Below are 63,385 nucleotides of genomic sequence, written 5' to 3'. Positions count from 1 at the left end.
TGTATGCATTCACTACTGTAAGTCGCTCTGGATAAGAGCGTCTGCTAAATGACTAAAATGTAGATGGGACAATATGCCTGCTGCGATGCGTTTCCAATGAATTGTCGGACGTAATGACCTCACACACAAACAAAACTTTTTAGCTAAAACCCAGTATAAAATGAAGTGGTTGATGCGTTTTCATGATCCATTTAGGCATATTGCGCATTAATACATTTGCGACAGCCTGTATGTATACCAGGGTTCCCCAACTGGCGGCCCCTGGGCCGAACTTGGCCCACACATGGTTTTATTTGGCCCCCAAGTTTTCTGAGCAAAAAACATTTATTCTTTGAATTTTCATTGTTTGACATAAAATACTGTATAATTTGGTTTTAAATCAAAAAGTCCTATATCATGCTGTTTGTTACAGGGCGAATAATAAATTCCACAGCTGGCAATTTCAAAATGCATGTAAGTGATAGAACAATATCTGATTTTGAGGATAGATTCTGAATACATTTTTGGAAAGCTTATTGATTATATTAGAAAACAATTAACTAGAAGCTTGGGTAACTATACCGATCTAAGAGCGTTGGGCCAGTAACCAAAATGTCGCTGGTTCGAATCCCCAAGTCGGCAAGGTGGAAAAATCTGCCGTTCTGCCCTTGACCAAGGAAGTTAATAATTTGCAGGTTATTTCATTACTGTTAGACAGTTGCCATATTATTATTATATTATTATATTATTATTATTATTATTATTATTATATATTATTGTTGTTACTAAGTATTGTTGGTTGTTTTTATTTCATTTAGACTCTTGAAAACAAGATGGTGCAGCTCAAGAGATTTCATCCTTGATCTGAAATAGCCTAATTGGATGGTGAAACTGCTGTTGATCTGAAATAATTGGATGGTGAAACTTGCATCCAGCCAACCAGAAAAGCAAGGCAAAGCAATTCATGTATTCTTGAAAGTCAAGAAAGGCTGTATCACAACCGGCTGTGATTGGGAGTGCCATAGGGCAGCGCACAATTGGCCTAGCGTCATCTGGGTTAGGCCGGTGTAGGCCGTCACTGTAAATATGAATTTGTTCTTAACTGACTTGCCTAGTTAAATAAAGGTTAAATCAAAAATTGAAAAAAAGACAATCGTTTGTCCTCCATTTTTATAGTTGAAAACTAGATTTATCCAGCAGTAGGCATTAATAATAAAATGTGGAGTGGACCTTTCTAGATAAATGTTTTTTTTTTTAAACGGACAAAAGAAAAATCCACCCGTCTAACGGATAAAACTGTTGGCAATCTTTGAAACATTTCTCCTATTGCTGCCGTGTCCTCCCATTACACATGCTGCCGTGTCCCATTACACATGCTGCCGTGTCCTCCCATTACACATGCTGCCGTGTCCCATTACACATGCTGCCGTGTCCCATTACACATGCTGCCGTGTCCCATTACACATGCTGCCGTGTCCCATTACACATGCTGCCGTGTCCCATTACACATGCTGCCGTGTCCCATTACACATGCTGCCGTGTCCTCCCATTACACATGCTGCCGTGTCCTCCCATTACACATGCTGCCGTGTCCCATTACACATGCCGCCGTGTCCCATTACACATGCTGCCGTGTCCCATTACACATGCTGCCGTGTCCTCCCATTACACATGCTGCCGTGTCCCATTACACATGCTGCCGTGTCCCATTACACATGCTGCCGTGTCCTCCCATTACACATGCTGCCGTGTCCTCCCATTACACATGCTGCCGTGTCCCATTACACATGCTGCCGTGTCCTCCCATTACACATGCTGCCGTGTCCCATTACACATGCTGCCGTGTCCCATTACACATGCTGCCGTGTCCCATTACACATGCTGCCGTGTCCTCCCATTACACATGCTGCCGTGTCCTCCCATTACACATGCTGCCGTGTCCTCCCATTACACATGCTGCCGTGTCCCCCATTACACATGCTGCCGTGTCCCATTACACATGCTGCCGTGTCCCATTACACATGCTGCCGTGTCCCATTACACATGCTGCCGTGTCCCATTACACATGCTGCCGTGTCCCATTACACATGCTGCCGTGTCCTCCCATTACACATGCTGCCGTGTCCTCCCATTACACATGCTGCCGTGTCCTCCCATTACACATGCTGCCGTGTCCTCCCATTACACATGCTGCCGTGTCCTCCCATTACACATGCTGCCGTGTCCTCCCATTACACATGCTGCCGTGTCCTCCCATTACACATGCTGCCGTGTCCTCCCATTACACATGCTGCCGTGTCCTCCCATTACACATGCTGCCGTGTCCCATTACACATGCTGCCGTGTCCCATTACACATGCTGCCGTGTCCTCCCATTACACATGCTGCCGTGTCCTCCCATTACACATGCTGCCGTGTCCTCCCATTACACATGCTGCCGTGTCCTCCCATTACACATGCTGCCGTGTCCTCCCATTACACATGCTGCCGTGTCCTCCCATTACACATGCTGCCGTGTCCTCCCATTACACATGCTGCCGTGTCCTCCCATTACACATGCTGCCGTGTCCTCCCATTACACATGCTGCCGTGTCCTCCCATTACACATGCTGCCGTGTCCTCCCATTACACATGCTGCCGTGTCCTCCCATTACACATGCTGCCGTGTCCTCCCATTACACATGCTGCCGTGTCCCATTACACATGCTGCCGTGTCCCATTACACATGCTGCCGTGTCCCATTACACATGCTGCCGTGTCCCATTACACATGCTGCCGTGTCCTCCCATTACACATGCTGCCGTGTCCTCCCATTACACATGCTGCCGTGTCCTCCCATTACACATGCTGCCGTGTCCCATTACACATGCTGCCGTGTCCCATTACACATGCTGCCGTGTCCTCCCATTACACATGCTGCCGTGTCCCATTACACATGCTGCCGTGTCCTCCCATTACACATGCTGCCGTGTCCCATTACACATGCTGCCGTGTCCCATTACACATGCTGCCGTGTCCTCCCATTACACATGCTGCCGTGTCCCATTACACATGCTGCCGTGTCCTCCCATTACACATGCTGCCGTGTCCTCCCATTACACATGCTGCCGTGTCCCATTACACATGCTGCCGTGTCCCATTACACATGCTGCCGTGTCCCATTACACATGCTGCCGTGTCCCATTACACATGCTGCCGTGTCCCATTACACATGCTGCCATGTCCTCCCATTACACATGCTGCCGTGTCCCATTACACATGCTGCCGTGTCCCATTACACATGCTGCCGTGTCCCATTACACATGCTGCCGTGTCCCATTACACATGCTGCCGTGTCCCATTACACATGTCACAGTGATTGTTTGGGCAACATTGCTTTTGTCTAATTAACTGGGTGAATGGAAACCTGCCTACTGATGTAAATGACATAGATCAGTGTTTCTCTCCACTCTGCTAAGACAGCTACAAAAACAAAGACTCAGAAAACACAACAACCAATTTCTGTTTACAAAAAAAAGGCATTTACTTCCACATGACGGCATCATTTATTATAGATGTCATAACATCACATAATGACCCTGACCTACTGCTACACGAAGTACGCTGCCAAGGCAGCCATCTTATCTTTGGGTTTCTTTTCCCTGCGCCCTCTGCCCCTGCCCCGCCCCCCTCGCCGTGCACCCCCACCGCGGGTCATGGAGGGGTGTCTCATGGTGGCGTGTTTGAGTTCAACCAGGTCCTGGAAGACTGGGTCGCAGAACACACAGCCGCTGTGCTGCATCTCTCCGTCAGGGAGCGGGGAGCGCGTCTTGTTGAAGTCCACCGCTACCAGGGACGCTTCACATGCCTCACAGCTCTCCTGGGCTACCTAGGAGACGAGAGGTGGGGATGGGAAGAGGGACAGAGGGGGAGGAAGGGAGTGAACACAGCAAGAGGGAAGAAAGAGTGAGAGAGAGAAAAGAGAGATGACTGTTATAATGGGCGGCAGGTAGCCTAGTGGTTAGAGTGTATAGGTGGCAGGTAGCCTAGTGGTTAGAGTGTATAGGAGGCAGGTAGCCTAGTGGTTAGAGTGTAGAGGTGGCAGGTAGCCTAGTTGTTAGAGTGTAGAGGTGGCAGTTAGCCTAGTGGTTAGAGTGTAGAGGTGGCAGGTAGCCTAGTGGTTAGAGTGTATAGGTGGCAGGTAGCCTAGTGGTTAGAGTGTAGAGGTGGCAGGTAGCCTAGTGGTTAGAGTGTAGAGGTGGCAGGTAGCCTAGTGGTTAGAGTGTAGAGGAGGCAGGTAACCTAGTTGTTAGAGTGTAGAGGTGGCAGGTAGCCTAGTGGTTAGAGTGTAGAGGGGGCAGGTAGCCTAGTGGTTAGAGTGTAGAGGTGGCAGGTAGCCTAGTGGTTAGAGTGTATAGGAGGCAGGTAGCCTAGTGGTTAGAGTGTAGAGGTGGCAGGTAGCCTAGTTGTTAGAGTGTAGAGGTGGCAGGTAGCCTAGTGGTTAGAGTGTAGAGGTGGCAGGTAGCCTAGTGGTTAGAGTGTAGAGGTGGCAGGTAGCCTAGTGGTTAGAGTGTAGAGGTGGCAGGTAGCCTAGTGGTTAGAGTGTAGAGGTGACAGGTAGCCTAGTGGTTAGAGTGTAGAGGTGGCAGGTAGCCTAGTTGTTAGAGTGAAGAGGTGGCAGGTAGCCTAGTGGTTAGAGTGTATAGGTGGCAGGTAGCCTAGTGGTTAGAGTGTATAGGTGGCAGGTAGCCTAGTTGTTAGAGTGTAGAGGTGGCAGGTAGCCTAGTGGTTAGAGTGTAGAGGTGGCAGGTAGCCTAGTGGTTAGAGTGTAGGGGCGGCAGGTAGCCTAGTGGTTAGAGTGTAGAGGTGGCAGGTAGCCTAGTGGTTAGAGTGTATAGGTGACAGGTAACCTAGTGGTTAGAGTGTAGAGGTGGCAGGTAGCCTAGTGGTTAGAGTGTAGAGGTGACAGGTAGCCTAGTGGTTAGAGTGTATAGGTGGCAGGTAGCCTAGTGGTTAGAGTGTATAGGTGGCAGGTAGCCTAGTGGTTAGAGTGTATAGGTGACAGGTAACCTAGTGGTTAGAGTGTAGAGGTGGCAGGTAGCCTAGTGGTTAGAGTGTAGAGGTGACAGGTAACCTAGTGGTTAGAGTGTAGAGGTGGCAGGTAGCCTAGTGGTTAGAGTGTAGAGGTGGCAGGTAGCCTAGTGGTTAGAGTGTAGAGGTGACAGGTAACCTAGTGGTTAGAGTGTATAGGAGGCAGGTAGCCTAGTGGTTAGAGTGTATAGGTGGCAGGTAGCCTAGTGGTTAGAGTGTAGAGGTGGCAGGTAGCCTAGTGGTTAGAGTGTAGAGGTGGCAGGTAGCCTAGTGGTTAGAGTGTAGAGGTGACAGGTAGCCTAGTGGTTAGAGTGTAGAGGGGGCAGGTAGCCTAGTGGTTAGAGTGTAGAGGTGGCAGGTAGCCTAGTGGTTAGAGTGTAGAGGTGGCAGGTAGCCTAGTGGTTAGAGTGTAGAGGTGGCAGGTAGCCTAGTGGTTAGAGTGTAGAGGTGGCAGGTAGCCTAGTGGTTAGAGTGTAGAGGTGACAGGTAGCCTAGTGGTTAGAGTGTAGAGGGGGCAGGTAGCCTAGTGGTTAGAGCATTGGGACAGTAACCAAGCTGAATCCCTGAGCTGACAAGGTAAAAAAAATCGGTCATTCTGCCCCTGAACAAAGCAATTAACCCACTGTTCCTTGGCCGTCATAGTAAATAAGAATTTGTTCTTAACTCACTTGCCTAGTTAAATAATAGAATATAAATAAAATAAAGTGTGAAAAATGCAAATGAAGTTTATAACTCTAAAGTCCTCGTCCTGCCTACCTGCACCCTGTGTGCGTGCTCAAAGAAGTGCACCATCACATTGCACCTGTTGCAGGCCATCTTCCACTTGGGGCCGGAGGTAGGGTCCAAAACCAGCACCCCGCCCTCACACTCCACACACTGACCAATACCCAGGGAGTTGAGACTGTGTTGGCAGGACGGGTGGGTGCACTCATTACATCCCATACCTGGGAGGGAGGGAGAGAGGGAGAGAGGGAGAGAGGGAGAGAGGGAGAGAGAGAGAGAGAGAGGGAGGGAGGGAGGGAGGGAGGGAGGGAGGGAGGGAGGGAGGGAGGGAGAAAAACAATGAGGAAAAGTTGGAATATCAGTTTACTTCCAGAATTGAAATTGACCTCAAACCCTATAACAACTATCAAAACAATCACTCACTCACTCACACTCACCAGCCACCCACTCACCTTTCTTCATGTCCCTGAAGGGGGGGTTGCTGAAGCAGTAGGGACAAAGGGGGTAGCTCTTTCCCCTGGATCCAGAGGTCCACAGCACCAGCTCAAACTCATCCAGTGGGCAGCGCAGCTCCTTGTACAGCTTGATGGCGCCATTCTGAGGCAGGCTGTACGTCTCATCACACCCAGCACAGTGCAGTCGGCTGGGCTTGGCCTGGGAGAACCAATCAATCATTAGCGTGCAGGATGGGCCGAGTTTGCACTTCTGGGACAATTGGTTCCACTGTACCGGGCAAGTTATATCAAACGCTCCTAAAGTAGACATACCATGAAACTGACAAGAACACACACACACGAACACTCCAACACTGATGCTCCATTCAGAGGGTGAATGGGCAAGACAAAATATTTAAGTGTCTTAGAACAGGGTATGGTAGTAAGTGCCAGGAACACTGGTTTGTGTCAAGAATTGCAACACTGCTGGGTTTTTCACACTCAACAGTTCCCCATGCGTATCAAGAACTGTCCCCCACCCAAAGGACATCCAGCCAACTTGACACATTTGTGGGAAGCACTGGAGTCAACATGGGCCTGTGGAACGCTTGACAACTTTTAGAGTCCATGCCCAGACGAGCCTGTTCTAAGGGGAAAGGGGAGGCGGTCAATACTCAATATTAGGAAGGCGTACTTAAATGTTTTATACACTCAGTGTGTAAATAATGTCTTCTCTCCTGGATGACATCATTTGTAAGACTTGTGGAACTCAATGAAATGCAAAAAAAAGCATCTAACAAAACACAAGGACACACACACAGCGACCGCACACGCACACAGCGACCGCACACAGCGACCGCGAGCGCACGCACACAGCGACCGCGAGCGCACGCACACAGCGACCGCATGCGCACACAGCGGAATTCTGATTATGCATGCATACATTGTGGATGATGACCTCGTAATAAAAGGCAGAATCTAACAAACACAAACGTGTTCACACTCCTGCGTCAATAAACGTTAGAATCACCTTTGTCAGCAATTACAGCTGTGAGTCTTTCTGGGTAAATCTCTAAGAGCTTTCCACTCCTGGATTGTACAGCATTTACCCATTATGATTTTAAAAATCTTCAAGCTCTGTCAAGTTGGTTGTTGATCATTGCTAGACACCCATTTTTAAGTCTTGCCATAGATTTTCAAGACGATTTAAGACAAAACCATAACTAGGCCACTCAGGAACATTCTAATAGATTATATGTTTTTATCAGAGATTGTCAGTTTCTGACTCAAATAAGATTCCCTCAAGGTTGCTCTGATGTCCAAAATATTCAAATTGACATTTTGTGATATGTAACTTTTAAGTTGCATGTATTTGAAACGATCTACGTTGGTCAGGCCAAAAAAGTATTTCCTGTTACCGTTTTCTATGGCTTTAGTTTTCCATGTTGGCCAATTTATATTGATGAATTCTGGAAAGCAATCCAAGGATTGTTCCATAAGGTTGTGCTTTTACGGAGTGATATTGGTTGTTGAACAATCCATTTCATTTTGTTCCATATTGTTATAGTGTTCCATATTGTTATAGTGTTCCATATCGTTATAGTGTTCCATATCGTTATAGTGTTCCATATCGTTATAGTGTTCCATATCGTTATAGTGTTCCATATCGTTATAGTGTTCCATATTGTTATAGTGTTCCATATCGTTATAGTGTTCCATATCGTTATAGTGTTCCATATCGTTATAGTGTTCCATATCGTTATAGTGTTCCATATCGTTATAGTGTTCCATATCGTTATAGTGTTCCATATCGTTATAGTGTTCCATATCGTTATAGTGTTCCATATCGTTATAGTGTTCCATATCGTTATAGTGTTCCATATCGTTATAGTGTTCCATATCGTTATAGTGTTCCATATCGTTATAGTGTTTCATATTGTTATAGTGTTCCATATTGTTATAGTGTTCCATATTGTTAACTATGAAGATGTTCATGTTCTCAGCTTTATCCTTTGAAAACCGACACGTGAAAAGATTCTGGGGACGAACATTCCTCTTTAGTGTACAGAGGGTAGTGGGAACGGCCCAGAACATCACAAGTTTCCTGCCATCCAGGACCATTACAATAGGCAGTGTCAGAGGAAGGCCCAAAAAATGATCAGAGACTCCAGTCACCCAAGTTATAGACTGTTCTCTCTGCTACCTCACGGCAAGTGGCACCAGAGCGCCAAGTGTAGGACCAAAAGGCTCCTCAACAGCTTCTGCCCCCAAGCCATAAGACTGCTGAACAATTAATCAAATCGCCACCGGACAATTTACATTGACCCCTCCCTCCCTTTTGTACACTGCTGCTACTCTCTGTTTATTATCTATGCATAGTCACTTCACCCCGACCTACATGTACAAATTACCTCAACTAGCCTGTACCCCCGCACACTGACTCGTTAGCGGTGCCCCCTGTATATAGCCTCGTTATTGTTATTCTTATTGTGTTACTTTTTATTATTACTTTTTATTTTAGTCTACTTGGTAATATTTACTTAACTCTTCTTGAACTGCACTGTTGGTTAAGGGCTTGTAAGTAAGCATTTCACAGTAAAGTCTACACTTGTATTCGGCACATGTGACAAAGTTTGATTTGTTTTGACTAAAGTGTGCAAAGCTGTCATCAAGGGTGGCTACTTTGAAGAATCTTAAATATAAAATGTGTTTTGATTTGTTTAACACTTGTTTTTGGTTACTACATTATTCCATATGTGTTTTAATGTCTTTATTATTCTACAATGTAGAACATTTTAAAAAATAAAATAAAAACCCTGGAATGAGTAGGTGTGTCCAAACTGGTACTGTATACGTCGCAAGTAAAAGTATTGGGTAGAGAGTTGATAGAAGGTTAAAATCAAGACTTGGAAAGTTCTACATCTTCCTTTTCTCTAACTTTTATTTTCTAGAAGTCTGTTATGAGCGACTATTTAAAAGAACATCTTGGGTGGGGTAATTGGTATTAGCAGAATGTTGTTGTTGTTGTTTTGGCCACCATGGTTTATTCTCCCTGTAAGATTTATGGGAAAATTATTCAATTGAATTAGATCTGCTTTCATATTGGTGAGTAATGGGATGAATATTATCTTTATATATTTGTCGTCACTTACTTTTTCAAAGTATTATAAATATAAACTGATGTTGGTACAAAATGGAGGGAAAGTTGAAGCATAACTAACAAAACTAACAGTTAACAAAAACGTATGCTTAATCCAGTATAAACTAATGTACAGAGACAAAATTCACAAATTCTAGAGCACAACGGCAGAGTCATGTCTTAAGTGTAAAACTAACAATGACTGAATAATCAATGCTTTCTGGAAGTGCTATAAAGTATGGAATTTGTGGGCGGAACTAGAAAGTTGGCTGCCAAAAGTATTACAATGTAAACTTACTTTTAAATCAGTCTGTCTGCATATTTCAAGACATGGCATTTGGGGGTTCAGTGAGATACCCAATGGGCTGGATGATTCTCTTCTCATCGCTCATCTTTAAAAAAACAGACTAAAGTCGTGGAAATCAATCAATCTGAAAAATTGAATGATTTATTATTGAAATATTGATATAGCATGGGCGACAAAGGAAAAACTAATTGATACAATTTAAGGCCATGTGGCAAACAACAATACAGGTACTAGGGATGGAGGAGTGAATGCAGGTCTGGGCAAATTAGATGTCATTGTTTACTTTTTTTATTTAACCTTTATTTAACTAGGCAAGTCACTTAAGAACAAATTAATATTTTACAATGACGGCCTAACCCGAACAAACCCTCCACTAACCCGACGACCCTAACCGATCACGGCCGGTTGTGATACAACCCAGTACCGAACCGGGGTCTGTAGTGACACCTCTAGCACTGAGATGCAGTGTCTTTAGACCGCTGCGCCACTCGGGAGCTGAACCGACAAGGTGAAAAATCTGTCGATGTGCCCTTGAGCAAGGCACTTTACTTTAATTTGCTCCAGGGCTGCCGTACTACTTTGGCTGATCCTATAAAACAACACATTTCACTGCACCTATCCAGTGTATGGACGATTAAACACCATATACACACATACAGTGCCTTCAGAAAGTATTCACACCACTTGACTTTTTCCACATTTTGTTGTGTTACATTTAGATTTTGGTCTCCAGTGCTGCGTGAGTGGGATTTTAAATGGAAGTTCTGGAACTAGGCTACCGGAGCTGACATACGGATATAATATATTGCATATAACTTCAGGGGCAGCAGGTAGCCTAGTGGTTAGAGCGTTGGGACAGTAACCGAAAGGTTGCTGGATCGAATCCCCGAGCTGACAAGGTAAAAGTCTGTCGTTCTGCCCCCGAACAAGGCAGTTATAACCCACTGTTCCCCGGTAGGCCGTCATTGTAAATAAGAATTTGTTCTTAAGTGACTTGCCTAGTTAAATAAAAGGTTACATTTTTTTAAAATAATTATCCAACCAGCGACCTTTTGATTGGATAATGGATGTATTCCCATCCTCCTTATGAGGTCATATCATGGTTTCCTCGGGCCCATCAGTCAAATCAGCCACGTGTCTTTCTGTCTCTCCCTCTGTCCTTCTCTGCCTCTACCCCTCTGTCTGTCTCCCCCGCTCTCCCCAACGTCACTAGACCGGTACAGGCCACTCTGGAGTCACGTCGTCCCATAGCAACATGCAGACGCAATCAGACTAGAACATGAGAGGGACTACCTGGTCCAATGAGAAACGCTCCTTCTTAGTTTCCCATTGCAATACGTTTTGTAACAATGTCCCCTAATGAACAGGAAGGACCCTGATGAATAATACATGCCTCCATGACTTCCTCAGTTGAAGTGGCTTCATTCATTTAAAAGCTCCCTTTTTTGGTCCCTTTCCGCCGACTGAAGGCCGCAGCTCGGCCACCGGTAGAACGGGTTACGGGGGGGGGGGTTAATGCTTGCTGGCCGCGTGTCAAGGTCTAGTGCCTTCCCGTAGAGTGGGATAAGTTGAGCCATATACAAAATGTATAATTTGACCAAATATTTACGAAGAGGTAATCTTTTCATGGAGTCTGTGAAGGAAGAAACCATATGGAAAAAGTGGTAAGCAAGTTAGGACCAAAAGAAACTGATTTTCACCAAGTCAAATGAATAGATTGTGTTTGAGAAATAAAGATAGAAAAGATTTTAAAAGGTAGTGGTAATATTTCATTCAGGCAAGAAATGTGTAGGCTGCTTAACTTACCCCATATACGGGGTAAGTTGTGACAAGAGGCCACTTTTTGGGGGGAAAGTCGTTTTCAAAACTGTAACGTTTATATGAATTCTGATTATTTCCAGGGATACACAACATCCTGTAATATCTAGAAATAAAACTATATGTTCTCTTGACGGAGTGATACTGAATGTAAATCACAACATCCTGTAATATCTAGAAATAAAACTATATGTTCCCTTGACGGAGTGATGCTGAATGCAAATAACGGCTCAACTAACGCCACTCTCCCCTACCACCAAAGTGTGTGTGTGTGTGTGTGTGTGTGTGTGTGTGTGTGTGTGTGTGTGTGTGTGTGTGTGTGTGTGTGTGTGTGTGTGTGTGTGTGTGTGTGTGGGGGGGGGGGCAGTCATCTAATTGTGGCACTTGCCTTTTCGTTGTTGAAGGCAGTCAAGAGATTTGGAACTTGACTCCTAAATGAGGTAAGTTTCCACAAAAAAAATATTTAATATTCCCTGTTTTGATTAACCCTCCTGTCCCCCTTACTGGGTAAACCTGAGTAAACCTGGGTAAACCTGTATCTATTAAGAAATAAGAGTGACACTGTATCAATGGCTAGTTGGCTACTTTCTCAAACTTTCAAATCCCAACGTAGCAGAAGAGTAACTATTAAGTCATCACTATATAATCCACATTTTGCCAAAGTAAAATAATAGTAAGCATAGCACATTATTATGTAACCAAATTAGTAGTGGCCTAGCATGGATAATAATAATAATAATTTACAGCAACATTCCAGTATGCTACTTAGCTGAAGCTTTTAGCCAAAAGCTAGCAATGCTAACATCACGCTCGTCCAACAAGTTTTACCACAGACAGACACGTCACAGGGGCTATAAAGCTGAAGCATCCTGTCGTGGAAATTCTACCCATGGGACAGTCGAAGTCAATCTTAAATGAATCATTGTATATTAACAGCAAGCTGGAGACGTCACAGTCAAACAGATGCATAAAGTACCGGTCTGAAGGGAGCTCCAACGGGGCAGTCCCGTTAGTTCCCTTATATACTGGTTACAGACACGTTATATAGGCATAGTTCATAGGGTTGGTTCAGGCATGCGTCTGGCACCATCTCCCATCTTAACTTATAGAACATATTCTGGCGTTCTGCCAGATGGTCCCAAGGAGGGGGTCATGTCGCCCCCCATATCTTTACCAAGGACAGGTGTAACCGATGTGAAATGGCTAGTTAGTTAGCGGTGGTGCGCGCTAATAGCGTTTCAATCAGTGACGTCACTCGCTCTGAGACTTGAAGTAGGGTTTCCCCTTGCGTTGCAAGGGCCGTGGCTTTTGTGGCGCGATGGGTAACGATGCTTCGTGGGGTGTCAGTTGTTGATGTGTGCAAGGGTCCCTGGTTCGAGCCCAGGTTGGGGCGAAGAGAGGGACGGAACCTACACTGTTACACCGGCAAGAACCAAGGATTATTTATGACACGAAAGACAAGATTAACATTTTCAAGGCGGTCTCTTCACACGATATAGAATGTTTTCTCACCACCAAATATGGTAGTGAGAGGAAGTCCAGTCGCGTGAAATGGGATAGGATGGAACTAGGTAAAACTGGGCCAAGATTCACATTCTCATTGATTAAACATCTGATCTCAATAAATGTTTCTGTTCCCAAAACTAAAATCTGTAAGGAACACAGTGTGCTAAGTTTAATAGAAAAGAAAATGTGTTGTTTAGAAGGAATGCAAGGTCAAATTGAGTTCACTTTACAGAGGAGGCATTCCCTAACGGATATATGTAAATACATGCTACAACGCGCCAATAGCATCTCGCTAGCTTGTACTTGGCATTGCCTACCTCCTTTCCGCGTTCTGCCCACTATGCTTCATTTGCTCCCACTGTAAAACGACAGAGATGAACTATCTTGGGTTAGTTAAAAATATCTTTGCTTTTACCATCCCTGACCTAGCCTATGGCCTAGGGTTAATGAGACACTGGTAACCACTAGACTGGCTTACTACTGCTCTTTAATTACTTGTTACATTTATTTCTTATTCTTATCCGTATTTTTTTAAACTGCATTGTTGGTCAGGGGCTCGTAAGTAAGCATTTCACTGTAAGGTCTACTACACCTGTTGTATTCAGCATTTCACTGTAAGGTCTACTACACCTGTTGTATTCAGCATTTCACTGTAAGGTCTACTACACCTGTTGTATTCAGCATTTCACTGTAAGGTCTACTACACCTGTTGTATTCAGCATTTCACTGTAAGGTCTACTACACCTGTTGTATTCAGCATTTCACTGTGAGGTCTACTACACCTGTTGTATTCAGCATTTCACTGTAAGGTCTACACCTGCTGACTGGCAGGCTCTCTGACTGACTGGATGGCTGGCAGGCTCTCTGACTGACTGGATGGCTGGCAGGCTCTCTGACTGACTGGATGGCTGGCAGGCTCTCTGACTGACTGGCAGGCTCTCTGACTGACTGGATGGCTGGCAGGCTCTCTGACTGACTGGATGGCTGGCAGGCTCTCTGACTGACTGGCTGGCTGGCAGGATCTCTGACTGACTGGCTGGCTGGCAGGATCTCTGACTGGCTGGCTGGCAGGATCTCTGACTGGCTGGCTGGCAGGATCTCTGACTGGCTGGCTGGCAGGATCTCTGACTGGCAGGATCTCTGACTGGCTGGCAGGATCTCTGACTGACTGGATGGCTGGCAGGCTCTCTGACTGACTGGCAGGCTCTCTGACTGACTGGATGGCTGGCAGGCTCTCTGACTGACTGGCAGGCTCTCTGACTGACTGGATGGCTGGCAGGCTCTCTGACTGACTGGATGGCTGGCAGGCTCTCTGACTGACTGGATGGCTGGCAGGATCTCTGACTGACTGGATGGCTGGCAGGATCTCTGACTGGCTGGCTGGCAGGATCTCTGACTGGCAGGATCTCTGACTGGCTGGCAGGATCTCTGACTGACTGGATGGCTGGCAGGCTCTCTGACTGACTGGCAGGCTCTCTGACTGACTGGATGGCTGGCAGGCTCTCTGACTGACTGGATGGCTGGCAGGCTCTCTGACTGACTGGATGGCTGGCAGGATCTCTGACTGGCTGGCTGGCAGGATCTCTGACTGACTGGATGGCTGGCAGGATCTCTGACTGGCTGGCTGGCAGGATCTCTGACTGGCAGGATCTCTGACTGGCTGGCTGGCAGGATCTCTGACTGGCTGGCTGGCAGGATCTCTGACTGGCTGGCTGGCAGGATCTCTGACTGGCAGGATCTCTGACTGGCAGGATCTCTGACTGGCAGGATCTCTGACTGGCTGGCTGGCAGGATCTCTGACTGGCAGGATCTCTGACTGGCAGGATCTCTGACTGGCAGGATCTCTGACTGGCAGGATCTCTGACTGGCAGGATCTCTGACTGGCAGGATCTCTGACTGGCTGGATCTCTGACTGGCAAGTTTGTGATGTTTTTCAATGAGGGGACAAACTCAATAGGGGGGACAACTTGGAGGGGGGGGGGGGGTGATAGAGAGCGGGAGAGATGAGAGGTAGAGAGAGGGAAAAGAGGGAGAGAGAGAAGAGAGGTAGAGAGACCTACTTTGGTGGCAGGATGTTTATGTTAAAGTCAAGGGAAGTGTCTCCATGGTTGCACCGTTACAATGCAGAAAACCCCTAGTCTGCAGCAGCCCAAACCGTTCAAAACCAAATACCGATTTTACCAGAGCTACATTTTTTTTTTTTATAGCACGGATTTGCGGGACGCTCTTAAAGGGGTACACACAAAGTAATCATCATGAGTAAGGAACTATGGAAATAGTTCAAATAAACCATTTAAATCGATAAAAAAAGGTTTGTCATGGAAATCTTCTTTACAGTGTCCTTTAAATCCTACGTATTATTATGATGTATAATTATTAAAATAGATGATTAGCAGTATTGATCAGATGGTGATTAGCAGTATTGATCAGATGGTGATTAGCAGTACAGATCAGATGGTGATTAGCAGTATAGATCAGATGGTGATTAGCAGTATAGATCAGATGGTGATTAGCAGTATTGATCAGATGGTGATTAGCAGTATTGATCAGATGGTGATTAGCAGTATTGATCAGATGGTGATTAGCAGTATAGATCAGATGGTGATTAGCAGTATAGATCAGATGGTGATTAGCAGTATAGATCAGATGGTGATTAGCAGTATAGATGGTGATTATCAGTATTGATCAGATGGTGATTATCAGTATTGATCAGATGGTGATTAGCAGTATAGATCAGATGGTGATTAGCAGTATTGATCAGATGGTGATTAGCAGTATTGATCAGATGGTGATTAGCAGTATAGATCAGATGGTGATTAGCAGTATTGATCAGATGGTGATTAGCAGTATAGATCAGATGGTGATTAGCAGTATAGATCAGATGGTGATTAGCAGTATAGATCAGATGGTGATTAGCAGTATAGATGGTGATTATCAGTATTGATCAGATGGTGATTATCAGTATTGATCAGATGGTGATTAGCAGTACAGATCAGATGGTGATTAGCAGTACAGATCAGATGGTGATTAGCAGTACAGATCAGATGGTGATTAGCAGTACAGATCAGATGGTGATTAGCAGTATAGATCAGATGGTGATTAGCAGTATAGATCAGATGGTGATTAGCAGTATTGATCAGATGGTGATTAGCAGTATTGATCAGATGGTGATTAGCAGTACAGATCAGATGGTGATTAGCAGTACAGATCAGATGGTGATTAGCAGTACAGATCAGATGGTGATTAGCAGTATAGATCAGATGGTGATTAGCAGTATAGATCAGATGGTGATTAGCAGTATAGATCAGATGGTGATTAGCAGTATTGATCATATGGTGATTAGCAGTATAGATCAGATGGTGATTAGCAGTACAGATCAGATGGTGATTAGCAGTATAGATCAGATGGTGATTAGCAGTATAGATCAGATGGTGATTAGCAGTACAGATCAGATGGTGATTAGCAGTATTGATCAGATGGTGATTAGCAGTATTTATCATATGGTGATTAGCAGTTTTGATCAGATGGTGATTAGCAGTATAGATCAGATGGTGATTAGCAGTACAGATCAGATGGTGATTAGCAGTACAGATCAGATGAGATGGAGGTTGACCCAGTGACCTTTTGTTGTTGTTTTGTAACACTGACCTGAATGTACTTCATGAAGCGATGGCACTTGCCGCAGCGAGACAGGGGCTTGCCGGTGGCAGCGATGGGAGAGAACGTCACCTCCATGAGCTCGTCCATACCTACAGGACAGAGACATGGGTAGTTTATGCCGTCCATTAGCTAGTTCATACCTAGAGGACACAGAGACATGGGTAGTTTATGCCGTCCATTAGCTAGTTCATACCTACAGGACAGAGACATGGGTAGTTTATGCCGTCCATTAGCTAGTTCATACCTAGAGGACAGAGACATGGGTAGTTTATGCCGTCCATTAGCTAGTTCATACCTACAGGACAGAGACATGGGTAGTTTATGCCGTCCATTAGCTAGTTCATACCTACAGGACAGAGACATGGGTAGTTTATGCCGTCCATTAGCTAGTTCATACCTAGAGGACAGAGACATGGGTAGTTTATGCCGTCCATTAGCTAGTTCATACCTACAGGACAGAGACATGGGTAGTTTATGCCGTCCATTAGCTAGTTCATACCTAGAGGACAGAGACATGGGTAGTTTATGCCGTCCATTAGCTAGTTCATACCTACAGGACAGAGACATGGGTAGTTTATGCCGTCCATTAGCTAGTTCATACCTAGAGGACACAGAGACATGGGTAGTTTATGCTGTCCATTAGCTAGTTCATACCTACAGGACAGAGACATGGGTCGTTTATGCTGTCCATTAGCTAGTTCATACCTACCTACCTATTTACTAAATTACAGTAGAGTATTTACTAAATTACAGTAGAGTATTTACTAAATTACAGTAGAGTATTTACTAAATTACAGTAGAGTATTTACTAAATTACAGTAGAGTATTTACTAAATTACAGTAGAGTATTTACTAAATTACAGTATATGTGGTTATGTTTTTCTTTGCTTTTCAATCACTATTCCCATCCGAGAGCACCTGTGGGTTTTTTGGGATACCTGAAGCGCTCCTGCTAGTTCTTTTTCAAATGGAACTTCCTGTTGAAGTGAGTGTGTTTGTGTGTGAGTGTGTTGTACTCACTAGCGATGGTGTCAAAGAAGTAGTGGAACTTCCTCTTGAAGATGTCCAGTGTGTGTTGCAGAACCTGTTGGTAGTTGGCCTTGCCCTGAGCAATCAGGTTGAGCTGTTTCTCTACTGCACCTCGGATGGTAGGCAGCACCAGCTCAGCATCTACACAAACATTGCGGGGTAAATACACACAAATGCATGCGAGGACATATGGATACACATCGCCAAGAACATACATGAAAACATGTCCATTCTAACTTGTGCTAATGACAAATACAGGGTCCACCTGCAAGTGTGATGAGTGTTAAAGTTAGTACTGACCTGTCTTGTAGAATATGTGCACCAGGACGATGCTCACACACACACACACACACCTGTCTTGTAATATCCATGCACCAGGACGATGCCCAGGTTGGTGGGTTTGAGCTTGCGTCCGTTCTCCACCGTCACATAATTCCTCTGAGAGATGTTGTTGATATGGACCGGGATGCTGGCGTCAGTACCTAGAGGGAGGGTTGGGGACACATTATTCCACCATGAACTTATTCCTAGACAGACACCTGCAGTGACATAATATGAATCAAAAACCCACAGAGCCTCAACCCCACGCACGCACACGCACACGCACACACACACGCACGCACGCACACACACACACACACACACACACACACACACACACACACGCACACGCACACGCACACGCACACACACACCTATGCCGTGTTTCTCCATCAGTGTGATGAGGTCGGCCTCAGTAAGGTAGTCTGGAGGGCAGGTCTGTCTCTCCACTAGTTTAATCTCCTCCACTGTGAAGACATCTCCCCTCTCACACACTGGCATGGCCTCCTCTAGAGGGATACCCAGCCACGGCATCACCTCCGTAAAGCCTGAGTACCAGTCACAACAAACATTTAGACACATCTATTAGCATTATAAATAAATAGTACCATTTATAAAGCATTTCAACTATAGCTTAACATTTAGTATCACTTATAAAGCATTTAGACTACAGCTTATTAACATTTAGTATCACTTATAAAGCATTTAGACTACAGATTATTAACATTTAGTATCCCTTATATAAAGCATTTAGAAGGATTTATAATATCTTATTCACAAAAATGGCAACACTAATTGGTTGGTTGATTGACCTTTAATAGTCATGTGTATCAGAAAATATTTCTCAGCATAACAATATTAGGAAACAAGACCAGAGGACAAGAGGACAACAACAACAGTAAACAACAACAGTAAACAACAACAGGACCTCACCAGGTGATATGAGTGTCTTCCCACTGCAGGAGAAACCCTCGGAGGCGATGGTGAAGGAGATGGTTGTCTGCAGGTACTTACAGTCCTGACTCACCGTGGCGATGAAGTGACGCACGATGTACTCATACAGACGCCACCCGTCACTTCCTGTTGGAGAGACAGGCAGTTGGTGTGTTCATTAGGTACCAAACAGAAGAAAACAGACTGAAACAGGAAGGCACTACATGGACTTAAGAAACACACATTTTCCAGTATGAAACACTCATTTTAATTTTCCTTTACAGTTACAGGAAAACCCACCTCAATCTTCTGAAAAAACTGGGATGTTTTTATTTTTAAGTGGCACAATTACACAATTTATTTATACTAGACACACCAGAACGGCTTTCCAAGAGGTTGAGTGTTCCTGAATGGTACAGTCTCAGTCCTGACTTAAACTAGCTTGAAAATCAGAGACAAGGTTTGAATATTGCTGTCCATCAATAAAATACATTTTGAAACATCTTGCCCTAAAAGTTTGTTGAATCTTAAAAATGATTCCACCAGGTACTAACTCTGGGGTGTTTCCGCCAGGTACTAACTCTGGGGTGTTTCCGCCAGGTACTAACTCTGGGGTGTTTCCGCCAGGTACTAACTCTGGGGTGTTTCCGCCAGGTACTAACTCTGGGGTGAAAACATACACAATCAAGACAACTTCATTTTTCAAAAAAAAGAAAACATTTTGGCGGGGGTAATATAACAAATTATAATCTTTCACTTTGGAAATGTGCGGTAGGTTGTGTACATTGAATGGTAAGGGACATCTCATGACCTAGACATGAGATGCCTGTTCATTAGGCTCCAAATGGAAGGAAACAGACTGAAACAGGGAGGGACTACCTCAACCAATTGTCCAATATGAAATGCTCATTTCCGTTTCGCATTGCAAAAAATTTTTTCCAAGGACGTGCCTTAATGAACATGATCCTGGCGGAGAATGGAAAGTGATGGGGGAAGCTAACATAAGGAATCGAAGGACAGGAGGAGAAATCAAAAGGAAGATATGTAGATATAGCAGGTGAAACATGACATGTTACAAGGTAGCCTGGTCCATAATCTGTTTGTGCTGGAGTCGGCAATAGTAAGGAAACACAAGCAGATGTTACCAGGCTAGTTTCAAGGTGCCACTACCCACCTAGCTCTCCTTCGGAGGCAGCCCTCATGGGGGTGATGGGAGGGTGATCTCCTGCGTCAGCTCCTTTCCTGGGACGGTTCAGTCCCTCTGACAGCAGAGCCTTCACCTAGAGGGGGATAGACCACGTCAAGGCTAGTTTTTATAGTCTCAATGTAGGCTTGCAGCTCTGGGATCAGTTTCACTGTATTGGCTGGTTTTCATAGAGCCTCAACGTAGGCTTAATAATGTACTATTAATGTACTATTAATGTACTATTAATGTACTATTAATGTACTAATAATGTACTATTAATGTACTATTAATGTACTATTAATGTACTATTAATGTACTATTAATGTACTATTAATGTACTAATAATGTACTAATAATGTACTATTAATGTACTAATAATGTACTATTAACTTTCAAATGGCATCATCAGGGAGAGTATGCATGAATAATCTGAATGTATCACATTTTGGAGAATCAATCAGTCCGTGTGTGTGTGTGTGCGTGTCCGTATTGTCAGATGCTTTTCGCTAGATTTTGAATTTATTGCGAGGTAACTTCCAAATTAGGTAATTCAGGGCAGTATGCAATAACAATAACCTGAATTCACCACATGTTGAGCATTAATCAGTGTGAGTCCTTGTCTATTTGATAGGTTTGTCTTCTTGTTAGAGTATGCATGTTTCATCTGTCTGTGTGTGTGTGTGTGTGTATGTGTATGTGTATGTGTATGTGTATGTGTGTGTGTGTGTGTGTGTGTGTGCGCGCGCGAATGTCGGTGTGTGTACATGTCTTTGTATCGGTGTGTGTACATGTCTTTGTATCGGTGTGTGTACATGTCTTTGTATCGGTGTGTGTACATGTCTTTGTATCGGTGTGTGTACATGTCTTTGTATCGGTGTGTGTACATGTCTTTGTATCGGTGTGTGTACATGTCTTTGTATCGGTGTGTGTACATGTCTTTGTATCGGTGTGTGTACATGTCTTTGTATCGGTGTGTGTACATGTCTTTGTATCGGTGTGTGTACATGTCTTTGTATCGGTGTGTGTACATGTCTTTGTATCGGTGTGTGTACATGTCTTTGTATCGGTGTGTGTACATGTCTTTGTATCGGTGTGTGTACATGTCTTTGTATCGGTGTGTGTACATGTCTTTGTATCGGTGTGTGTACATGTCTTTGTATCGGTGTGTGTACATGTCTTTGTATCGGTGTGTGTACATGTCTTTGTATCGGTGTGTGTACATGTCTTTGTATCGGTGTGTGTACATGTCTTTGTATCGGTGTGTGTACATGTCTTTGTATCGGTGTGTGTACATGTCTTTGTATCGGTGTGTGTACATGTCTTTGTATCGGTGTGTGTACATGTCTTTGTATCGGTGTGTGTACATGTCTTTGTATCGGTGTGTGTACATGTCTTTGTATCGGTGTGTGTACATGTCTTTGTATCGGTGTGTGTACATGTCTTTGTATCGGTGTGTGTACATGTCTTTGTATCGGTGTGTGTACATGTCTTTGTATCGGTGTGTGTACATGTCTTTGTATCGGTGTGTGTACATGTCTTTGTATCGGTGTGTGTACATGTCTTTGTATCGGTGTGTGTACATGTCTTTGTATCGGTGTGTGTACATGTCTTTGTATCGGTGTGTGTACATGTCTTTGTATCGGTGTGTGTACATGTCTTTGTATCGGTGTGTGTACATGTCTTTGTATCGGTGTGTGTACATGTCTTTGTATCGGTGTGTGACCTCCTCAGTCTCAGACTGCTTCCTGATTCTCCGCCAGTCTCCTAAAGTTCACACACTTTCTCCAGCCAATGCTCACATCAATCTTATGCTTTTAGAATCTACGACGCTGAGTTTGCAAGTGCACACTTCTGGAATAAGAGTTGGAGAATAGGGGAAGCACGCAGCCTCGGTCTCGCTCTGCTCTCACCTCCTGAGCCCAGAATGGGTTGTTAGCCTGCTGTCTGAGTGTCCCCTTCAGGTCAAAGTTGTCGTGGTAGTGGTTGGTCTCAGTACGAGGGTAGCTGATATAACCCTGGGTGTACAGACGCTCTGCTATCTGCATGGTGTGCTGTGGACCCATACCTAAAATGGAAGAGAACACAGCACCTTCAATTCAGACAGCCTTCAGAGGACCAGTTGTAATACTTTTGTGCCATCCTTGATGATTGTGAATGCAGTGTATCCACTTCTGAATGGCTTCTGGTTCAATGGCTGAATGGCTTGACTACTGGTTCAAAAGCTAAATGGCTTGACTACTGGTTCAATAGCTACATGGCTTGACTACTGGTTCAATAGCTACATGGCTTGACTACTGGTTCAATAGCTACATGGCTTGACTACTGGTTCAATAGCTAAATGGCTTGACTACTGGTTCAATGGCTGAATGGCTTGACTACTGGTTCAATAGCTAAATGGCTTGACTACTGGTTCAATAGCTAAATGGCTTGACTACTGGTTCAATAGCTACATGGCTTGACTACTGGTTCAATGGCTGAATGGCTTGACTACTGGTTCAATGGCTGAATGGCTTGACTACTGGTTCAATGGCTGAATGGCTTGACTACTGGTTCAATGGCTGAATGGCTTGACTACTGGTTCAATGGCTGAATGGCTTGACTACTGGTTCAATGGCTGAATGGCTTGACTACTGGTTCAATAGCTAAATGGCTTGACTACTGGCTGAATGGCTTGACTACTGGCTGAATGGCTTGACTACTGGCTGAATGGCTTGACTACTGGCTGAATGGCTTGACTACTGGCTGACTGGCTTGACTACTGGCTGACTGGCTTGACTACTGGCTGACTGGCTTGACTACTGGCTGACTGGCTTGACTACTGGCTGACTGGCTTGACTACTTGCTGAATGGCTTGACTACTGGCTGAATGGCTTGACTACTGGCTGAATGGCTTGACTACTGGCTGAATGGCTTGACTACTGGCTGAATGGCTTGACTACTGGCTTGACTACTGGCTGACTGGCTTGACTACTTGCTGAATGGATGCTAATGTCTGTGCTGTGATTGGTGGTCTCACCTAGAGAGGAGCTGGCCACTCGGAGCATCTCCACGGTGTTCAAGGCCAGAGGTCTCTGCTTGGCCTTCTCCTTCTTACTCACCGACTCCACCTTCAGGACGGGAAGACAACTACACCTTTCATAAAGGCACTTTTTGACAGCGTTTACACAGGCAGCCCAATTCTGATCTTTTGACGAATCATATCAGATATTTTGCCCAGAATTGGACCAAAGATCAGAATTTGGCTGCCTGTGTAAACACACACCATTGAGTGTGGATGAAGTGGCTTCTTAAGTTGTGGCCTCTGGCCAAGTCACCCTTACAAAAGAGGAGTTTAACCTCAAGGGTCTTTACTAAGTACCTGTGTTACATCAGAGAGAGGAAGGAGAGAGTAGGGCAGTGACGGTCATGAAATGTTGTCAGTCGGTGATTGTCAAGCAAATAACTGCCGGTCTCATTGTAACTGACCGTTAATTAACATAAACCTTTTTAGCATCTCCTGGCTTCCACATATAGCCTACAAGCCACTGATATAGACCTTTGGAACATCTACATTTGAAAAAGTCTAATAAATCCATGTAATATAGTCTACACCTTCACAATAAATCCATTATTTATTTTAGACAGGTCTAAAGAGACACGATATGAAGAAAATGTAGTCTATTTCAGAAAAACATAATATCATACTCTGAGTTGTCCTTATGTTAGGTCCTGATCTGGCTATGTCATATGGCTGTGGGCTACACTAGTTCATTTAGCAGACAAGATTGGCTTAGAATTCCATGGCATTATTCTTCATTATTTTATAGTATGAAGAACACAATTTAACATAGCTGAATAAAATAGAAAGGATATTTTCTCCAAACAATTTGAGGGAGTGCGCACACGCAGCTATTCTGTATTGAGCGTTTAACAAAGAAACAGTTGCTACTAAATACTTAATTTAGAGTTATTTATTCAACTTTAGTTGTGAAACAAACGTTGGCCTATATATATTTGATTTTTAATACATTCTAAGGCTGTATGATGGGACTCTAATGATGATTTTTTTAAAGTCTCAAGCTGCACACACTTCATCAGTCTCTCATTCACAATTTGACAAGCACTTGATAATATTATCACCAGGCCTCGAATTTCCCAGCTGCAAACCCCTTTGTGTGGCTGCAATGCCACCAAAAAAATATATATACTTTTGCGGCCAAAGTTGCCTTTGTGCCCCTGGGCTAAATATAATAATGATAGTTCCCTTCTCCCGGCTGCCCTGCTCCGAAGCACCTCTCATTCACATGACTTGCTCAGACGTAGCCAATGCCTGTCACGTTATCAGGTTCATCTGACAGGCATTACAGCTAAGAAGTAGGCTACAAGTGAATGAAGACAGACACATCAGGGACACAAGTGCGCTCGTCTCTCTTATCGAATTCTGAGGCGCATATAGAAGATGTTAGAACTGTCCAAATTTACTTTTCGTCAGCCAATAAGATGAGTAGGTCTAACAAACAGGAAATGCACCAGCCTATGCAAATCCACTATCCCCCATAATACAAAAATTGACCTATGCTATTGGACAACTTGGCCAAAAGTGTCCTTTTGGTCAACTTGTCCATCTATGTCTGTCTGTACAATAAATAAATATTCCAAACATACTCTGGGACAGTTGTGGGATGCAATAGATCCCAAATTAATACAACCATTCGCATCAACAAAAATAAACTTTTAAAAGCAATGAGGCTGATGCAACAGATCAGAACATTTAGCTTAAAATGTTATAAGACTGGCAATGCACACACGGCAGGCAGTAAGTAAGCTATAAGCACAAATGTTCCAAAATGCAATCAATTAGCTGGAAAACACTGTTCTCGAAAGTGCGAATGCAAATGGGATTATTCATGTAATAATGTGTTATTAAAAAGGTGAATTTTTATGGTGAACATTTTCTTCCCCAAACTTGAAGCTCATGCGCAGCCTATGTATGCCAGTTAGGCTCTACACCAGTTATAAAACAGATTAGTTATTTGGCCACTTTAGTTGTGTCAGAAACCTTATCAAAACATATAGGCCTATGGGCTAGACTACATGAGGTGTGCGACTAGGATTTGAAAAATTTGCAAAAAAAGGCACATGCTGGGCATCATTCACAAGTTATAATACATCATCCAAAAGTGATAGGCTTATATTGTCACCCATCAGACTATTCTTAATTTAATCTTGTCTTTACATATACAAATTAATATATGTGTGAAATTAGTTTTGATTTAGAAAGGACCATTATCATGCACCTGTCTCGAAATAGGGGCATGGGAAAAAATAGACGTGTCATCTATGCACTTATATAGCGAATGGAGGACGCTTTTCTCCTGGTTCATTTTCATGCCAGCTAGCTAGGCTATACTCCTGTTGTAAAGACAAACAATGAGCTTAATATTAGGAATGCCAATAAATAGTAGGCCTAGCCTATAAAAAGCTTATGGGATTCCCCTATTTTTAGTAGAGGCCATCACTATGTTTTCTCACGCAATTGCATATCCTATAGAAATGTTGCACAACATGAACTCATGGGCTCTAATGAAGTGTTTGATTAGATTTTCGATTACATTTGCATTGATGTCAGAGTGATTAGAGTGACAGAGAGCTGAGTACCAGGCAGTAAGCAAGTTTGATAGGCTACTTACGACCAAACAGAGACAAGAAAGAGAGAGAGAGACAAGAAAGACAGAGAAAAAAAAGACAGGCAGAGAGACAGGTCTTACCTTGGCCTCCCTGGAGGTCTTAGTCATGTTGACAAACATCTGTCCCACCTCTCTGTCGAAGACCCTCACCCTGTCCCAGTCCAGAGTCAGAGGAGACTCTTTCCCTTTGAAAACCTACAGAACAACATTACATTTATTATGTTAGACTAATGGCTCTTTGAGCACCTGTTTGGTCATCTTTGGGTGTTGTTGAGGGAGAAGGCTCAGGATATAAACCCCATTCTCACATGAAACCCTCTGACAGGCTTTTTTGCGGGAGCTCGCCTTAGCCTGTATGACAGTGGAGGCTGGTGGGAGGAGCTCAAGGAGGATGGGCTCATTGTAACGGCTGAAATGGAATAAATGGAACGGAGTCAAACATGCTTTCCATATGTTTGATGGGTTTAAAACCTTTCAATTTATTCCATTCCAGCCATTACAATGAGCACATCCTCCTATATCTCCACCCACCAGCCTACACTGCTGTAACACACAGTAGGTATCTGGTTTGAGGGACTGGGTCTAGGTCTAGGGTCAAGGTTAGGGACGAGGTTAGGGACGAGGTTAGGGTCGAGGTTAGGGTCGAGGTTAGGGACGAGGTTAGGGACGAGGTTAGGGTCGAGGTTAGGGTCGAGGTTAGGGTCGAGGTTAAGGTCGAGGTTAGGGTCGAGGTTAGGGACGAGGTTAGGGACGAGGTTAGGTTCAAGGTTAGGGACGAGGTTAGGGACGAGGTTAGGGACGAGGTTAAGGTCGAGGTTAGGGTCGAGGTTAGGGTCGAGGTTAGGGTCGAGGTTAGGGACGAGGTTAGGGTCAAGGTTAGGGTCAAGGTTAGGGTCGAGGTTAGGGTCGAGGTTAGGGTCGAGGTTAGGGACGAGGTTAGGGTCGAGGTTAGGGACGAGGTTAGGTTCAAGGTTAGGGTCAAGGTTAGGGTCGAGGTTAGGGTCGAGGTTAGGGTCGAGGTTAGGGTCGAGGTTAGGGTCGAGGTTAGGGTCGAGGTTAGGGACGAGGTTAAGGTCAAGGTTAGGGTCGAGGTTAGGGACGAGGTTAAGGTCAAGGTTAGCCTTAAAGGAATACTTCAGGATTTTTTACATAGAAATGGTATCCACGAGTAGATAAAGGGCCTCATTGCCAAAATACCAATGTATCCTTTCAAGGCTAGGTTTAGGCTTGGGGACTCACCTTAGCCTGTATGACCCAGTAGGTCTCTGGTTTGAAGGACTGGATCTTGTCGTGGCGCTCCACACAGAAGCCCAGTGTAGGGGTCTGACATGGCCCAAAGGAGATCAGGGATGAGTCCAGGTTACCGTATTTACCCTGGAAGTACTTGGTCTGGAACCTGGAACACATTCCAACAACAGGACAGCACCACTGGCATCAGCACAGTTGACACAATAAACTCAACATTGGCTGAATTAAAATCAGTCAAACTCTGTGGCTCTTTCTCAAAAAAATCCTCTCCTTCGTTGCACTGATCTGAAATAACAGACCAGGTGAAAGCCAGTCTAATGAGCATCTACCATGTTGTTTGTAGGGTAGGTTAGGGTAGTGTTGAGTAGGGTAGGTTAGGATATTGTAGTGCAATGCTTCCACACATTTGTTCCAGTATTGAGCAAATTTGTTTTGCATACTAAGTCTTACATAGTTGGTTTTGTTTCGGTACTTTGTATTGAAAGTGTCTAATACCGCATTGATTCGATCACAGATCCCATAGCAGAGGAAAACGTTGATAGTGTTAATAACTAACGGGGGGAAACTCTAGAACGTTGATAGTGTTAATAACTAACGGGGGGAAACTCTAGAACGTTGATAGTGTTAATAACTAACGGGGGGAAACTCTAGAACGTTGATAGTGTTAACTAACGGGGGGAAACTCTAGAACGTTGATAGTGTTAACTAACGGGGGGAAACTCTAGAACGTTGATAGTGTTAATAACTAACGGGGGGAAACTCTAGAACGTTGATAGTGTTAATAACTAACGGGGGGAACTCTAGAACGTTGATAGTGTTAATAACTAACGGGGGGAAACTCTAGAACGTTGATAGTGTTAATAACTAACGGGGGGAAACTCTAGAACGTTGATAGTGTTAATAACTAACGGGGGGAAACTCTAGAACGTTGATAGTGTTAATAACTAACGGGGGGAAACTCTAGAACGTTGATAGTGTTAATAACTAACGGGGGAAACTCTAGAACGTTGATAGTGTTAATAACTAACGGGGGGAAACTCTAGAACGTTGATAGTGTTAATAACTAACGGGGGGAAACTCTAGAACGTTGATAGTGTTAATAACTAACGGGGGGAAACTCTAGAACGTTGATAGTGTTAATAACTAACGGGGGGAAACTCTAGAACGTTGATAGTGTTAATAACTAACGGGGGGAAACTCTAGAACGTTGATAGTGTTAATAACTAACGGGGGGAAACTCTAGAACGTTGATAGTGTTAATAACTAACGGGGGGAAACTCTAGAACGTTGATAGTGTTAATAACTAACGGGGGGAAACTCTAGAACGTTGATAGTGTTAATAACTAACGGGGGAAACTCTAGAACGTTGATAGTGTTAATAACTAACGGGGGGAAACTCTAGAACGTTGATAGTGTTAATAACTAACGGGGGGAAACTCTAGAACGTTGATAGTGTTAATAACTAACGGGGGGAACTCTAGAACGTTGATAGTGTTAATAACTAACGGGGGGAAACTCTAGAACGTTGATAGTGTTAATAACTAACGGGGGGAAACTCTAGAACGTTGATAGTGTTAATAACTAACGGGGGGAAACTCTAGAACGTTGATAGTGTTAATAACTAACGGGGGGAAACTCTAGAACGTTGATAGTGTTAATAACTAACGGGGGAAACTCTAGAACGTTGATAGTGTTAATAACTAACGGGGGGAAACTCTAGAACGTTGATAGTGTTAATAACTAACGGGGGGAAACTCTAGAACGTTGATAGTGTTAATAACTAACGGGGGGAAACTCTAGAACGTTGATAGTGTTAATAACTAACGGGGGGAAACTCTAGAACGTTGATAGTGTTAATAACTAACGGGGGGAAACTCTAGAACGTTGATAGTGTTAATAACTAACGGGGGGAAACTCTAGAACGTTGATAGTGTTAATAACTAACGGGGGGAAACTCTAGAACGTTGATAGTGTTAATAACTAACGGGGGGAAACTCTAGAACGTTGATAGTGTTAATAACTAACGGGGGGAAACTCTAGAACGTTGATAGTGTTAATAACTAACGGGGGGAAACTCTAGAACGTTGATAGTGTTAATAACTAACGGGGGGAAACTAGAACGTTGATAGTGTTAATAACTAACGGGGGGAAACTCTAGAACGTTGATAGTGTTAATAACTAACGGGGGGAAACTCTAGAATGTTGATAGTGTTAATAACTAACGGGGGGAAACTCTAGAACGTTAATAACTAACGGGGGGAAACTCTAGAACGTTGATAGTGTTAATAACTAACGGGGGGAAACTCTAGAACGTTGATAGTGTTAATAACTAACGGGGGAAACTCTAGAACGTTGATAGTGTTAATAACTAACGGGGGGAAACTCTAGAACGTTGATAGTGTTAATAACTAACGGGGGGAAACTCTAGAACGTTGATAGTGTTAATAACTAACGGGGGGAAACTCTAGAACGTTGATAGTGTTAATAACTAACGGGGGAAACTCTAGAACGTTGATAGTGTTAAAAACTAACGGGGGGAAACTCTAGAACGTTGATAGTGTTAATAACTAACGGGGGAAACTCTAGAACGTTGATAGTGTTAATAACTAACGGGGGGAAACTCTAGAACGTTGATAGTGTTAATAACTAACGGGGGGAAACTCTAGAACGTTGATAGTGTTAATAACTAACGGGGGGAAACTCTAGAACGTTGATAGTGTTAATAACTAACGGGGGGAAACTCTAGAACGTTGAGTGAAGTTCAATCTTGTGCTCCTCAGCGTGGGCTGATATGTCTTTTGCTCGGCAGTCCTGGGGGAAGACTAGAGGGAAGACTGGTGTAGTGTAGAGTAGTGTAGTATAGTGTAGGGTAGTGTAGATGGGTCGAGGGTAGTATAGTCTAGGGGTAGTATAGTCTAGGGTAGAGCAGTACAGTCTAGGGTAAGGCGGTGGAGTCCAGGGTAAGGCGGTGGAGTCCAGGGTAAGGCGGTGGAGTCCAGGGTAAGGCGGTGGAGTCTAGGGTAAGGCGGTGGAGTCCAGGGTAAGGCGGTGGAGTCCAGGGTAAGGCGGTGGAGTCTAGGGTAAGGCGGTGGAGTCCAGGGTAAGGCGGTGGAGTCCAGGGTAAGGCGGTGGAGTCCAGGGTAAGGCGGTGGAGTCCAGGGTAAGGCGGTGGAGTCCAGGGTAAGGCGGTGGAGTCCAGGGTAAGGCGGTGGAGTCTAGGGTAAGGCGGTGGAGTCTAGGGTAAGGCGGTGGAGTCTAGGGTAAGGCGGTGGAGTCTAGGGTAAGATAGTGGAGTCTAGGGTATGGTAGGGCAGTCTAGGGTATGGTAGGGTTGAGTTGTGTAGGGTAGTGTAGGGTTGTGTTGTGTAGGGTAGTGTAGGGTTGTGTATTTGTGTGTAGGGTTGGGTTGTGTAGGGCTGTGTAGGGTTGGGTTGTGTAGGGTTGGGTTATGTAGGGTAGTGTAGGGTCGTGTAGTGTAGGGTTGTGTAGGGCAGTGGGGTGTGTTGCAGGGTCGTGTAGTGTAGGGCAGTGGGTTGTGTTGCAGGGTCGTGTAGTGTACCAGGTGAAGGCCAACTCTCTCTGTATATATGTCGTGTTGGAATGGGGTGTGTTGTAGGGTCGTGTAGTGTAGGGCAGTGGGGTGTGTTGTAGGGTCGTGTAGTGTAGGGCAGTGGGGTGTGTTGTAGGGTCGTGTAGTGTAGGGCAGTGGGGTGTGTTGTAGGGTCGTGTAGTGTAGGGCAGTGGGGTGTGTTGTAGGGTCGTGTAGTGTAGGGCAGTGGGGTGTGTTGTAGGGTCGTGTAGTGTAGGGCAGTGTTGTAGGGTCGTGTAGTGTAGGGCAGTGGGGTGTGTTGTAGGGTCGTGTAGTGTAGGGCAGTGGGGTGTGTTGCAGGGTCGTGTAGTGTAGGGCAGTGGGGTGTGTTGCAGGGTCGTGTAGTGTAGGGCAGTGGGGTGTGTTGTAGGGTCGTGTAGTGTAGGGCAGTGTAGGGCAGTGGGGTGTGTTGTAGGGTCGTGTAGTGTAGGGCAGTGGGGTGTGTTGTAGGGTCGTGTAGTGTAGGGCAGTGGGGGGTGTTGTAGGGTCGTGTAGTGTAGGGCAGTGGGGTGTGTTGTAGGGTCGTGTAGTGAAGGGCAGTGGGGTGTGTTGTAGGGTCGTGTAGTGTAGGGCAGTGGGGTGTGTTGTAGGTCGTGTAGTGTAGGGCAGTGGGGGGTGTTGTAGGGTCGTGTAGTGTAGGGCAGTGGGGTGTGTTGTAGGGTCGTGTAGTGTAGGGCAGTGGGGGGTGTTGTAGGGTCGTGTAGCGTAGGGCAGTGGGGTGTGTTGTAGGGTCGTGTAGTGAAGGGCAGTGGGGTGTGTTGTAGGTCGTGTAGTGTAGGGCAGTGGGGTGTGTTGTAGGGTCGTGTAGTGTAGGGCAGTGGGGTGTGTTGTAGGGTCGTGTAGTGTAGGGCAGTGGGGTGTGTTGTAGGGTCGTGTAGTGTAGGGCAGTGGGGGGTGTTGTAGGGTCGTGTAGTGTAGGGCAGTGGGGTGTGTTGTAGGGTCGTGTAGTGTAGGGCAGTGGGGTGTGTTGTAGGGCCGTGTAGTGTAGGGCAGTGGGGTGTGTTGTAGGGTCGTGTAGTGTAGGGCAGTGTAGGGCAGTGGGGTGTGTTGTAGGGTCGTGTAGTGTAGGGCAGTGGGGGGTGTTGTAGGGTCGTGTAGTGTAGGGCAGTGGGGTGTGTTGTAGGGTCGTGTAGTGTAGGGCAGTGGTGTGTGTTGTAGGGTCGTGTAGTGTAGGGCAGTGGGGTGTGTTGTAGGGTCGTGTAGTGTAGGGCAGTGGGGTGTGTTGTAGGGTCGTGTAGTGTAGGGCAGTGTAGGGCAGTGGGGTGTGTTGTAGGGCAGTGTAGTGTAGGGCAGTGTTGTAGGGTCGTGTAGTGTACCGGGTGAAGGCACAGCCAATGCGCAGGTCCAGCTCCTGCCGGGCGTCTACGGACAGAGCCTCGTTACGGTTGGGCTCTCCCAGCTTGTTCATGGCCGCCCAGATGTCCGTGTCGGTGATGGAGCTGAACTTGGCTCGGTAGACGGTCCGTTCACTGCCGTACGGACGGTTCATCACCGGCTCAATGGCGTCCAGGACCTGGGAAAGTAACAACTTTCTAATAACCTTTATGAATAAGCATTAATAAAACACTTTCCAACCTAGAGAGAGGGGTAAGACCAGCAGCAAGGAGAGGGTGGGGTAAGACCAGCAGCAAGGAGAGGGTGGGGTAAGACCAGCAGTGTAGAGGGTGGGGTAAGACCAGCAGCAAGGAGAGGGTGGGGTAAGACCAGCAGTGGAGAGGGTGGGGTAAGACCAGCAGTGTAGAGGGTGGGGTAAGACCAGCAGTGTAGAGGGTGGGGTATGACCAGCAGCAAGGAGAGGGTGGGGTAAGACCAGCAGTGTAGAGGGTGGGGTAAGACCAGCAGCAAGGAGAGGGTGGGGTAAGACCAGCAGCAAGGAGAGGGTGGGGTAAGACCAGCAGCAAGGAGAGGGTGGGGTAAGACCAGCAGTGGAGAGGGTGGGGTAAGACCAGCAGTGGAGAGGGTGGGGTAAGACCAGCAGTGTAGAGGGTGGGGTAAGACCAGCAGCAAGGAGAGGGTGGGGTAAGACCAGCAGTGTAGAGGGTGGGGTAAGACCAGCAGTGGAGAGGGTGGGGTAAGACCAGCAGTGTAGAGGGTGGGGTAAGACCAGCAGCAAGGAAAGGGTGGGGTAAGACCAGCAGTGGAGAGGGTGGGGTAAGACCAGCAGTGTAGAGGGTGGGGTAAGACCAGCAGCAAGGAGAGGGTGGGGTAAGACCAGCAGTGTAGAGGGTGGGGTATGACCAGCAGTGTAGAGGGTGGGGTATGACCAGCAGCAAGGAGAGGGTGGGGTAAGACCAGCAGTGTAGAGGGTGGGGTAAGACCAGCAGCAAGGAGAGGGTGGGGTAAGACCAGCAGTGGAGAGGGTGGGGTAAGACCAGCAGCAAGGAGAGGGTGGGGTAAGACCAGCAGCAAGGAGAGGGTGGGGTAAGACCAGCAGTGGAGAGGGTGGGGTAAGACCAGCAGTGGAGAGGGTGGGGTAAGACCAGCAGTGGAGAGGGTGGGGTAAGACCAGCAGTGGAGAGGGTGGGTTAAGACCAGCAGTGGAGAGGGTGGGTTAAGACCAGCAGTGGAGAGGGTGGGTTAAGACCAGCAGTGGAGAGGGTGGGGTAAGACCAGCAGTGGCTGTAGTGAGAATATGTTTTTATACATTTCTATGCCTTTTCTCCCCAATTTCATGATATCTAATTGGTAGTTACAGTCTTGTCCCATCGCTGCAACTCCCCTACGGACTCGGGAGAGGCGAAGGTCGAGAGCCATGCCAAGCCACACTGCTCGCTTCACCCGGAAGGCAGCCGCACCAATGTGTCAGAGGAAACAATGTACAACTGGCGACCGTGTCAGCGTGCATGCACCCGGCTCGCCACAAGGAGTTGCTAGAGCACGATGGGACAAGGACATCCCAGCCGACAAAACCCTCCCCTAACCCGAACGACGCTGGGCCAATTTTGCGTCGACTCATGGGTCTCCCGGTTGCGGCAGGCTATGACACAGCCTGGGATCGAACCCGGATCTGTAGTGACGCTTCTAGCACTGCAGTGCCTCAGACCGCTGAGCCACTCGGAAGACCCTGCTGTAGTGAGAACGTAACGTTGAATTGGGATTACCTCAAAGCAGATGTTCTCTCCCTCTTTGTCGCAGTCCAACCACAAAACCACGTAGTCACATCCCTTGCCTTCAACCTGGAGAAAGATAGTGACAGAATTATTTGTATTTATTTTTTTACAAAGGAGACCAATCAACTGATATAGAGGGGGGCTGGAACAGCTCCATGAACGATTGACAGGAAAATGACCCTTCAGATGTGACTAGAGACACAGACGAACCTGTAGGAACTTGACCATGTTGAGTTTGGGGTTGGCCTCCTTCTTCTCAGTAGGGGCTTTAGTGAAGAGTTCAGCTGGATCCACCTTGTCCCAGTTATTATACTTCCCTGGAGAGAGGAGAGGGGGACAGAACTTATCCCACCAAGATTTGCGACACAGAATTGAATCCAGTCAACAAAAAAAAGTAGTATTTAGCCTAAAAATCAAAAAAATTAAATAAAAGACCTACCTATGAAATCCAGACTCATCACGTGCCCACACACCGACGTCATCTTAAAGCGCACGCTCTGGCCTGAGAAGGTGCCCATGTACTCGTGGACCGAACATGCTCCGTTCAGACCTTTACGACTGGAGCAGCTGCCTGGGTTAAGAAGAGAAACAATAGGAGTTAAACCTGAACCATTTGATGAAAAGAACCAACAGCGGAAACATATAAAATCCATCCTTCTATTCATTAGAATGAGGAAATAGTGGGACTTGGAAGGTGGTAACTCTCCCCAACTATCCGAGACCACCCTTGTTAAAAGACCTTTTGAGGAACCATCTGGTGACATGTGACAAGACGTGAAATGGAAAAGCTACCTGAATGACTTCCCTTCGTCAAACTAATCAAATATTTTTTGTAGAAATGTCACGACTTATTGAAAATACAGATTCAAACTATTTCGGGAGGTTATTTTACACAACAAAAAAACAGAACCTAATAGCATGATTCAACTCTTATAAAAAAGGATTTCAAAGTACATCAAGGCTAAACCGTAGCGGAAACTCCAATGCCCTGACCCTGTCATGGGGCTCATACTACCTGAGCTAAACGCTACGTCGTGACGAAGTAAAGTTAATGACATGCCTCTCTCAAGGCTGAACGCTAATGGAGGTACATGCATGGTAAAGACCATGGTAATGAGAGACACAAGAAGCCAGTGACTGAGTGACCCCCCCCCCCTTTCTACCCCTCTCTAGCTGTGACGCTGACCCCCACCACCCTTACAATCCCAGGTGCATAAATACATCCCTGGTACGAGACGATGGACATCAGCTCTGAACGAACCAAAGGGTACCAAGAGCAGCAGCAGCCAAGAGAGAGCTACAGAAACCCACAGCACAGCAGAAACAGAGAGCTACAGAAACCCACAGCACAGCAGAGACAGAGAGCTACAGAAACTCACAGCACAGCAGAGACAGAGAGCTACAGAAACCCACAGCACAGCAGAGACAGAGAGCTACAGAAACCCACAGCACAGCAGAGACAGAGAGCTACAGAAACCCACAGCACAGCAGAGACAGAGAGCTACAGAAACCCACAGCACAGCAGAGACAGAGAGCTACAGAAACCCACAGCACAGCAGAGACAGAGAGCTACAGAAACCCACAGCACAGCAGAGACAGAGAGCTACAGAAACCCACAGCACAGCAGAGACAGAGAGCTACAGAAACCCACAGCACAGCAGAGACAGAGAGCTACAGAAACCCACAGCACAGCAGAGACAGAGAGCTACAGAAACCCACAGCACAGCAGAGACAGAGAGCTACAGAAACCCACAGCACAGCAGAGACAGAGAGCTACAGAAACTCACAGCAGAGACAGAAACAGACTCCAGAACCGGAAGCCAGAACTCACTCCAGAACTCAACATGCAACAGCTCCAGGTGAGATACAAAGAGATCCATAACAACAGAAGCTGTAACTAGCCAGTGGTACTCTCCAGGTGATGTATGATCAGGGACTAGAGCTAACTTTCACTATGACTGCTCTTGATTGTCATTGGCTATTATTATGCTGTGGGACATAATGTAAAGACAGACTATGTGCTTTGAATTAGAATTTTCCTCCTTTGTTGATGCTATTAGGCTCATTCTTATAGCAGAGTATGAGCTACTGTGCTACTGAGTGATTGGCTGAGGATTTTATTTTTATGGAAGGTCAAACCGTCAAATTAATTGTTCGTTTGAGTTTTCTTTAAGAATGGTTTTATGGTACAACAGTTGAATGTAGCTAGGAATGTTATGCAATTTGGACAAATTTTCATTTAACAGTTTAAAGAGCTGGTAAAAAAATACATGTAATTTAAGCTAAGGCTAGTTGTTGTCTTTAGTTGCACAGATGTGACGTTTACTTCCTGGTGTTTTATATACACTCAGCTTCAGCTGCCAGTAGCCTAATGACAGGACATTATATCATTAAACCAGAGACAGTATATCCCTGGGTTTAACAATGATATTCAACCCCCTTGTGTTGTGTTTTCTGTGTTCAGCTCCAACTCAACATTGATACTTAAAACTCTGTGTTTTCTCCCTGTGTGTGTTTTCCTATGCAGCACCTGCGTCTGCTACTCCTGTGGTTTCTGGCCATGCGTCAGTGCCTGTGTGTGCCCCTGGGGGGCCAGTGTGTAGACGAGAGCTTCTGCACTAGCAGCCTGCAGGAGTACCACGCACAGCTAGTCAGCCTGCCCAACCGCCTTAACGAACGCAGTGTAGCCGCCTGGAACTACGTGTGAGTACCTTTACTGGACGGATGGATTGATTGGAAGAATGTACTAGACTATTAAAATGCATGTACAGACACACACTTATGAGTGCTAATCACCATTGCAGCCTTGGATACTAGGCTTCTGAGACTGTGTGCAATGCATGTTTCCTTTCTAGGATATTTTTTTCTTCCTTTCAAGGTCATTTTTTCTTCTTCTCTTCCTTCAATTGTGGCTTGGTTCCGAGTCTGACAATCTTGTGTTCTCTTCCTCCTTCCAGGGAAAAAATTGACTTGAACCGGGTGCCACCGGTCCTTTATGAAGCCAACTGCCTTGAAAGCCACTCCTGTACGGGTATAGACAGCACCCTCAGGTTAGAGACCATTCCCATCACCCTCAGGATGCCCGTGCTGAGGAAAAACCCCCGCTGTGCCTCCTTCTCCCTGGAGTTCGAGCCCATCAATATAGCCTGTATATGCGCCACTTCCAGACAAAGCGGATTTCTAACTGATCGATTCTAAAATATTACAAGTATTTATTTACTTTGGCTATAAATGTTGAGGCTATAAATTAGATTGAATGTGTGTTTTGAATGTATTTTCTTTTTTTGACAGAAGGGTAAAGATTATTATTATTATTATTATTATTGTTGTTGTTATTGTTGACATCACTCAGTATAAGTTCCAACTGTCATGTTAGTCGTTTGCCACAATGACATCGAAAATGTATTGGTCATTGGTCAAGAGGAAATCAATTGTTCCCTTATCATCTGCTAAAAGCTTAAAACAGTAAATAAACTCATTTTACAGCATCAAAAACACGTGTTTCTCTGTTGTTTTACATGGAGTTAAACATATTAGATAAGGAGTTACTCACAAGGTGAACGATAACTAACTAATACTGCTGCTGGATTTTCCCTGGTACATAGTTGTTGATTCCTGGCTTGCTAGGTGTTTACAATAAGGAAGCTAGCTAGTTGCTTTCACATAGTAAACATTAGAGATGACTTACCTTTAGATAGGATTTTGGCAATTGACTGAGCCAACGACGGCTTCTCCGCTACCATCAAAACTGTCTTCATGACTGGAAACAGCACAGCGACACTAAGTTAGCTAGCCGACTGACAACAAATAGCTGCTATTTACAAAATGTAAATAACAAAATTATATTTAGATGTGATTATAAGTTCTAAGAAGCATAAGTGCCACGAAAAAGCTAATTGTCAAGTTAGTGGCTAGCACAAAAGAAACAACGCCGCCATGACAGTTTCTAGATGCTCTTCCGGTTGAAAGTGTAACCTAACCGGAAGTAGAAACGACATATAGGTAAATTGCTTATCGGCTTGGTACGGGTCTTCAGAGCTGTAAGCTCTCACGCTTTGAAAAGTACTGCTTTTATTTTTCTAATGAGTCCGTTGTATAGTCAGTGCGTTAACTTTTCAACTGTGCTCCAAAACGTTTTGAAGTCGGCGCATCTGTGACTGCAATTTAACATCATGAGCGTAACCTCTATCATTGTCTTTTATGTGTATATTTTTTGTAATTATTATTATTAACAACAAATTAATACAAAGGTACATAGGGGAACACACGTATATTTAAAGAATATACAAAGGACAATTGGGCTAGAGAGTACATTATCACATTACACGAGGCCCTTAAGGGGCATGCACGCATTTATACATCTGACAGCTTTTTTGTTGGTCAAGTATTTAATTGTCTTAAAATATAGTTACATGTATTTTTTGTAAGGTAAGAAAATGTGGTGTTTTGTTTGTAAATGTACATTTGTGAATATGACATTGACCCCCAAAAATTATGAAATTAATTACATACAATTTTCAACTTATTTCTAAGTAAAGAATCCAAGCAGCACATCTCTCCATAATAGTGTGAAGTCTTCAGAAATGTGTTCAATTATAAATCTACTGATGTCTTGCACCTATTCTTTACATTAATATAATGCCAAAAAAAGATGCAACACTGTTTCTGGGTGGTCATTACAAAGATACAATTTGAATGTATTTATTTTTTAAACTTCTTCATGTAGTGGTTGGCAGGATAATATTTCTGAATAATTTCAAAATACATTTCCTTAATTGTGTTAATAAGTAGGTATGTGTGTGGAAACATCTTAACTTTTTTCAACAGATATTATCAATTAAACCATTCCAATAAGGCAGTGGTTCCCAAAATGTTTATAGTCCCGTCCCCCGTCAAACATTCGACCTCCAGCTGTGTACCCCCTCTAGCACCAGGGTCAGCGTACTCTCAAATGTTGTTTTTTGCCATTATTGTAAGCCTGCCACACACACTCTATACGATACATTTATTAAACATAAGAATGAGTGTGAGTTTTTGTCACAACCCGGCTCGTGGGAAGTGACAAAGAGCTCTTATAGGACCAGGGCACAAATAATAATAATATAATAATAATCAATAATTTTGCTCTTTATTTAACCATCTTACATATAAAACCTTATTTGTTTATAGAAAATGGTGAATAACTCACCGCAGGTTAATGAGAAGGGTGTGCTTGAAAAGATGCACATAACTCTGCAATGTTGGGTTGTATTGGAGAGAGTCTCAGTCTTAAATCATTTTCCACACACAGTCTGTGCCTGTATTTAGTTTTCATGCCAGTGAGGGCCGAGAATCCACTCTCACATAGGTACGTGGTTGCAAAGGGCACCTGTGTCTAACATGCTGACCACACCGCTCGCGTCGCGTGTCGCATTGCAAAATAAATGTACACATACATCCGCCAACGAGCGTCTGTGTTGCCAAGCGCTCAAATAGAAATAAATTATATTTGTGACACTGAACGCGGTGCAAGTCCTGCCTTTCCCATCTTCTCATTGGTTTATAGAAGCAGATACCATCTCCTCATTGGTTATCACCATGTGGGGGATTGAAAGATGAACTGAGGTAGTCGTCAGTCGTGGTAATACTATGAAAGTTTAGATGCCAATCACCATATAAAGTCCGAAGAAGAAAAAGCCTGGAAGAAGGAGAGGTGACTAGAAACGATTCGGTTGACCATTTTTATGTGTGGATTAATTGTGGGAGTAGAGGACCTTGTGCATTTCAGGTAAAATAACAACTCAATTATATCCCAGGGAAAATTAGCTACCAACAGCAAGCCAGCTAAATAGGAGAAATTAGCTAGCAACTGCAAGCTAGCTAGCTAAATTGCCATAAATGTTTAATGATTTTCGACCTGTGCCAAAATTAATACAATTGGTTCAGAGTTTGGTTTGATATTTCAACCTGCGTGTCGTTATCGCGTTTCGTGTGGAGGGCCAAAATCAATTTGCGCACGATGACGCACACGCGCGTCCGTTCTGGGCATGGTGTTAACAATGGTAGAGATACTCTGAATGATCAGCTATGAAAAGCCAACTGACATTTACTCCTGAGGTGCTGACCTGTTGCACCCTCGACAACCACTGTGATTATTATTATTTGACCCTGCTGGTCATCTATGAACATTTGAACATCTTGGCCATGTTCTGCTATAATCTCCACCCGGCACAGCCAGAAGAGGACTGGCCACCCCTCATAGCCTGGTTCCTCTCTAGGTTTCTTCCTAGGTTTTGGCCTTTCTAGGGAGTTTTTCCTAGCCACCGTGCTTCTACACCTGCATTGCTTGCTGTTTGGGGTTTTAGTCTGGGTTTCTGTACAGCACATTGAGACATCAGCTGATGTAAGAAGGGCTATATAAATAAATATGATTGATTGATTGCCATGTCACTGATACGTCGTGAAACAGTGTTGTTTGATGAAGGCATTGTCTATATAGTTTTTGGGGCCTTTTCCTCAGCATTTCCCCAGTCATATCCGTGGCAGCAGGAAGAATTAAGTCCTCCACAATAGTATGGAGCTTGCCTGTCCTAGCCACTTGGTAGCTCACCATATAAGACACTTCTAGCCCCTTCTTATTAATGGTATCTGTTGCTTTTATACACGTCTTACTACTCGAAAGTCGTCTTAATTCTCCAAAAACTCCCGTGGCTTATTTTTCAAATTGGCACGTTTTGTTTCTAAATGTTTGCACAAGAGTGAAGGTAACATGGAGTTGTGAGGTAATAGTTTTGCACATATAACACACTGTGGCTGAGGAAAGGCACTACTCCCAATATAAGTGAACCCCAAATCAACGTAGTTCTCATCATATTTGCGCCTATTCCATGGTCCAACGTCCCTGTCTGTTGTTCGGTGCTGTCCCGAGTAAGGATGCACAACTGTCAGTGTCAATGCTAGTTAGGCTAACAACAAATGTAGAATTACTGATGCTAGCCTTGGATGTGCTTGTGGAAGCAGAACAACTTGTGTCGTCGAAAGGTGCAGGTGAAGTACTGCTGGTAGTAGCAGTACTACCAGTAGAGCTGGTATATGTCTCTATGGATGCGGGCCTTACTTTTTTTTAACCATTTATCAATTTTTCAGCAAATGGAATGAGCAGCAGCTACGTTTGGCTACATACGAACCGTTAGTGGAATTTCCGTGAGAGAGTAACGGTTAACGTGATTTGATGTTAATTATTTGACTAAGCTACCTATATTTGACATTGTTTTGTTATTTCTCTGAACACTAAATGGTTTCATTTTATTTTTGGAAGTAAAACGAGGCTCCTCAGGCGAGAAAAAAACCTCACCCAAATGTATAGCCCGGTTGGAAAATATAAATGGACTGTTTGAAAATGTGAAATTTTCCCCAAAGTTAAATTTATTTACATTTTTTAAATGTGAATCACATTTTTATTTGGCATACCCCTGACAGCATTGCACGTACCCCAGTTTGGGAATACTTGCAGTAAGGCATGACATAAGGTAAAGATACAACGTCCTGTTGTAATAAGGCATGACATAAGGTAAAGATACAACGTCCTGTTGTAATAAGGCATGACATAAGGTAAAGATACAACGTCCTGTTGTAATAAGGCATGACATAAGGTAAAGATACAACGTCCTGTTGTAATAAGGCATGACATAAGGTAAAGATACAACGTCCTGTTGTAATAAGGCATGACATAAGGTAAAGATACAACGTCCTGTTGTAGTAAGGCTCGTATTGTTGTTGAATGGACCAAAAGAAAAACAAATCTTTCCTACTGATGAGTTAACGGGGGTTATTTGTAGGTATGTTTTGAGACGTTCCTGGCTTGCTACAGCACTGTGAACCACGTCACATTTGTCACAACATCCACAGAAGGGGGCGCCTCTCCTCGGTCGAGCGGCGCTCGGCGGTCGTCGTCGCCGGCCTACTAGCTGCCACCGATCTGTGTTTCAGTGTCTATTATTTATGTCTGGTTTTTGTTTGCACTTGTTTTGTGTTTTGTCATTAGTGGGGGGGGTTATTTAGTCTGTCTGTGTTTAGCTAGGATTTTGTGCGGGATTGTTCGTTGTTACGTGTGGTGTCACTTATATTATCTAGGCATTAGGGTTGCCGGGCTGCGCCCCATCTGCCTTTCGAACTGAGCTTCTTTTTGTCAATTTTTCTGACTCTTATGCTCCCAGCCGTATGTGAAACTTACCCGTGGATTTATTAAATTAAGATTGTTCCAACGGACCTCAGTCTCCTGCGTTTGACTCACTCCTTAAACTGTTCATTCCGCTCGTGACAACATTGAAGCATACGATTGGTCTAGTTATGTATAGGATCAAGGGGATTGGATGCATTTTCAAACAACAACAAAAAAAACGCTCAAGATAAGAGAGGCGCTGAATAGAGAGCGAGAACGTTCTCCGCTGAGTTTAACAATTATCATTAATATCTTTTTAAACGCAACCTTTATGTAATTGGCAAGTCAGTTAAGAACAAATTCTTATTTATAATGACGGCCTAACCCAAACGACGCTGGGCCAATTGTAAGCGGCCCCATGGGCCTCCCAATCACGGCCGGATGTGATGCCGCCTGGATTCGAACCAGGTACTGCATTTGGAAACATGAAACATCTTCTCAACAACACACACACACACACACACACACACACACACACACACACACACACTCACACACACACACACAAATAACATAGACTACCCACAGGGTGCACACTGGTTGAAATAACATTGAACCAAGGTGTAATAGACGTTGAATTGATGTCTGTGCCCGGTGGGTAATGATTAAAAGACCAAAATTACAATCATCCAGAGGTAGCTTCTAGCAGACTAACAGCATAATACGTTACAGCAGTTTACCGGCAGACGGACCCCGAGAGACCAGGGGGCTAGAGGATAAGTGGCATCTATTGTGATGGACATTTAGTGGTGCATTATAAACGAGACTACAGCGATAGTCAGGTTTGAATATATCAGGAATGATGGCTGAATGGATGGGTGGGTTTAGTGGATGAATGAATGATTGAAATGAATGAAAAATGCAAATGATTTAGAATGTAGGCCGACCAGGAAATGGTTGGAAACATATTCTATTCTGTGTCACTAATGTGGAGAGCCGTAAAGTAGAGAGTAGAAAAGTTCAAACCACATTAAGGACCACTTAATTAACCTCTTAAAGGCTGTTTTATCAGTCACTACTGGCAACGCCCCCTTACTTTCTTGAGCATCTGTTGAAGAAAATAAGGGAGATACAGTGCCTTCTGAAAGTATTCAGACCCCTTGACCTTTTCCACATTTTGTTACGTTACAACCTTATTCTAAAATTGATTAATTCGTTTTTTTCAATTGAATACATTTTAGAATAAGGCTGCAACGTAACAAAATGTGTAAAAAGTCAAGGGGTCTGAATACTTTCCGAATGCACTGTAATTCAGGGTGCTATTTTCTCTTATGGCCAGTAGATGGCAGAAGAGGCTATCACAAATGTTTTGATGCTCTTCATTCTGATTCTACTCCTCACCATGGAACAAGCAGATGCTCAAATGACTGACAGTGGTGTCCCCATAGAGATTCTATGAAATTACTAACTCCTAATGGGTACCTCGGTTTCAAGAGGCTTCGCAAGGTCTAATCAACAGCAACAAAAAAGCCTAAATAAACATCTTCATTTTACTGTTCATGTATTTTAATACGCTGTTTATTTTAGAGAAATAAAACGGTATTACTGGCAGTTAACCATATGATGTCAACTGTTTCCCCTCTTCCTGCTTTGTGACACTTCAGTCCTGAGTGTTGGGGGTGGAGGGGTCACAGGGGAGAAGGTGGAGTGTTGGGGGTGGAGGGGTCACAGGGGAGAAGGTGGAGAGTTGGGGGTGGAGTGGTCACAGGGGAGAAGGTGGAGAGTTGGGGGTGGAGGGGTCACAGGGGAGAAGGTGGAGAGTTGGGGGTGGAGGGGTCACAGGGGAGAAGGTGGAGAGTTGGGGGTGGAGGGGTCACAGGGGAGAAGGTGGAGAGTTGGGGGGGCATTTGGGATGAGAAGTGGTGGATATGGGGGTTGAGGGGTGGGAGGGGGTGACTGGGGAAAGGGGGGGTGACTGGATCTTTTTGTAGGGTGATGGGGTGGAGGGGGGGTAGCTGGATCTTTTTGTAGGGTGATGGGGTTCGAGGGGGGGTAGCTGGATATTTTTGTAGGGTGATGGGGTGGGAGGGGGGGTAGCTGGATCTTTTTGCAGGGTGATAGAGGGTGTGCCCTCTATCTGGGACGCATCCCCTGCTTCCCTGACTGTTGACTAAGTGTCTCCACGCCCTCTAACAGATGCATATGTATGCAAATGCATTAGCGGTCAGTTTTGCACAGCTCATAATGTGCTGCTATTATAGGTGGATGACGTAGCCTAGAAATACACAACTAAAGGGACTCTGGCCTCTCCAATGGCTGTAGTAACCCACTGTAGTGTCTTACATTGAGAATCAGGCTGAAGGTAACATCTGAAGGTAACATCTGAAAGTAACATCTGAAGGTAATATCTAAAGGTGACATCTGAAGGTAACATCTGAAGTTAACATCTAAAGGTGACATTTGAAGGTAACCTCTGAAGGTAACATCTGAAGGTAACATCTGAAGGTAACATCTCAAGGTAACATCTGAAAGTAACATCTGAAGGTAATATCTAAAGGTGACATCTGAAGGTAACATCTGAAGTTAACATCTAAAGGTGACATTTGAAGGTAACCTCTGAAGGTAACATCTGAAGGTAACATCTGAAGGTAACATCTGAAGGTAACATCTCAAGGTAACATCTGAAAGTAACATCTGAAGGTAATATCTAAAGGTGACATCTGAAGGTAACATCTGAAGTTAACATCTAAAGGTGACATTTGAAGGTAACCTCTGAAGGTAACATCTGAAGGTAACATCTGAAGGTAACATCTGAAGGTAACATCTCAAGGTAATATCTAGAGGTAACATCTGAAGGTAACATCTAAAGATAACATCTGAAGGTAACATCTAGAGGTAACATCTGAAAGTAACATCTGAAGGTAACATCTGAAGGTAACATCTGAAGGTAACAACAAGAGGTAACATCTGAAAGTAACATCTGAAGGTAACATCTGAAGGTAACATCTGAAGGTAACATCTGAAGGTAACATCTAGAGGTAACATCTGAAAGTAACATCTGAAGGTAACATCTGAAGGTAACATCTAGAGGTAACATCTGAAAGTAACATCTGAAGGTAACATCTGAAGGTAACATCTAGAGGTAACATCTGAAGGTAACATCTAAAGATAACATCTGAAGGTAACATCTAAAGATAACGTCTGAAGGTAACATCTGAAGGTAACATCTGAAGGTAACATCTGAAGGTAACATCTAAAGATAACATCTGAAGGTAACATCTGAAGGTAACATCTGAAGGTAACATCTCAAGGTAACATCTGAAAGTAACATCTGAAGGTAATATCTAAAGGTAACATCTGAAGGTAACATCTAAAGATAACATCTGAAGGTAACATCTAAAGATAACATCTGAAGGTAACATCTGAAGGTAACATCTAAAGATAACATCTAGAGGTAACATCTGAAGATAACATCTGAAGATAACATCTGAAGGTAACATCTGAAGGTAACATCTGAAGGTAACATCTAAAGATAACATCTGAAGGTAACATCTGAAGGTAACATCTGAAGGTAACATCTGAAAGTAACATCTGAATGTAACATCTGAAGATAACATCTGAAGGTAACATCTGAAGGTAACATCTGAAGGTAACATCTGAAAGTAACATCTGAATGTAACATCTGAAGGTAACATCTGAAGGTAACCTCTGAAGGTAATATCTAAAGGTGACATCTGAAGGTAACATCTGAAGTTAACATCTAAAGGTGACATTTGAAGGTAACCTCTGAAGGTAACATCTGAAGGTAACATCTGAAGGTAACATCTGAAGGTAACATCTCAAGGTAACATCTGAAAGTAACATCTGAAGGAAATATCTAAAGGTGACATCTGAAGGTAACATCTGAAGTTAACATCTAAAGGTGACATTTGAAGGTAACCTCTGAAGGTAACATCTGAAGGTAACATCTGAAGGTAACATCTGAAGGTAACATCTCAAGGTAACATCTGAAAGTAACATCTGAAGGTAACATCTGAAGGTAACATCAAGAGGTAACATCTGAAAGTAACATCTGAAGGTAACATCTGAAGTTAACATCTAAAGGTGACATTTGAAGGTAACATCTGAAGGTAACATCTGAAGGTAACATCTGAAGGTAACATCTCAAGGTAATATCTAGAGGTAACATCTGAAGGTAACATCTAAAGATAACATCTGAAGGTAACATCTAGAGGTAACATCTGAAAGTAACATCTGAAGGTAACATCTGAAGGTAACATCAAGAGGTAACATCTGAAAGTAACATCTGAAGGTAACATCTGAAGGTAACATCTAGAGGTAACATCTGAAAGTAACATCTGAAGGTAACATCTGAAGGTAACATCTAGAGGTAACATCTGAAAGTAACATCTGAAGGTAACATCTAAAGATAACATCTGAAGGTAACATCTAGAGGTAACATCTGAAGGTAACATCTGAAGGTAACATCTAAAGATAACGTCTGAAGGTAACATCTAAAGATAACATCTGAAGGTAACATCTAGAGGTAACATCTGAAGATAACATCTGAAGATAACATCTGAAGGTAACATCTGAAGGTAACATCTGAAGGTAACATCTGAAGATAACATCTAAAGGTAACATCTAGAGGTAACATCTGAAGATAACATCTGAAGATAACATCTGAAGGTAACATCTGAAGGTAACATCTGAAAGTAACATCTGAATGTAACATCTGAAGGTAACATCTGAAGGTAACATCTGAAGGTAACATCTGAAAGTAACATCTGAATGTAACATCTGAAGGTAACATCTGAAGGTAACATCTGAAGGTAACCTCTGAAGGTAACCTCTGAAGGTAACATCTGAAGATAACTATCATATGTGTACAACATTTCATAATGATGCATATTTATAAAACACACAGCCTCACGTTGAAGTGTACAGTCTATGTAAATTAGTGTTTGTATGTGCATGTGTGTGTGTTGGTGTCAGTGTAGGGGATGGGGTGTGTACCACAGCTGGTCAGAGAATGTATGAGTCACCATTTAAACGGCCCTCAGTGTGGAACCACCCGACAATGTTCCCAATGATTCCCAATGATTCCCAATGATTCCCTGATTGATCTCAATAGGATCACACACATACACGATTCATTTTTGTATTGTTTTATTTGCAGTGTTACTGAGTGGACTATCCTGGTTAAATAAATATAAGGAATCCCTGCACATCGACTCGGTAGCGGTACCCCCTGTATAGACTCGTTATTGTTATTTTTTACTTTAGTTTATTTAGTAAATATTTTTCTTAACTCATATTTTTCTTAAACCTGCATTGTTGGTTAAGGGCTTGTAAGTAAGCATTTCACTGTAAGGTCTACTACACCTGTTGTATTCAGCGTTTCACTGTAATGTCTACTACACCTGTTGTATTCAGCATTTCACTGTAATGTCTACTACACCTGTTGTATTCAGCATTTCACTGTAAGGTCTACACCTGTTATATTCAGCGTTTCACTGTAAGGTCTACTACACCTGTTGTATTCAGCATTTCACTGTGAGGTCTACTACACCTGTTGTATTCAGCATTTCACTGTAAGGTCTACTACACCTGTTGTATTCAGCATTTCACTGTAAGGTCTACTACACCTGTTGTATTCAGCATTTCACTGTAAGGTCTACTACACCTGTTGTATTCAGCATTTCACTGTAAGTTCTACACCTGTTGTATTCAGCATTTCACTGTAAGGTCTATTACACCTGTTGTATTCAGCATTTCACTGTAAGGTCTACTACACCTGTTGTATTCAGCATTTCACTGTAAGGTCTACTACACCTGTTGTATTCAGCATTTCACTGTAAGGTCTATTACACCTGTTGTATTCAGCATTTCACTGTGAGGTCTACTACACCTGTTGTATTCAGCATTTCACTGTAAGGTCTACTACACCTGTTGTATTCAGCATTTCACTGTGAGGTCTACTACACCTGTTGTATTCAGCATTTCACTGTGAGGTCTACTACACCTGTTGTATTCAGCATTTCACTGTGAGGTCTACTACACCTGTTGTATTCAGCATTTCACTGTGAAGTCTACTACACCTGTTGTATTCAGCATGTCACTGTGAGGTCTACTACACCTGTTGTATTCAGCATTTCACTGTGAGGTCTACTACACCTGTTGTATTCAGCATTTCACTGTGAGGTCTACTACACCTGTTGTATTCAGCATTTCACTGTGAGGTCTACTACACCTGTTGTATTCAGCATTTCACTGTAAGGTCTACTACACCTGTTGTATTCAGCATTTCACTGTGAGGTCTACTACACCTGTTGTATTCAGCATTTCACTGTAAGGTCTACACCTGTTGTATTCAGCATTTCACTGTGAGGTCTACTACACCTGTTGTATTCAGCATTTCACTGTAAGGTCTACTACACCTGTTGTATTCAGCATTTCACTGTAAGGTCTTCAACTGTTGTGTTCGGCGCATGTGACAAATAACATTTGATTTGAATTTGAGATGGAAGGAGAGAGAGAGGAAGTGGGAAAGGAGGTAAAGAGTGAATGATGGAGTCAGTGAGACTGAAAGATTGAGTCAGTGAGACTGAAAGATGGAGTCAGTGAGACTGAATGATGGAGTCAGTGAGACTGAATGATGGAGTCAGTGAGACTGAATGATGGAGTCAGTGAGACTGAATGATGGAGTCAGTGAACTGAATGATGGAGTCAGTGAACTGAATGATGGAGTCAGTGAGACTGAAAGATGGAGTCAGTGAGACTGAATGATGGAGTCAGTGAGACTGAATGATGGAGTCAGTGAACTGAATGATGGAGTCAGTGAGACTGAAAGATGGAGTCAGTGAGACTGAATGATGGAGTCAGTGAGACTGAAAGATGGAGTCAGTGAGACTGAATGATGGAGTCAGTGAGACTGAATGATGGAGTCAGTGAACTGAATGATGGAGTCAGTGAACTGAATGATGGAGTCAGTGAGACTGAAAGATGGAGTCAGTGAGACTGAATGATGGAGTCAGTGAGACTGAATGATGGAGTCAGTGAGACTGAAAGATGGAGTCAGTGAGACTAAATGATGGAGTCAGTGAGACTAAATGATGGAGTCAGTGAGACTGAATGATGGAGTCAGTGAGACTGAAAGATGGAGTCAGTGAGACTGAAAGATGGAGTCAGTGAGACTGAACGATGGAGTCAGTGAGACTGAACGATGGAGTCAGTGAGACTGAAAGATGGAGTCAGTGAGACTGAATGATGGAGTCAGTGAGACTGAATGATGGAGTCAGTGAGACTGAATGATGGAGTCAGTGAGACTGAAAGATGGAGTCAGTGAGACTGAATGATGGAGTCAGTGAGACTGAATGATGGAGTCAGTGAACTGAATGATGGAGTCAGTGAACTGAATGATGGAGTCAGTGAGACTGAAAGATGGAGTCAGTGAGGCTGAATGATGGAGTCAGTGAGACTGAATGATGGAGTCAGTGAGACTGAAAGATGGAGTCAGTGAGACTAAATGATGGAGTCAGTGAGACTAAATGATGGAGTCAGTGAGACTGAATGATGGAGTCAGTGAGACTGAAAGATGGAGTCAGTGAGACTGAAAGATGGAGTCAGTGAGACTGAAAGATGGAGTCAGTGAGACTGAAAGATGGAGTCAGTGAGACTGAATGCTATTTGTTTGATTCTGTAACACACTTTCTGACCCTGGCATGGTGTGAACATCTGTTTTCTGACACGTTGGTTGGTTGGGTGAATAGATCGGGGACTCTGTGGAACATTAGGTTACACTGTTCTCCTGTCCAATTCCGTTACCATGTGAGCCAGCATGTCTGTAGCAGCTAGGGTTGCCATGGTGACGTGTTTGCTCCCGTTTCTTCCTCGCCGTGCCAGATCCGTTCATGGACGCTGCCGGTACCCACATCCTTCCTCTGGTTGGCTCTAATTTGAGGTGAGATTCCTAGCAGTTATAGATTCATACCGTCATTGTGATAACCACGTGTATGAACATTAATCATTCAGAGGTTCTAACAGCATATTGTCATTTTATGTTGGTACAGAGAAAACACATACAGTGTCTTCTGAAATTATTCACACTCCTTGACTTTTTCCACATTTTGTTACATTACAGCCTTATTCTATAATATATTAAATAGTTTTTTTTCCTCCTCATCAATCTACACACAATAGCCCATAATGACATCACAATACCCCATAATGAAAAAGCAAAAACAGGAGCTCTACGGACAATTCCTTCGACCTCATGGCTTGGTTTGTGCTCTGACATGCACTGTCAACTGTGGAACCTTATATAGACAGGTGTGTGCCTTTCCAAATCATGTCCAATCAATTTAATTTACCACAGGTGGACGCCAATCACGTTGTAGAAACATCTCAAGGATGAACAATGGAAACAGGACGCACCTGAGTTAAATTTTGAGTCTCATAGCAAAGGGTCTGAATACCTATTTATTCTGTTTATTATTTTTAATACATTTGCAAAAAATGTCTATAAATCTGTTTTCACTTTGTCATTGTGGGGTTTTGTGATGTCATTATCATTATGGGGTATTGTGATGTCATTATGGGGTATTGTGATGTCATTATGGGGTATTGTGATGTCATTATGGGGTATTGTGTATAGATTGCTGACGATTATTTATTTTTTTAATCCATTTTAGAATAAGGCTGTAACGTAATAAAATGTGGAATAAGTCAAGGGGTCTGAATACTTTCCGAATGCACTGCATATGCACACAAATACTCCTCTGCGCCATCCGACCAACCATCAAACAGGCAAAGCATCAATACGTGACTAAGATGGAATCCTACTACACTGGCTTTGATGCTTGTCGGATGTGGCAGGGCTTGCAAACTATCACGGATTACAATGGGAAACCCAGCCGACAGCTGCCCAGTGACACGAGGCTACCAGACGATGTTCGCTTTGAGGCACGCAACACTGAACCATGCGTGAGAGCACCAGCTGTTCCGTAGCCGATGTGAGTAAGACCTTTAAAAATACCTTTAAACAGGTTAACATTAAGAAGGCCGAAGGCCGTCATCAAGTTTGCCGATGACACAACGGTGGTAGGCCTGATCACCAACGACGATGAGACAGCCTATAGGGTGGAGGTCAGAGACCTGGCAGTGTGGTGCCAGGACTACAACCTCTCCTTCAACGTCAGTAATACCAAGGAGCTGATCGTGGACTACAGAAAACGGAGGGCCAAACACGCCCCCATTCACATCGACCAGCTGTAGTGGAGACGGTCGAGAGCTTCAAGTTCCTCGGTGTCCACATCACTAAGGATCTATCATGGTCCACACGCACCAACACAGTCCTGAAGAGGGCACAACAACGCCTCTTCCCCCTCAGGAGGCTAAAACAATTTGGCATGGGGCCCCTCAGATCTTCAAAAAGTTCTACAGCTGCACCATTGACAGCATCTTGACTGGCTGCATCACTGCTTGGTATGGCAACTGCTTGGCATCCAACAGCAGGGCGCTACAGAGGATAGTGGGTACGGCCCAGTACATCACTGTGGCCGAACTCCCTGCCATCCAGGATCTCTCTTTCAGGCTGTGTCAGAGGAAGGCCCTAAAAATGGTCAACGACTCCAGCCACCCAAGTCATAGACTGTACTGGAGAGCTAAGTCTGGGCCCAAAAGGCTCTTGAACAACTTCTAGCCCCAAGCCATAAGATTGCTAAACAGTTACCTGGACTACAGTTACCTGGACTACAGCTACCTGGACTACAGCTACCTGGACTACAGTTACCTGGACTACAGTTACCTGGACTACAGTTACTTGGACTACAGTTACCTGGACTACAGCTACCTGGACTACAGTTACCTGGACTACAGTTACCTGGACTACAGCTACCTGGACTACAGCTACCTGGACTACAGTTACCTGGACTACAGCTACCTGGACTACAGTTACCTGGACTACAGTTACCCGGACTACAGTTACCTGGACTACAGTTACCTGGACTACAGTTACCTGGACTACAGCTACCTGGACTACAGTTACCTGGACTACAGCTACCTGGACTACAGTTACCTGGACTACAGCTACCTGGACTACAGTTACCTGGACTACAGTTACCCGGACTACAGTTACCTGGACTACAGTTACCTGGACTACAGTTACCTGGACTACAGTTACCAGGAATACAGCTACCTGGACTACAGTTACCTGGACTACAGCTACCTGGACTACAGTTACCTGGACTACAGTTACCTGGACTACAACTACCTGGACTATCTGCATTTACACCTTTTTGCTCTAATTATTTTTGACTCTATACCCACACACTGGACTCTATCATTGACTTGGTACTGGTGTCCCACTGGTGTCCCATGTAATCAAATCAAATCATATGTTATTGGTTATCTAAGTTAATGGCTGGAATAAGAATATGTACATATAAAAATATGGATGAGCGATGACCGAGCGGCATAGGCAAGGTGCAATAGATATATAAAATACAGTATATACATATGAGATGAGTAATGTAAGATATGTAAACATTAAGATGTACAGTATATAGCCATGCTATCATTGACTTGGTACTGGTGTCCCATGTACAGTATATACATTGGGGGGAAAAAGTATTTGATCCCCTGCTGATTTTGTACGTTTGCCCACGGACAAAGAAAGGATCAGTCTATAATTTTAATGGTAGGTTTATTTGAACAGTGAGAGACAGAATAACAAAAATATCCAGAAAAAAAACGCATGTCAAAAATGTTAGAAATTGATTTGCATTTTAATGAGGGAAATAAGTATTTGACCCCCTCTCAATCAGAAAGATTTCTGGCTCCCAGGTGTCTTTTATACAGGTAACGAGCTGAGATTAGGAGCACACTCTTAAAGGGAGTGCTCCTAACCGCAGCTTGTTACCTGGAAAAAAGACACCTGTCCACAGAAGCAATCAATCAATCAGATTCCAAACTCTCCACCATGGCCAAGACCAAAGAGCTCTCCAAGGATGTTAGGGACAAGATTGTAGACCTACACAAGGCTGGAATGGGCTACAAGACCATCGCCAAGCAGTTTGGTGAGAAGGTGACAACATTTGGTGCGATTATTCACAAATGGAGGAAACACAAAAGAACTGTCAATATCCCTCGGCCTGGGGCTCCATGCAAGATCTCACCTCGTGGAGTTGCAATGATCATGAGAACGGGGAGGAATCAGCCCAGAACTACACGGGAGGATCTTGTCAATGATCTCAAGGCAGCTGGGACCATAGTCACCAAGAAAACAATTGGTAACACACTACGCCGTGAAGGACTGAAATCCTGCAGCACCCGCAAGGTCCCCCTGCTCAAGAATACTTATACATGCCCGTCTGAAGTTTGCCAATGAACATCTGAATGACTCAGAAGACAACCGGTGAAAGTGTTGTGGTCAGATGAGACCAAAATGGAGCTCTTTGACATCAACTCAACTCGCCGTGTTTGGAGGAGGTGGAATGCTGCCTATGACCCCAAGAACACCATCTCCACCGTCAAACATGGAGGTGGAAACATTATGCTTTGGGGGTGTTTTTCTGCTAAGGGGACAGGACAACTTCACCGCATCAAAGGGACGATGGACGGGGCCACGTACCATCAAATCTTGGGTGAGAACCTCCTTCCCTCAGCCAGGGCATTGAAAATGGGTCGTGGATGGGTATTCCAGCATAACAATGACCCAAAACACACGGCCAAGACAACAAAGGAGTGGCTTAAGAAGAAGCACATTAAGGTCCTGGAGTGGCCTAGCCAGTCTCCAGACCTTAATCCCATAGAAAATCTGTGGAGGGAGCTGAAGGTTTGAGTTGCCAAACGTCAGCCTCGAAACCTTAATGACTTGAAGAAGATCTGCAAAGAGGAGTGGGACAAAATCCCTCCTGAGATGTGTGCAAACCTGGTGGCCAACTACAAGAAACGTCTGACCTCTGTGATTGCCAACAAGGGTTTTGCCACCAAGTACTAAGTCATGTTTTGCAGAGGGGTCAAATACTTATTTCCCTCATTAAAATGCAAATCATTTTATAACATTTTTGACATGCGTTTTTCTGGATTTTTTTGTTTTTATTCTCTCTCACTGTTCAAATAAACCTACTATTAAAATTATAGACTGATCATTTCTTTGTAAGTGGGCAAACGTACAAAATCAGCATGGGATCAAATACTTTTTTCCCCCACTGTAGCCATGCTATCATTGCTCATTGTGGATTTATTTATTGTGTTACTATTTTTTTTCTATTATTATTATTATTTATTTATTTATGTATTTATTTGTGTATTCTGCATTGTTGTGAAGGGCCCGCAAGTAAGCATTTCACTGTTAGTCTCCACCTGCTGTTTATGACGCATGTGACAATTAACATTTTATTTGATTTCATCAGTCACGGACCCTAGAGCCTTGAGGACGGCTGTGTGTGTTTGTGTGTGTGTTTGTGTGTGTGTTCGTGTGTGTGTGTCATTTGAGAAATTATATTAATGATATTTGGGGCAACAGGTAGCCTAGTGGTTAGAGTGTAGGGACGGCAGGTAGCCTAGTGGTTAGAGTGTAGGGACGGCAGGTAGCCTAGTGGTTAGAGTGTAGGGACGGCAGGGTAGCCTAGTGGTTAGAGTGTAGAGGTGGCAGGTAGCCTAGTGGTTAGGGTGTAGGGACGGCAGGGTAGCCTAGTGGTTAGAGTGTAGAGGTGGCTGGTAGCCTAGTGGTTAGAGTGTAGAGGTGGCAGGTAGCCTAGTGGTTAGAGTGTAGAGGTGGGAGGTAGCCTAGTGGTTAGGGTGTAGGGACGGCAGGGTAGCCTAGTGGTTAGAGTGTAGAGGTGGCAGGTAGCCTAGTGGTTAGAGTGTAGAGGTGGCAGGTAGCCTAGTGGTTAGAGTGTAGAGGTGGCAGGTAGCCTAGTGGTTAGAGTGTAGAGGTGGCAGGTAGCCTAGTGGTTAGAGTGTAGAGGGGGCAGGTAGCCTAGCGGTTAGAGTGTAGAGGGGGCAGGTAGCCTAGTGGTTAGAGTGTAGAGGGGGCAGGTAGCCTAGTGGTTAGAGTGTAGAGGGGGCAGGTAGCCTAGTGGTTAGAGTGTAGGGACGGCAGGTAGCCTAGTGGTTAGAGTGTAGGGACGGCAGGGTAGCCTAGTGGTTAGAGTGTAGAGGTGGCAGGTAGCCTAGTGGTTAGGGTGTAGGGACGGCAGGTAGCCTAGTGGTTAGAGTGTAGGGACGGCAGGTAGCCTAGTGGTTAGAGTGTAGGGACGGCAGGGTAGCCTAGTGGTTAGAGTGTAGAGGTGGCTGGTAGCCTAGTGGTTAGAGTGTAGAGGTGGCAGGTAGCCTAGTGGTTAGAGTGTAGAGGTGGGAGGTAGCCTAGTGGTTAGGGTGTAGGGACGGCAGGGTAGCCTAGTGGTTAGAGTGTAGAGGTGGCAGGTAGCCTAGTGGTTAGAGTGTAGAGGGGGCAGGTAGCCTAGTGGTTAGAGTGTAGAGGGGGCAGGTAGCCTAGTGGTTAGAGTGTAGGGACGGCAGGTAGCCTAGTGGTTAGAGTGTAGGGACGGCAGGGTAGCCTAGTGGTTAGAGTGTAGAGGTGGCAGGTAGCCTAGTGGTTAGAGTGTAGAGGGGGCAGGTAGCCTAGCGGTTAGAGTGTAGAGGGGGCAGGTAGCCTAGTGGTTAGAGTGTAGAGGGGGCAGGTAGCCTAGTGGTTAGAGTGTAGAGGGGGCAGGTAGCCTAGTGGTTAGAGTGTAGAGGGGGCAGGTAGCCTAGTGGTTAGAGTGTAGAGGGGGCAGGTAGCCTAGTGGTTAGAGTGTAGAGGGGGCAGGTAGCCTAGTGGTTAGAGCATTGGGACAGTAACTAAAAGGTTGCTGGATTGAATCCCTGAGCTGACAAGGTAAAATCTGACATTCTGCCCCTGAACAAGGCAGTTAAGCCACTGTTCCCCGGTAGGCCGTCATTGTAAATAAGAATTTGTTCTTAACTGACTTGCCTAGTTAAATAAAAAAAATATTAACCCACCCATTATCTCACTAAAACAAGCCCTTGGTATCACTTTGCCTCTTCCTCTTCCTCTTCTTCCTCCTCCTCCTCACAGTAACTCATGACGTATCCTGTTCTATAGGTTCTTTGCTTCAGAGGGTCAGAGAATGTGTACATTCCGCTGCCACAATATAGACTGAGACACTTATGTGTCAGATGTCTGTAAGAGGGGTCATCATGGGTACAGAGATGTGGCCTGCCAAACAAAACACAACAGAGATGTGGCCTGCCAAACAAAACACAACAGAGATGTGGCCTGCCAAACAAAACACAACAGAGATGTGGCTGGCCAAACAAAACACAACAGAGATGTGGCTGGCCAAACAAAACACAACAGAGATGTGGCTGGCCAAACAAAACACAACAGAGATGTGGCTGGCCAACCAAAACACAACAGAGATGTGGCCTGCCAACCAAAACACACCAGAGATGTGGCCTGCCAACCAAAACCACCAGAGATGTGGCCTGCCAACCAAAACCACCAGAGATGTGGCCTGCCAACCAAAACACACCAGATGTGGCTGGCCAACCAAAACACACCAGATGTGGCCTGCCAACCAAAACACACCAGATGTGGCTGGCCAACCAAAACACACCAGAGATGTGGCCTGCCAACCAAAACCACCAGAGATGTGGCCTGCCAACCAAAACACACCAGAGATGTGGCCTGCCAACCAAAACACACCAGATGTGGCTGGCCAACCAAAACACACCAGATGTGGCCTGCCAACCAAAACACACCAGATGTGGCTGGCCAACCAAAACACACCAGAGATGTGGCCTGCCAACCAAAACCACCAGAGATGTGGCCTGCCAACCAAAACACACCAGCGATGTGGCCTGCCAACCAAAACACACCAGATGTGGCTGGCCGACCAAAACACACCAGAGATGTGGCCTGCCAACCAAAACACAACAGAGATGTGGCCTGCCAACCAAAACACACCAGAGATGTGGCTGGCCAAGGAAAACACAACAGAGATGTGGCTGGCCAAACAAAACACAACAGAGATGTGGCTGGCCAAACAAAACACAACCAAAGCACTTCTCTCTCTCACCTTCTCTCTTTAGCTCTCTACCTCTCCCTCTTTCTTTTCTTTCTATCTTTCTCTCTTTCACTCTCTCTCTCTCCCAGAGTGCCCTGACAGATACAGCAGAACTTGCAGAAGCCTCCAAAAAGAGAATACTGTGAAACTATCACGCCACTATTACTGTAGATACATTAAGGCTATTTTCTGAAATGACAAGATGCAAAAATATTACATGTAGCTCCTTAAACCTTTTATTGCAGTGTGCTAAATCAGGGTCACACAGAGTGATTAAATCAGGGTCACAGAGAGTGATTAAATCAGGGTCACAGAGAGTGATTAAATCAGGGTCACACAGAGTGATTCTTGGTAGTCTGAAACAAATCTACTTTGAAACAAAAGTATCCACCTCACACATGTGGTTATGGGCTTAAACATAATAAGACACCTGAACCATGTCAAATATAGAGTTGACATGTCTTCAGTTGTTAGTTTGTATTCCACTATTACACTTTATATACATCACAGAATACTGACATATAACAAAACTGTTTATTATATTTTATATCATCTTAATTAATTATGAAATTATGAAAAATATGAATAACATTCCACCCATGAGGCCAAAGAGAGCGCTTTCAGTCATTAACTGCAGGAAAGGACTACGGCATCCTACCTTACCCCTCACCCTTAACCCCTCACCCTTAACCCCTCACCCTTAACCCTTCACCCTTAACCCTTCACCCCTGACCCCGGGCCCTTCAACCTGGCTCCCCCTCCACCCTCCCCCTTCTCCTTCTCTTCTCTGGGCACCGTGTGGAAGCCTACCCCCTCATCCTCCCCTCCTCCCTCTCTCCCTCCCTCCCTCCCTCCCCTCTTTTCCGAGTCCCAACCTGGAATTCCATGGTGGTTTGAACAGAGTTCTCCCTCCATGGCAATGTGATTGGCGACCCCTGACCTATTCACCTCGAGTGAGGTAGGAATGCGGAGATACAGGACAGTAGGGAGACCACTGGAATTCCTCTGAACTCCCATGTGTTTATACTCACTAACAAACACGCACACACACACACACAGAAATGCACACAGACATACACGCACACACAGACATATACACACACACACACACACAATGATCAGTCATGCTCAAATGCACAACCAGACAAAACATTTCACATAAACATATTCACAAAACAAATATGATAGGAATAATTCCCAACCCTATGTTTGACCACAGCCTCATTCAGAGATGGTCAGTTTGGTCCTACATGAAAACATCAGTGTGGTTGTACGGTATGGGGATGGTTGGGGGTAGGGTGGGGAAGATTGACCAGGCCTGAAGGATCCTGGCTCCCATTTCTGTCTCCTCTGACCTCCAGGACAGGACAGGGAAGATGGTGAACACCATAGATATAGAACAATATAGATATAGACCACCATAGATATAGAACACTATAGATATAGAACGATATAGATTTAGAACACTATAGATATAGAACGATATAGATATAGAACGATATAGATATAGAACAATATAGACATAGAACAATATATTGAGATAGAACACCATAGATATAGAACAATATAGATATAGACCATAGATATAGAACAATATAGATATAGAACGATATAGATATAGAACAATATAGACATAGAACACCATAGATATAGAACAATATAGACATAGAACACCATAGATATAGAACAATATAGATATAGACCATAGATATAGAACAATATAGATATAGACCACCATAGATATAGAACAATATAGATGTAGAACGATATAGATATAGAATGATATAGATATAGAACAATATAGATATAGAACACCATAGATATAGAACAATATAGATAGAAAACACCATCGTTTTAGAATAGCATAGATATAGAACACCATAGATATAAAACACCATAGATATGAAACAATATAGATATTGATCACCATATATATATAGAACACCATAGATATAGAACACCTTAGGTATAGAGCACCATAGATATAGAACACCATAGATATAGAACAGTATAGATACAAAACACCATAGTTTTAGAATAGCATAGATATAGATCACCATAGATATAAAACACCATAGATATAAAACACCATAGATATACAACACCACAGATATAGAAAAATATAGATATTGAACACCATAGATATTGAGCAGCATAGATATAGAACAATATAGATATAGAACAATATAGATATAAAACAATATAGATATAGAACGATATAGATATAGAACACCATATATTTAGAATAGCATAGATATAGAACACCATAGATGCAGAACACTATAGATACAGAAAACCATAGATATAAAACACCATAGATATAGAACAATATAGATATAGAACACCATATACATAGAACACCATAGATATAGAACAATATAGACATAGAACACTATAGATATAGAACACTATAGATATAGAACACAGCTAGGGAAAGAGCTAGAAAGGAAAGAGTAAAGAGTTGAATGACCAATTGCAGACCTTGAAAGCCATTGTGACCTGCCTATAAGGACTGTTGAGTTTTTGTGTGGTTTGTGTGGTCCTTCAGCTCTCTACTCTCTCCTTCACATATCAGTCAATAAAAGCATTTTGGTTCACAAGTTCTTGCTTGTGTGAAGAGGTGAGAGGATTTTTTTTTTTTTACCTCAGTCTTTAAGTTATTTACTTTGCCTGTACAATATATCCACTTTCATTACAGTAATGTGGACATAAAAAAGTAAGGTATTTAATTTGGGACTATATGGTTATTTTAATACAGAAAGCATTTTAAAAGACTTAAGAAAAATTAACTGAATCAAATATATGCATTTAGCACAGCATGGGGAAGAGCAGTAATAAGCAAATATAATACAATATTTTGCTTTTGAAATAGTTAAACAATGTTAATGTTCTTGATATTATTGACTTACAAAACTAAACAAGATTCATATTTGAGTTTAAATCTAAAGTCAGACAAATCAATGAAAAGGTAATAGACTAAATGAAAAAGTAATGTTTTAATGCCCCTGTAGTTATCAAAGATGACTCATTTTAAATTTCATTGCACTTAATTTTGCTGAAGTGTTTAGACTCAGATGGAAGCCTGAGTAGCTTGGTCAGAATTATAACAAATAGTTATAATAACAAATAGTAAGAGAATGTTGATTTATCACTTTCAACTGCCAAGTCTGAATATTTACCTGTTTCAAATGCAGAGTGTAATACTATTAACAAGTAAACTAACTCTATTTATCGAGCCATTATAATTACGGCAAAGATAGTTTTATGATTATCTCTCAAAACAACCTTTATTCAAACAGCCAAATATATAGATTTACTAGAATTAAAATCTTATCCTTTGGTGATAATTAATTGGTATTGTTTTCTGGTTTTCCACTTTGTATAACCATGTGAATATTACTCAACTTGACCATTTTATGTCCAGACAATATATGTCATCTGTATTATACATTTTTTATTCATTTTTCCCAAATGTGGGATTATGTATGTAGTCCTAAAATATATAGAAAAATATAAAAATACATATTAAATTACACTTTTAATTGTATACAAAATTACATACATTTGTATAAACGTATTTTTTTTCCTGTTATAAAATCTATTTTAGATACTTTTAACAATGTTTTATTTCTCTTCCTGAACGAATGCAAATCATTAGTTATCCGGTCAAAAGTGACCAACATTATAATTATGTTTGCATGAAGAAAACATCAAATCAAACACAATACAATCACAACCATCTGCCGTAGACCGACACTATTTTGTAATTCGTTTGAGATCATTTAAATTGAAATATCTATTATCAAATTTTTCCATTAAGAAATGTTAAATTAGATTTGGTTTTGACATGTGATGTTTTAGTTCAATAGCCAGTATAGGTCATTTGAGCCTATGAGCTTTGCAACCCTTTTTGAGGCAGACTATGTGGAAGGTAAAGGAGTTTTTAACCCCTAGCTTCTCACACTACCATGTGTGGTCCAGGGTCCTTAAACATTTAACCCTTTAAATAACCTGTTTTACAACCAAAATATACTCTTCTCCACCCTCCTGACTGCTGTGGGTGTTACTCGCTCACCACCACAAATGAGAACGGTAGAGTAAATAATCGAAAAGTAGCTTATACATGACGAAACGTGTTTCTATTAAGGCAGAAAAGGGACAAAAACAAATGTTGTACAGTTTGGAGTCAACCAGGAACTATAGAGTCCGGAGGCTACAGATGAAGTCCCGCCCCTTGGAATGCGAGTGTAGCCGCGCCTCTCTACCGGCGGAGATATATAGCGTAACTTCCTTTCGGTGCTGGCTGCAGAAACACAGAAATACGCTCATTTATTTAACCTTTCATTAGGGGAGGGAGGGAGGGGAGGAGAAACAGAAAATAGACACGTAAATGTTTCGTAAAGGCACACACAAAAAAATAAATCGAACTGTGCGACTTGTCCTAATAGGCTATAGGGTTATTACATTGCTGGTAATTTACACTGAGTGTACAAAACATTAAGAACACCGTCCTAATATTGAGTGGCATATTCAATGTGTCTGGGCATGAACTCTACAAGGTGTTGAAAGCATTCAGAGATGCTGTCCCATGCTGACTCCAATGCTTCCTACAATTGTGTCAAGTTGGCTGGATGTCCTTTGGGTGGTGGACCATTCTTGATATACATGGGAAACTGTGAAACTGTTCACGGTGAAAAACTCAGCAGCGTTGCAGTTCTTGACACACTAAACCCGTGCGTCTGGCACCTACTACCGTACCCTAAGGCACTAAAATCTTTGTCTTTCCCATTCACCATCTGAATGACGTACATACACAATACATGTCTCAACTGTCACAAGGCTTAAAAATCCTTCTTTAACCCGTCACCTCTCCTTCATCTACACTGATTAAAGTGGATTTAACAAGTGACATCAATAAGGGATCATAGCTTTCACCTGGATTCACCTGGTCAGTCTACGTCATGGAAAGATCAGGTGTTCATAATGTTTTGTACACTCAGTGTATATATATATATATATATATATATATATATATATATATATATATATATATATAACATACTGTTCCTACTTTTAACACATCAATGTTCAATATACTAGATGCAGCTGGTAGCAGTTGTCCTTAAGTCAATCTCCATATTTGATGATGCTGTGTGTGAGTGACCACATTTCTCTCATGGTTGTCGTCTGTGTTCATACAATACGAACAAACATGACTACAAGTGTATTTATGGATACAAGTATTGTGTTTTTAAAAAAAACTATTATATCCAATCTGTGATGTTTTTCACACAAACATTCATTCTTCTCCGAATAAATAAGGTTGAATTGAAACTGAACAAGTCAGACGAAATGTTCTGCGTTGCATTTGAGTATAAAGAATGGCATTTTGGAGGTGGGGGGGACTGGCCTCTGATATCTCATCAATAAATAATTTTTCATTTATAACCTTTTTATCAAACTCATTGGAACTTTGTTCTCTCCCTCCATAAACCATGATTTTATCTTCACAAATCGATTGTGAATAGTTCATTCATCCCAAATGAAGCTAGTAAAACTGTCTGATTGGTTGTAGATTTGACATAATTATTTATTTTGTTTGTTTCATTCCAGAAAGGTAGTGTAGTGTAGCCTACTTCCTGAAAAAGCAAACTGAGCATTCTGGGTAGGAAGAATGTCCATGGGTGCATCTCAAAAGTCTTCCCTTATTTATTGCCTGTTTCTCAACATACATTGCTCTTCTCTTCTGTTCACTTCTCTTTTCTTGAATCAAGACTAAAGGACGCAAGGAGGAATCAAGACTAAAGGACGCAAAGAGGAATCAAGACTAAAGGACACAAGGAGAAATCAAGACTAAAGGGCACAAGGAGGAATCAAGTCTAAAGGGCACAAGGAGAAATCAAGACTAAAGGACACAAGGAGGAATCAAGACTAAAGGACGCAAGGAGGAATCAAGACTAAAGGACGCAAGGAGGAATCAAGACTAAAGGGCACAAGGAGGAATCAAGACTAAAGGACGCAAGGAGGAATCAAGACTAAAGGACGCAAGGAGGAATCAAGACTAAAGGGCACAAGGAGGAATCAAGACTAAAGGACACAAGGAGGAATCAAGACTAAAGGACGCAAGGAGGAATCAAGACTAAAGGACGCAAGGAGGAATCAAGACTAAAGGACGCAAGGAGGAATCAAGACTAAAGGGCACAAGGAGGAATCAAGACTAAAGGACACAAGGAGGAATCAAGACTAAAGGACACAAGGAGGAATCAAGACTAAAGGACGCAAGGAGGAATCAAGACTAAAGGACGCAAGGAGGAATCAAGACTAAAGGGCACAAGGAGGAATCAAGACTAAAGGGCACAAGGAGGAATCAAGGAAAGACAGATGAGAAGGAAAGAAGGAGAGAGAGGAGAGTGAGAGAAGGAGAGAGAGAGAATGAGAGTGAGAGAAGGA

At 43.7% G+C, this 63,385-nt stretch overlaps 2 protein-coding genes across 2 annotated transcripts; one reads left to right on the top strand and one right to left on the bottom strand.

The window, feature by feature from the left end:
* Positions 1-3,477: 3,477 nt before the first annotated feature.
* Positions 3,478-37,646, bottom strand: top3b (DNA topoisomerase III beta). The gene is given in 18 exon segments (NM_001173932.1): positions 3,478-3,847; positions 5,806-5,993; positions 6,225-6,426; positions 16,625-16,725; positions 17,657-17,806; positions 18,019-18,147; positions 18,361-18,534; positions 18,920-19,066; positions 20,094-20,199; positions 22,016-22,170; positions 23,122-23,212; positions 25,853-25,966; positions 27,011-27,167; positions 31,925-32,121; positions 33,710-33,784; positions 33,929-34,035; positions 34,158-34,289; positions 37,407-37,646. Coding segments are annotated over 18 exon segments (2,574 nt in total). The 5' UTR covers positions 37,477-37,646; the 3' UTR covers positions 3,478-3,568.
* Positions 34,931-37,213, top strand: LOC123730396 (uncharacterized). Its single transcript, XM_045706846.2, has 3 exons — positions 34,931-35,577; positions 36,246-36,421; positions 36,676-37,213. The coding sequence occupies exons 1-3, from the start codon at positions 34,957-34,959 to the stop codon at positions 36,914-36,916; spliced, it is 1,038 nt and encodes a 345-aa protein (XP_045562802.1). The 5' UTR covers positions 34,931-34,956; the 3' UTR covers positions 36,917-37,213.
* Positions 37,647-63,385: the final 25,739 nt, after the last annotated feature.

Source organism: Salmo salar, chromosome 24, assembly GCF_965601325.2.
Source record: "Salmo salar chromosome 24, fSalSal1, whole genome shotgun sequence".
Classification (NCBI taxonomy): Eukaryota; Metazoa; Chordata; class Actinopteri; order Salmoniformes; family Salmonidae; genus Salmo; species Salmo salar.
The sequence above is the reverse complement of the archived record's forward strand: the minus strand, read 5'-3'. Positions and strand labels throughout refer to the sequence as shown.

Excerpts from the sequence above, each read along its gene's own strand:
- LOC123730396 (XM_045706846.2), top strand. The coding sequence starts at position 34,957 with ATGGACATCAGCTCTGAACGAACCAAAGGGTACCAAGAGCAGCAGCAG. Across the intron at positions 35,578-36,245 it reads TCAACATGCAACAGCTCCAG|CACCTGCGTCTGCTACTCCT; the intron begins GTGAGATACAAA and ends TTTCCTATGCAG. Across the intron at positions 36,422-36,675 it reads GTAGCCGCCTGGAACTACGT|GGAAAAAATTGACTTGAACC; the intron begins GTGAGTACCTTT and ends TCCTCCTTCCAG.